This window comes from Rhineura floridana, chromosome 6, assembly GCF_030035675.1.
Source record: "Rhineura floridana isolate rRhiFlo1 chromosome 6, rRhiFlo1.hap2, whole genome shotgun sequence".
Taxonomy (NCBI): Eukaryota; Metazoa; Chordata; class Lepidosauria; order Squamata; family Rhineuridae; genus Rhineura; species Rhineura floridana.
In genome coordinates, this window is record NC_084485.1 from 136,280,145 (window position 1) to 136,340,573 (window position 60,429).

A 60,429-nucleotide genomic window follows, 5' to 3' on the forward strand; every position below is an offset into this window, starting at 1 on the left:
GGACAATAATCTGCCTCATCAGTTATGTAAAAAGCATTTCATTTCCCTCTTACCTCATTGTTTATAATTCCCACCCCCAAATCATGTCTATATATACATGAAAATTCGGGATAACACTTCACATATCTGATGAAGTGGACTGTAGTCCGCGAAAGCTTATGCCAATAAGTTTAAATTTCTAAGGTGCCACAAGCCTCTTCCTTGTTCTGTGGCTGTTACCCTTCTAGGCCACCTTGGGGGCGCTCTATAGTTGAGGGACCGAAGATTTGCATATAGTGTCCGTTTTCATACGAAAGATCAGCGTGTTTATTCCGGATTAAATAATTGGGAATAACGATCTGTTCCATTCGTATCCCTACATACACGCTTAGAGGCAACACTCCTCGTGTACTGAAACAACCGGACATATTTTAAAGAGTGGAGTAATCCATGTTTCGCAGTCTTCTGTGCGCATCCCAAGTAACAACCCCCATCATTGAGATGACTCCCCTCAGTTGTTCCCGAACCACTTCCCCCCAAAGAGCGGGGTGGTGGTGGAGAAAGGTAACTACCTCCGTGCCCACTCGCGCTCAAAACCACGTTCCTCCAATTCAATTGTGACCCATGTGAAGGCCACGTGACTACCAGCTACGCGTGGAAATGGGCAGGGCGAATAAACTCCACCCTCCCTTGTTTTCTCATTGGCCAATGCAAAAGATGCGGGCGGGGGCTGAAACTATTCCATAGTGTACGTACAGCGTCTTAAACGGGAGAAAAGGGCGTCTCGGCTGGTCGCATGCGCTATTCACCGCGAGCTCGCGGGCAGCCGTTTTTTTCTCTGTCACTCATCTAGGAGGCATGATGGGGGTGGAAGGGTTCGATAGCAGAATGCTATTGGCTGGGATGGTTTAGAGTGAAGTGGGGTGCCCCTCCTCTTTTCTGGGATTTTGGGGTGCTGCCTTAAAGCGTTGGGAAAGGCCGTTACCCCCCAGTATAGCGCAGGAGCCGAAAGGTTTCGGAGAGGGAAGTGCTGAGTGCGAGGAGGTCTGCGAGCTGTCCAGGGTGGCTGAAGTGAGCCGAGGGAAGAGTGGGAACCGTCCCTTTTCGGGGGCGCAGCCGCAACTGGTAATGTGGAGGGGCCTGTTAATGTGGGGATGAGCGGGAGGCCTTTGTTGGGAAGAAAGCGGAATCTGCCTGAGGATGTAGTGGGTGAGGGCGGTGGGGGAAAACGAGTGGCCACGGTACTTGTAAGAAGTCGGAGCTTTTTTAAAAGGGAGCCATTTTGAGGAAATCCGTACGAGGTTAGGCATCGATTCGCGTGAGGCTATTGGCTAGAAAGGGGCTGTTTTAACTTATTAATCAGAAATATCAGGTGTGAGACATGTAGCTATCTATCTATCCATGAAGACGTTCGTATGTCTAGGTACAGAAAAACGAAACACTCAAATACCAGATGCAGAAAAGCAGCAAAACTAGGTTCCCTCTCATATCAAAGAAAATCAATAGGAAAACCCTGACGTTATATAGAAATACTACATTAGTTTGAATGAATATAGCTGCTAGATGCCCTCCCTCCTCAGTTTCTCAGGCTCTGCCATTGTCTCTAGGCTGTGTTTCACACTGGCATGGTACTTTATTTGCCTTGAAATTGCCCTTTCATAAAGTTACTTGGATGTCACTGATACATCTTTGGGATACAGAGGAGCTATTCTGTCACCTGGGCATAAATAATTGGGTAGAGTGCCTTCTGTATATGTAATATTTTTGGTATTGTTTTATTGCAAGAATGTAGTGAGATAGGTTCTTGTTTTTCTCTGTTAATGAAGGTACTTGTTTATGTGTATGGGAAAAAATGGAAATGGCCTGCCTTCAAGTTGATCCCGACTTATGGCGACCCTATGAATAGGGTTTTCATGGTAAGCGGTATTCAGAGGGGGTTTACCATTGCCTTCCTCTGAGGCTGAGAGGCAGTGACTGGCCCAAGGTCACCCACTGAGCTTCATGGCGCTGTGGGGATTCAAACCTTTGGCTCTCAGGTCATAGTCCAAAACTCTAACCACTACACCACACTGGCTTTTGGTGCCTCATATACTCCAGCCCTTTCTCTGAATGTTAGGTTTTGTTCATTGTTTAAAAAGGAAGTTTCTAACACTTTTTCTTGTGAAGGCGAAATGTGCAGGCTGTATTCTACGAATACTCAATGAGAAGTGTCTCTTGTCTATGAACCTAGCAGTAGTCCAGCACCTTAACCGCTACACCGGCTCTCTTAGTTATGTATATAAATAGTATTAAATGCTCTAGATCTATTTAAACAAAAGTGCTTTTATTTTTCTAGTGTTATTCAGTATTAAATATTATTTTGAATATATATAGTGTAGTTGAATGTTTTAATGCACTTTTTACCAGTAGCATTTTTTCCAGCATACAAACATTGAGAGCTGAACTCACTTGCTGTCTGTTAAAGAGCTATAAGTAAAAAACCAGCAGTGCCCATTGCAGTCAGTGAGGTTTTACTGAGGGAAATATTGGACCTCATCCATGACGTGCATTTTCCAGTGACCTCCTTACCCTAATAGTCACTTGAGTCCTCTGAAAAGCTGCTTCTGAAGGTGGTAGGAATCTCTTGCAGAAATGCGTTCTGCTCATTGATTGGTATGTTCAGATCAGTGATGAAACAATTTTATTTTATTTTTATGCCATCTAAACCAGCTTCAAAGATTGCTTAGGGGAATAATTTATTAAGAGAAGAACTGTTGGCACATCACAATTCAATATGAAAAAAAATCCTTTTGACTTTTCTTGTTTTATTTTAAATTTTTAGGCTGCTTTTCAGGATAAAATCCTTTCAAGGTAGTTTACTACAAATATTAAATGATAAAATTTCAATTTCAATAATATAACATGGTTTAAAAATGCATATTACAAATATCAGTAATGTCAAAGAAAACAATGCATAATAATAAACCATTTAAACCACACTTCAAACCAGAACAGAACTATAATCCATCAAGCTAATAATAAGCCTATCATTATATTCAATAAGATCATCTAGTTGTTACACAAAACAAGTAGGTCTTCAGAGCTCTTTTGGAGGCCAGGATAAGACTAACTGTAAATTCTTTGGGAGGAAGTTTCATGGATTAAGCCATTGGGGTTGCCAGCCTTTTTGAGGCAGTAGGCACATGGTAGGCACATTAGGAATTCTGAGAAAGTGCCTTTGGTGCCAGTCATAAAAAAGCAGCTGTGGGAGTATGCCATAACATAAAAGGGGTACCATATCAAAAACATCAAGACAGGACCACAACATGATCAGGTAACCCCCCCTCCCCCATTAGTGGGGGAAAAGGCACATATCAACCACTGACGTGCCTGATCACAGAGAGAAGCTGTTGCACTTCTCTTCTGTTCAGAATGGATGGGAGGGTGGGTATCCAATCATGGCATCCAGTGAAATGTCGGCATTTAAAATCCATAGCCTCTCCAACATTGAACATACCTCCTTTAGAGGGGATATATACTGAGACCTTTTGTGGGCACCATAGGAGATACTGGTGGTATGATGGCTTCTGTGAGCTTTTATGTAGGAGAGTCTCTGCAGAGCAGGGCCATTCTGAGAAGGCCCTAGTGCCTAACATCTTAACTACAGGCCAACAAGCAGGGTCTCTGACGCTGATCTTTTGGCACAGGCAGGTTCAGGTGGGAGTAAACGAGCCTTCAGCTAACCTGACTTAAAGTACCTGTCTGTCAAAATGAAATTTTTTAAAAAGTATTTGCTTACTAACTAAACATATTTATTAAATGTAATAAACATGTTTTTATTCAATATAATGAAACAAGGTTGTGCACTAAGGAATACAGTATGTGACTTCAGGAAGAAACTTCCCACAGTCTCTGGCATACCTTTGCTGAGGATCCAGTCCTACTACTGCCAATGCAAAATACTACAGCAAAAAGCAGTAATAAAACTGAGGGGCAGATAAAGCAAAGATAGACAGGTCTGCCTAACTTTGTGGAAAAGATGTTTCTTTAATTGTTTGTGGCTGTCTGGGAGAAAATGTTTCCTTAACTGTGCTGCAAGCCAAGCTGGAAATCTTTTAGCTGAAACCTGGATAGGAACCAGACTGACTATATCCATCAAGTTAGGTTAAAATGAGTTATTAATGATGTGTGTTTATGAATATTTTTAAATGGATTAGTTAGAGTTGGATCTGGTCTTCAGTGCTCTTACTTACTATTGTTTCTCAAGTGCAAAGTACTTGACAGTCTGGCCACAATCCAGCACCCTGCTCAAGCCTGTTGAAGGTAGTGGACTTGGATATGCTTAGCATTGTGTTCTTTTGTGGTCTTTATCTTGCTTGCCTTAACACAAACATTTCCATAGATATGGGGGAAAATATTATAATCATGCGCACAAAGCCAGGGCTGAGTATCATGTTGTATGTTATGGTGATCTTTATGTTCTTGTTAGAGTAATAATGCTATCATTTTCTAAAAAAAACTATTTACTATCCGTGGTAAATTGAGAGAGGACTTTAAATACATGATGACAACAATGTTGTCATTTCCAGCCAAAAGACAATAATGTCTCTGTACATTACGGGTTTGCTATAGAGAAACAAGACTAATTGTTTCTACTGCTTTCTGCAACCAGCCACTTAATGTCTGAGACACATTACATGTTCTTTTGCATTCCCTTTGTTTGAAAGCTCTAGCCTTGAATTTCTGGTTGAATTGACATAATTAAATGATCCCTGTGCGATACTGTTGATGTTGTCTCTCTAGATCGATTATGCTCTGAGGACATTAATGAGCCGAGTGATAACTTGGAATGAATTCATTGCTAGTTTAGGGCTAAACTAGACTTTATGTTAGATATGTAAATACATATTTTAAAAATATAAATAGCTGGGGTGGGTGAAACAGCATTAGGACCACAGGGTTGGGAGTGAGAGTTACAGTAGTTTACCAAAATTTAAAACAGCATCCACAAAATTAAAAGACATTTTAAACAAATGGGACTTGCAAGAAAATGTTAGTGTGGAGTATTACTGTTCACAGTGCCAGCTAGTCATGTCTTTTTTCAGGATTCTCCATCACGCTATCCCCTCCTCTGAAAAGCTGGTCAACATTCCATGATCAGAGAGTATATTCACTTGTTTTTGGGTCTCTTCCCCCTTAGAGATTTTTCTTTTAACCAAAATTGTACTACTGCAAACTTCTACAAACTTTTGAGGTTTACCATAACCGGTTGATACCTCCTTCCTGTGGATTATTTTGGCTTCATAAAAATGCACCCTTGGATAATGACTTTGCTGTTAGTATATACAAGTTGGTTCCCACAACATAATGTTGCAGTGTATCCCTGGTGTGTGTGTTTGTTCCCTGAGCTTGTGGCTGAGGAGGTTGAACAAACAAAAGTTAGCATCAAATGTGAGAGTGCCTGCACTGACTTGGGTCTTCCTTCATGTGCAATTTTTTTAAACGTTTCAATCATTTGAATGTGCAACCAGTCTGCATACAGCTCAATGGAGCATGAGGGTTTTGCCTGCTATTGAGAAGTTGATTTGACGTGAGAAAGAGGTATTAGGGAGCAATTTAAATTAACATTATCATAAGCTAAGTGGTATGGGATTTTTTTACTGGGAATCCAAACAAGCCTATGACCTGCAATAATTAGTATTCTGACGATACTTTAATCTACTTACTTTAGCAGCAAAGTCAAGTGAGTGGAAGGGTTGCCTGGACTTGATACTGGGCTGGATGAGGGCCAATAAGTTGAAGAGGGAGACTCTATGGGCTGATGGTTCATAATTTTAAGGAAATGGTGTTCAATCTGATTTGGATAGGTGGGTTGTATAGATCTGCAGTTTGTACCGTAGTTATTCCCAGATCCAGCATTGTCACTGGAGCCTGAAGTGGTACTGAGTGCCTTTTACCAGTTCAGACAGGTGCACCAGCTGTGGCCTTTCTTGGATGAGGATAATCTGGCTACAGTTATTCATGCCCTGGTATGCTTCCAGATTGACTACTGTAATGTGTCATGTGGGGGCTGCCCTTGAAAACTGTTCAGAAACTTCAGTTAGTATAGAATGCAGCTGCTATAATATTAACTGGAACTGAGTTGGAATTATTATTAGAATTATTAGTTGATTGTCACCTAAAAAGTCTCCAAGCGACTTACATTTAAAAATATAATCATAATCATTTGGTAAGACATAATCATTTTACCATTGGGGGAAAGCATACAAAACATTAACAGTTTAGTACCTTAATTCTGTTTTATTGAGATCAGAGGAGTTCAAAAGTGCTAAATTTTGTCTAGATTGTGTACAAAATGTGCAGAATGTTGTCTTCAGTAGTGTTTTTTTGAGAGGTAATGTTAACCTATAATGGGATTGTATATTCATTTCTCATCTGTTTACTAAATTCATGCACATCTAGTTTTGGCGTTTTAAGAAGTAGTTTTTGTTTTTATGAAGCTTTGTACAGTATATTGGCTTCCAATTTTTGGAATATTTTCTGAAATCTATTTTGGTTAAATTAGAGAGTAAGATTTTAGTGATTTGAGGGCTAGAACGTTCAAGTGGGGATTACTTTTCACATATCCTTAGCTATTTTCACAAAATGGTATTAAAAAGAACCAAAGAAGAAGAGTTGGAATAGTTTTGGAAATTGTTTTGTTTTCTGATGACAGTAATATATAGAGTTAACGCTAAACACAACATGTGGGATTATTTTTGGGAAGGTAAATTGATATCTTAGTGCTGACATGTACTTACATATTGTGGTGAAGTGAAGCTACCAGTGTTATATATACACTTGCCTAGAAGCTTTGAATATAATTATTGTAGTACTTTTATAATTTAAATGTTTGTACTTATTTTTAGTTATACCTAATTCCCCGCACAACCTTTTTCATTGGTCAAGATTCAACAACTCATTAAATTTGTTCCGTGAGCTTGAAGGGGGCTTTAGCCTTATTTTGCTTTCATAGCGCAGGGGGCTGCTATTTACCAAATTGGTTTTGAAACTGAGCGGTGTTTCAATAACAGTTTGTGGCTTGGCATGGAAGTTAGCCATTCAAAGAGGAGAAAATAAAAAATTCCACTATGCTAGTGGATGCCTTTGGTGGCTGTTTGGTTCCTAGCACTTGGTATAGCACAGTGGGGAGGAGAGCCTGGCTGGGAGTCCAGAGTGTGAGTTCAAATCCCCGCTCGTGTCTCCTGGGTGTCAAGGGCCAGCTAAAGGTCACCCCCACAGTGAGTGTCTCAGGGGTTACATGCCCTGCCACCTGTGCAGCCATAGGCAAGCTGCAGAGTCCCAAGGAGCCCAGTTACCCCCCAGCTGGCAGTTGCAGACAAGGAAGGGGCCGACTTGTGCAGCTGTGGCAAGCTGAGCAGGCCCTAGCCAGCTGGGGAGGACTAGCCTCAGAGGGAGGCAATGGTAAACCCCCTCTGAATAGAAGGCAGTCCATTTCCCATTCCTAGCACTAATCTTCTGAGAGCTAAAACATTGATTGTGTTGTATATAAGTGTTTGGATGTAACAATTCCAGCAAAATATAATTTTTCATGGGCCTCTTGAAAATTGCTGGGAGTCTCAGTGGATCATTTAATAAACTTTTTTGTTCAACAAATCAAAGTACATACATAATTCATATTTTAATATTTTTTCTTCAGTGCTGAAACCATTGTCAAAACCAGCACTGTATTATAAAAATCATGGGTCCTACCCAAGGCATTGAGAAAGGTCTGTGTAACTGGTAAAATGTTAGGAAAAAAGTAGTTCACCAGAGCCATATTACGGAAATCATGGGACCCAGGTCAAAGTCTTAGACTGCAGTCCAACACACACATGGGAGTAAGTCCCATTGAATCCAATGGAGCTAACTTATTGTTTATATGTACTTACTTTTTTTGAAATTTACAAATCTTTAGCACAGCAGCAATAATTAAAATGCAGTCCATATATAAAAAATTGAACTTACTAAACTGTCTTATATTTACTATATCCCCCTAAACCGTATCCCTCCCCCCTCCCAAGCAGTGGTATATTCTACATGTACTTAAGTACGTTATTATAATAATGATATGTTAACAAAACTAGAAAATAAATAGACACATGGAACCTTATCTAAATTAAAGTATTTTATGGTTTAAACATTCCAACTGGCCACATATTCTGTTGGTGGGGTCCATCCGTGTGCTGTTTGGCTTTCATACATTATGAAAGGGTACCAAGAGTCCACAAAGGTTTCTTTCTTCAACTCTTACCTTGGTATTCGGAGCTTAGATGTTAATTTTTCCATGAGCGCTGTATGCCATACTTTCTGCGACTAATATTTTATTGAAGCACCCTTTAGGTCTTTCCAGTGCTTGGCAATTGTGAGACGTGCTGCCATAAGTAGATGGCTTATCAAGTTTTTACATTGTATGTTCTTATTGGAATCAATAAATAGATTTAAAATAGCAGGTTGTGGTATTTGAGTGATGTCTTGATTGGTTATTTGATTAATTTGTTTGAAAATAGCATTCCAAAAGGTTTTAACTTTTTCACTTGTCCACCACGTGTGGTGGTATGTACCAATTGAACCACATTCTCTCCAACATTTAGGGGAGAGGGTGTGGTTCACCCTCGATAGATATACTGGAGCAGCATACCAGCGATGGGCAATTTTTAATATTATCTCCCGAACTTGATGGGAGGAAGTGGATATCAAACAGTTATTCCATAATTGTTCCCAGTCTCTCTCATCCAGTTCTGTCAACCAATCTCCCTCCCATTGGTGTATGAGTCCTGTTAGCTGTTCTGACCCCGTATCTAAAAGTAGGTTATATACTCTAGAGATAATCTCCATTTCTCCGTTTTGTGCTGCCAAAATTATATTTTTGAAAGATTATAGGTTTGATATTGCTTGTGCTTTGATTTTTGGGCGGAAAAGAAAATCATGAATTTGTCTCCCAAAAAGCCAATGAAATCCTGATTGGCCCACTATTTGTTTAAAGTTTCTTTCTCTTATTAAAGCTTTATTTGGGTAAAAATCTCTTAAATGAAATCTTTGTTCCTGCCACTGTTGCCATGGTAAATATCTATTTTTATTGAAAAAGTCCTGGTGAAAGAATAAAGGGACAAAGGAGAAGGTTTAGGTACGAGTCGTCGTGATCATTGTCCCCAGATCCTGAGCAAAACAGTTGTAAATGGGTTTTTGCTGACTTGCATTATTGTTTTATTTGCTTTTAGTCTCAGGAGCCATGTTCCCAGCGGAACGCCTTGTATTTCAGTGTTTTCTAATTGAGTCCATTTTTTTGTCACCTATTATCAGCTGTAGTAGTAGGTGGTATAACTGGTTGGCATCATAATAACATTTTATGTGTGGGACTCCCCATCCCCTTTTATTGGATTTACGAAAAAAGGTTTTTTTAATCCTAGGAGATTTTTTCTGAAAAATAAAATGACTTAGTTCCTTTTGCCAAATATATGTTGTTTTTCAGCTACATATACTGGGAGTGCATGAAAAAGAAATATTAATTTAGGTAAAACATTCATTTTTATTGTTTACTTTATTTTATTTGAGCAGACAGAGAGAGTTTTAATTTGGTCCACCTGTTCATATCTGCCTTTATGCTATACCACAAAGGCCTAAAATTAACCATAAATAGTTTATTCATATTTTTATGTATCTGTATACCTAAATATCTCAACTGTCTTGGGCACAATCTAACTCGGAGAGCAGATGAGAATTGCCTCTGAGCCCAAGGGGAATATGGAAACACTGCTTCAGAGTTTTTAAGATTCACCCGAAGCCCAGAGACATTTGTGAAAGTTTCCAGTATATGTTTGATATGAGGTACAGCTTTTCCAGTACAGTTTGTAGTAAGTAGGGCTGTGTCATCTGTGTACATATTAACCAAATGTATTTCATTCCCAATTTCAATTCCCTTTATTTTATTGTTGTGCTAGAGGAATAGGAGAAGTGACAATGGGCATCCTTGTTTGGTGCCATGGCATATGTCAATATAGGGTGACTCAATCCCATTAATTTTTACAGATGCTATTGTTGGGGAATTTTTTTTAAGTGTTATAAATTCATTACCAAAATTTATTTTTTTTGTTACTAATATTAAAAAAGGCCAATGTACGCAGTCAAACACTTAAAATTATCTAAAGATAGAAAGGCTAGGGGCAATTAATTAATTGTAAATAATAAGATTTAAAATTCTTACGGGGTCAGCAATTTGTCTGCGTGGCACAAAACCAGATTGATGAGAATGAATTGATTTTGGAACTGTATGTTTCAATCTATTGGCTATAACTGAAGTAAATATTTTATAATCTGTGTTAAGTAGTGCTATGGGTCTATAGGAATCTGTCGGTTGGGGATCACGATGAGGTTTTGAAAGGACTACAATTTTAGACTGAGTCCACGTCACCTTGAAGTATACCGTTAAAAAGATTTTATAATTGTGGAATCAATATTGATCTATATCATTTGTAAAATTCATTGGTAAAACCATCTGGTCCAGGCGTTTTATTTGTTTTAAGGGATTTAATTACTGATTCAATTTCCTCTGTACTAATATGTTTCATTAGTGTTCTTTTATCTGTATCTTGCAGGGATTTAAGTTCTGCTTTTTGTATAAATTTCTCAATATTTTCTGGATCTACAGTATTACTTTGGTATAGGTTTTTTTTAAAAAAAGTAGCAAATGTCTCCCTGATTTCCATTGGAGAACAAATTATTGACCCATCTTTCTTTTGTACTGTAGTTACGGTATGTTTTTTTTTTTTTCTTTAATCCTGTTTGCTTCTGCTACCAAACTCATAAGACCTTTGTTTGGTGTATAGAATGTTAACCATGGTTTTGTTAACTTCCAGTACGTCTAATTCTTACATTTTATTTCTATTTGTTTATAAATTTGATGGGAATCTGTTTTCACATATTTTTGTACTAGATCTTTTATCTCCTTGTCTAGTTTATTAATTTGCAAATTATTTCTATTTTTAATTTCATATAGTTCTTTTATATGAATTCCCCTGAGTATAGCTTTCATGGCCTCCCACTGAGTTCTGATTAGTGTTCCTGGGATATAATTTTCTTTGAAATAATTATTTAAAGCGTTTTGGATCATGTCTCTACTTCACTGCATGATGAGTAATATAGGGTTCAATTTCCAGTCAAAGGGTTTTTTATTGAATTGTGTATTTTCTATAGTTATTGAGATTGTAGCATGATCTGTAATTCTTATTAATCCTGTTTCTGCATTAATTAAAGATGGGACCATATTTAATACTACCACTGGAATTGCTAATAGTTTTTAAAGTGTTCATATTTTATCTTCTTGCCACTTGAAATGTATCTGTGAAGTCGACCATGACACCTGAATCTCATGATGTGCCTGATGCCTCTTGTTGACTCACCCCCCTCCACTGTGATGAGTCTTTTGTGAAATTGTTTTCCTGGTTGGTTTCTTTGCTATTCTCCCTCCTTATTTTGATTCCTTACTTCTTAGTCCTCATCTTCAGGTCTTAAGTCTGAGTTCTTAGGTCCTTCTATGTTGCATAATTGCAGTATGGACATTGCTTCCTTTATTGTGGTTGTGTTTACTATTTGTCCATTCCGTGGAACAATCAGACAAAAAGTGGAAGTCCCACCTGTAGCAAATACCTGCTGCTTGCAACCGGGTTGTGATAGGGTGGAATTCCCTGCTTTTTTCCAAGGTTTCGGGGCTTAAATCTTGGAGGACCATTATTAACTTTCCTTCAAAAATTAAGTCTTTCATCTTTTTTATTTTTGTCAGAAGTTCTTTTTTCCCATATCGTGAAAAACAAACTATGATGTCCCTCGGTGGAGCAGAGTCCTTAGGTTTTCTAGTTAGTGCACGATGAGCTCTATCAAAGTCTTCAGCTGTTATTTCTCGGTCAGGTATAATTGAAGCAAGCCATCCTGCTATAAAGGATGTCACTGAGGGTGAATGTTCTTCTGCATTTTCTTTAATTCCATGAAATCTCAGGTTTGAACTACGGCTGTGATTTTCCAATTCTGTCAGCTTATTTTTGAGAATTTTATTTTCATGTTTCAGGAATAATATGACCTCTGAGTTCATCAAGCCCATGTGCATAGCTTCTGAGGCTGTGGCAGCAATTTCCTCCAGCCGAGAATTCATTGTTTTTGATTTGTCATCTATGGGTCTTATTGCCGCCATCCAGGTTCCTCCTAGTTTTTTCGCCAATATTTCTAATTGTGAAGCCAGTTCTTCCTTGAAATTAGAAGTGTTTTGTCCCATATTGCCATGAGACGTTCATGCCAATTTAGGATGGCCGGATGCCATGCTGTCTGTTAGAGGCCTTTTGTGTGAGTAGGACAATCCAGTTCAATTGGGCAAAAACAGCATTCTAACACTCCTTCTTTGGTCTTAATATAGGAAGATATCATGCCCTATTAGCCAAGAGGATCAATATTTGCACGTTTCAGTGGCTAAATGCTGCAAAAAGGGGTTTTTTCCTTCCAGGGAGAAGAGGTGCTGAGAGATTAAACGGCCATCTTGTGGCTCACCTAGCCATGCCCCCCCCAATGGAGCTAATTTATGAGTAGACATGTATTGGATTGCAGCCTTAGTCTGTTCAGTAATTGACCCCTGATAAAAGTGGCCTCTATTTCTGTCATCAGGGGAAAAAAATAATAGAGAGCCAAGTAGAGAGATTCTCGACTGTTCCACAATCTTTCTTCATAGAGCTCTTGGATTACCAGTGGTTTATAGGCCACAGTTCGAGGACTGCTGCTGTATAGTTCATTAAGCCAGAAATTAGCATCATGGACACATGCTTGCTCCTCTCTCATACATCAGTTTTGGTGGCTGTATTGTAGTTTAAACAAGCCACAGGTTCCATTGCATCTGAATGTTTAATCTTGAACTCCAAGCTATGATATGAAACCAGGATGTAATGGGAAAATGTAGTTTAAACAAATCACAATACAAGCACTAAAGTGTGTGTGTGGTGTGTGTGTGTGGTGTGTGTGTGTGAATTTTAATTTTGTGCAATTAACCTTTTGACCTTTTTTAAAAAAAATTCTGAACTGAATGTTGGCAAATTGTTTTTGGGTTGTTGAAAATATTAGTTAAAAAATGCTTACTCAGAGTTGGTAAGCACCCCTTAAAACAATTTCAGAACAAGAAGATATTTTTAAAAATCTCTGAAGTAAAACCAATAAACATCATTAAAACATATTTTAAAGTCTGTTTTATGATATTTTAGAGTGTTCTTAGTTTTGTTGTTTACTGGAAGGAAGGGTCAGATATAAATTTAATAATAATGAAAGTACAACATAAAATCACTAACAGCAATATAAAAGCATATAAAAACAAAAATGGGAATTCAGGGAATTCAAACAAATAAAAACAGGGTCTGATCTTATGGGTCAGGGAAAGTTTGTGCAAAAAGATATGCCTTTATAACACATATGAAGCAACTGATGGTTGCTGCTTTGTGTATGGCAGATGAAAGGGCATTCCATATAATACAGAGGCAGTAGCAGAAAATGTCTGTTTTCAGGTTAGCACACTATGATATTCTATAGGGTGTGGGACAATGAGTAGAATTTCCCCAGGTGATCTGAGCGATCTTACATGTCTATACAGGAGCAGACAGTCTTTCAAGTAAATTGGTTCGAGTTGTTAAGTGAATTATGTGTTAACAGCAACACCTTGAGCATAGCCTGGAAGTTGATCAGCAACCAATAAACTTTCCTCAGCACAGGTGTAATATGTGTGTGTCCAGCTGCTCCACTCAACAACCTGGCCACAGCGTTCTGCACCTTCTGCAACTTCTGGATCAGTCCCAAAGGAAGCCCCACATAGAATGCATTACAGTAGTTTACTCATGAGGTTATAAACACATGACTGTTAGTTGGTATTTTATATGTAATTATATATGTCTGTAATTAAAACCACCATATTCTCATGTATGAAATAAACAGATTGCACAACATAGGTTCTTGGGCAACATAAATCAGAAGATCACCTATATGAGCTATGTGGATGGTCCTGGTGATATACAGGCTTGCATTTCCTGAATCCAAGTGCCTGTGATTCAGAAAATACCATCTCGGATATCACTAGGATCATCTGTTTAGTTTATAAATGAGGATATTTTTGGTTTCTTCTAGCCAAACAGTATGGACATTTACCTTCTATCTCCAATGTTTTTTCAGCAAACACAGACTCAAAGCCACAGTAGTGGGTGCTTTGCCATATAGTTTGTTTTGTCTCCTTGATAAATTGATATCTCAGTCTCTTCAAGAAGGGACTACAAAGTGCAAATTTCTTCCCAATTGAAGTGTTCATAGCTTTTTCTCTCCCCACCACCTCTGGTTGTTCATAGTTTCCCAACATGGAAATTCAAAAAAAGTTTAAGCTCTTACCAAGAGCCTTTGGGTATTATCTCAACTGCCTCTGCTGGGGTGTTAGCTTCTTTGAGGAGGATCTCTGTAAGGTTAACTTCAGCCTACTTGGGGAGGTTTTCTAGCCTGATATCAACCATTACTAAACTTCTTTTGGGGGGGACGGAGGTGATTCCTGTACTTAGCACTACATTCTATGCTCAAATTGCTCTGACAGCTATTCTCAATAATAGTCTTTCACACACCATGCCTAAGTTAACTGTTACCATTCTAATCCTGTCTCATGGTGGTATTGTTTCTCTGGAAAGAAATTGGTTATTTTGAATACAGCAGAAACAACTGCTTCAGCAAAATTATCACTGTATGTGAGGTAACCATCATATGATTTAAATGCTTTTTGATTCAGTTGTCAACTCAGTTGTAGGCTCTTTTCAGGGTAAAATGTAAAGCTGGATTTCAATATGCATACTTCAAAATAAATCTGATGGAAAATGGTGGTATTCAGAGTAAACATATCTAGAATTGAACCAGAATGGAAATTGTGTCACAAGTAAAGCAAATGTTAAAAAGTTATCTGTATCTGATATCTTGAGCTAGAACTCAAGTATGAACCAAGTAATTTCTTGTTTTCTTAAATGCTGACTTATATGTGGCCCTTATATCTGAAAAAAAGGGCATGTGCACATATGTATGTGTGTATGCTATTCGCAGTGCATGAGAGAGGTATGTGTATTTTTGTACTTGGGTATCTAACCTGAATACAAAATATAAGATGAAAATTGGCTTATATAAAAAATACATATTTGCATTATTTGTCTCTGCTCAGCAAAGCTAGCTTTCCTTTTTGCATTAGCTCTGGATTGCTGTGATGATAAAAAAAAAAAGCTTGAAACAATAGCATATTTTGTTCCCTTTACAGAAATACAGCTTACGGAGCCACAGAAACAGACCGTCATCTTATTTCTGAATACTTAAGTGGTGTCTGACAAGGATCTCTTTTTTTATTGTTAATAAAGAAGACTACTGGAAACAAGAACATACAATTTATTAAGTCCAATTTGTGAATACACTAATTGGGATATTGTTGTAAACCACTTCTTCGTAACCTACTGGTTCTCCTGCATGCAACATAGCTCTTTCTCCCCTACTCATCATGGAACTGAATGGAAGAAAATGTTTTGTTAAACATGTGTGAAGGCCATTCATTTCATGTTCGTTACAGGTAAGCACATGCACTGATTTTTTAATATATACTTCTAAAAGGTTAGCAAAAGAAGGCTTACACGTAAATAAATTTTCCTTTTACCAGAGACATAGAGGCCTTTAGTGTAATTAATTTTTGTTCTAGCACAGGGATGTGGAACCTTTTTGGCTCCGTGGACCAGACCCTTATCTGGAGCCAGCCCTGCAGACTAACTTTGATGGGTGGGATAATCCACCTGTCAATCACATGTCATTCCATGTTGTTTCTGCCCATATGTGAAAATCACTTGTATAGTGATTTGCATTCACCCGACAATCAATTGGCTGTCAGGAGGGAGCTCCAGTACAAGGAACGCTGCCAGCCATATGCCCAGCATTTTGGGAAGCCCTGAGCTACCAAAGAGCTTTCTGTGGCACTTTGGAACTCCTGTGTAAAGCATGTTGCAAGCTGTACATAGCCATTTAGGAGTCTTTGCTTTTTGTAGGTGTCAGCTACACAAGCAAGTTCCCCATAGAACCATCAGTAGAATGGTGGGAGAGCCGAAAACCTGCTTTTCATTGCCATTGCACTGTTGGGAACTCACTTTATTTATTTATTATTTGATTTATATCCCACGCTTCCTCCCAGCAGGAGCCCAGGGCAGCAAACAAAAGCACTGAAAAGACTTTAAACATCATAAAAGCAAACGTTAAAATACATTAAAACAAAACATCTTTAAAAACATTTTTTTAAAAGCTTTCAAGACTTTAAGGCTCCTGATATCCAATACCTGATATCAGGTGCATGTTTGGGGAAAACAGACTTGTGGACCAAAACCCCTGTTGGGCCATGTGCTGGAGGTTCCCCACCTCTGTTCTAGTATGTGCAGTGACTAGTCAATTTCACAGTTACAGTTCAGTTCATGCTGACTTCATTTCTAGGTACTTGTAGACTCTGGGAACAGCAATATCTGTTGCAAACTGATTGAAAATGCTTTGGTGGCAATATTTTCCTTGAGAATGGCTTTCTGTGGATTTTGAATTGAATTAAATCCAGACCAAGTTAGTTGCACCTATTTCCTTGGGAACTAAGTCCAGCTGACTTAGTCAAGCTCTAACTCATTATGTTTTATTAAGCAAATAGATGTCTGTTTAGTGGAAGTATATACAAGAAAGTTGTGGAAGATTAATTAAAAGCTGCAGGATTTCCCTTCTCTGTTTAGGGTGTTTGTTAATATAGTATATTCGGGCACGTTTTGGAGAATAATGATGGTACTGTGTTTGAAATTTTGTTCTTTGATGCTGCTGGGGGACATTCCTCAAGAATGGGATGGCACCCCCCTCTGGTGAATTAGACAGGGACATGCCAATCTTCTGACTAAATCCAACACAGAGTTTGACTTCAGTGGACTTAAGCATGCCTGTGTTGACTTTAGGTCTGTGTGTTCTGCTGAAGAAATTGGATGCATGAGGAGGGATAATTTTGAGAACTATTTCTGTTTGTCCTTCTGAAATGAAATTATAATGTGAAAGGTAGACGTTCCCTGTGAAGTTAATCTTCAGGAAACTGATTCAAGAGTCTACAGTTTTAATATCTTCTGACATCTCTTAATGGTGGGCACACACATACAGTTGTAATAGAGGAAGGATAATGCATGAACCTGTTTGAAAGAAATGTTCCCTGGAAAATAGATGGTACTTCCTACAATTTGTTTGTGCATGTTAGGGATGGAATCCTCTCCTTTTTACCCTTCATTTTTAAGTGTGGCCCCCTGGTGGTCATTAACAATCTTACTCCTTTTTCCTCTGATACCTTTTCATTTTTCCAGTCTTTGATTTTTTTTGCTTTGCAGAGAATTATCGATGATATAATTGTTATTTATTCATGAGTCTCCACTGTATCAATCTTTATTCTCAACTCTGTAATTATTGCCTGTTTTCATTCCTTTTCAAGTGCATTGCGGAGCAGATAAAGGCAGATAAGTCATTGTCTTCCCCCTGCTGCTTACAGTCAACACCTCATTGCCCCCTGCTGCTTTCTGTCTGTCAGTTACAATCAACATTTCATTGACATCAATGAAAGGGAATACAGTTGAAGAGCTCATGTATAAAGTAGATCAATAAAAGTATCGCTCATACTATCGATGATTTCAAAGCAAATTTTTTTAAAAAATGAATCTGACAAAAAGTAGAATGAATTGGAAATCAGGTGGGTAGAGTTGCTGCTACAAAATTCTCACCGCAAAGATAGAGAATATCAGAAATAATAATCTGATGGCAAATCCAATTATTGCAGAAACAGAGCCCATCACTAGTACACATAGCAAATAGGTACTCACGTGATAGCCACTCAGCTCCTGCTTTGTTTGCTCCTTTCCCCCCTTGTTATGCAATATCTACTGCTAGTGCTGCCGTTCTCTGTGTGTGCTCTTCTAGTATAGAAAGTCAAGAGAGTCACCATAGTAATGGATTGTATTCCCTCTGAATAGGAAACATAGTGAGGCATTTTGGTGATGGTAAATTTCAGTGCTTAAAGGGCAAGGGTAGGAAATAGCCTTGCAGTGATAGCCACAAAAATGAAGATGGATTGGTGGGAAGGCAAGTAATTGCCCATCTCTATTTGGGATTTCCATATCTGAAATGAATAGAATTGTTCTAGGTAGAGCAAATGTATGCATCTGATCCTGTAGTTCATATAAACCACATATGAACCACTATGGTGTAGTTTACCATATGAACTACTGGATCAAAAGGTTCAAAAAAAGCAGTTATGTGCAAACCCTATTAAAAGCAAATAAAATCTGCCTACAATAATGAGTTTCTGCACATAGATATGTTTTACTGTGTTCAGAAAAGTTTGTTAAATGGTGAAGGAAAGATCACATCCATAATCTCTAATATATATGCGTTTACATGGATTATCACATAGGCATCTCAGTGTAATATCCACTGCTCAGCTAGGCACTCTTCATCCACTACACAATTGTGTGTACAAAGCTGCCTTGTTCTGAATTGGGACTAACTTTGGCGAACAATTCAAGTACTGTGGAATTTGCCTTTTGTGCTTTGCATGACTCCACAGCTCTTTTCCTTCTAGCTATATATAACCCCTATTGCATATTACTTATGTATACTTTTTTATTCTTGTGAAGGGAAGGGGATATTTACTAATTGAATTTATAATAGTTCACTAATAGGCAAAAAACGTTGCAGTTTAAGAACGTGCCTATAGCTCACAGATACTTCTATCAAACTTTAAAAAGCAGGGAATTGGGCAGCTATAGCGAATGCACCAGGGGAGCAGGAGACCTAACCTCCTCTCTGAGATACTGTACTGCGCTACAAATTCGTAAAAACGCAAACGCAATTTGGGTTGGTCTTTCACAGTCCAATCCACTAACTGTTGCTTAGAAGAATTTGGTAACATGTGCCTATGTGCTATACATGCACATCCCTGCCATCAATTAAGATGGTGGCAGAGGCATCAACCCATTAGGGAAACCTGCCACCATCTTCCTTGATGGCAGGCTTGTGCCTGCAGCGCAACTGGCATTTACATCAAGGGAGAGATAGATGGGGCATGCAGGCAGGCGTTGCAAGCCTGTGTGGCAGTACGGGGGTGCCTGGGAGCTCCCTCTCGCAATATGCAGCGGGGTCGGGAGCCGATGTTGCCGCAGATCGTGGAAGGGAGCGATACCCACCCGCCCTAAGCACCACCCCTCTGGCGCCGGCCCTGCCTATATGTATTAAAAACAAGGAAAGGAAAGGATGGAGAATGCAAAAGTTACATAAATGTGAATATTTTAAAAACTCTTAGAAAATTAAAAAGGCTTTTCTGTCTTTGAAGGCCAGAAGAGGAATCAAGATGGAAATGTGGAAGGAATGCTTTAGACTTTGAACAGCTTTGTGTTTTACAGAGATATGGATTAAATAGAAAGGGGCTTGAACTTATTATTTTCCATCATATTTAGAATTTGTATGTTTCCCCCCATGAAGAGCTTGTGCATCTCCTTTTCTGGGAAGAAGTGAACATTATCTTTTGGACATAATGGAAGTGCAGGAATAGGAAGTACAAAGCATTTGTACTTTTGTTTCCCTACATCTATTCCATCTGAAACTGATCTTGGAGCTGCTCACTGAAGCTAAGGGCCAGTTGCTTGGTAGCTTAAAATTAAGAGTAGGGAGAAAGTAGATTGGGATTTGTTGGTATATACTGTGTGTTTTCTAGTTGATCAGCAAGATTTTCTGACTCCTAATTGTTTATCAACAGCAACAACAAAAGAACTTTGCACTTAATCCCTGTTAAATTTAATTCTGCTTAAGATTCAGGAGCAATATTGTGGAAATATTTATACAGATTCCAAAAAGCATGTAACATGACCACTGTTTATCTTGAAATACACAAACCAATGGATTAATTTTTTTAGCCAGCACCACTTAACATTATATTATTTTACTGAGTACTTAGCTAGTGAATAATGGATCTGTTCATAGTCTCTGGAAGGACAGCAGAAATATGAAAGTGCTTTTCTTGTGACTGATGAATTCCTAAAAATGCATTATTGCATCTCTCTGCCATTTGATATTTTTAGCATACTGAGAGAACTCTTTTTTTTACACTTTATAAGGCCTTAAAACAGGTAGTAGCAAAGCCCTTACCCAGCTGCTAATGCTGTTCCTGTAATCAGCTGAGGTTGTAAACTAGCTATTAGTGCCAATGAGATATCTGTAAACAGCATTTCTTTCAAAAGCTGCTGTGATCACACTTTCCAATATGGCAAAAAGTTGCTTCCACATGTTTGAACTGAAGATACTGTACTATCTTACTGTTATTCATTTGTAAGTATAAACTCTTTGTCTCTGTATTCCACTGAGGTATGGTCCCCAGTCATAAGAAATACTTCCAGTTTTCCCTCTGTCTGTTGCTAAGCCACCTTATCTCTAATATCATCTGCGTATAATTTTGGTTCATTTGGTTGTATGCTTTAAAGTCTTCTTTAAAAAGCCATTCCAAATCTGTCTGTGTCCAATTCTTAAAATGAAACTTTAGAAAAGAATCACTGTAAATTTATCAAGCTAAATTATAGGAAGACACCTAAATGTTGACAAGCACTATAATTTCTAAATGTTAAGTTAATTGAATGTGACATTTAACATGAAGTGCCCAGAGAGAGCCTCTTTGGAGGGGATAGGATTAGTTAAGATTACCCAGTGGAGTGTGTTAAATCTTTTGTTGTGGTGTTACATACTGTTGTAGTCAATATTATATTTGCTCAAGTCACGTTGGATTGATATCATCATAATAAAATGAAAGAAGATGGCTGTCAGTTCCCTTTAAGATATTCTGGAGGAGTTTCCAAACTTGTGGTATGGCTGGCCATCTTGAGACACTAGACTTACAGAGAATTTCATGCTTGAAATATAATTGTTATTCTGTACAATTCCTGACTAATAGGGATACACAATTTTTTATTACAAAAGCTAAGAATATCTATCATGTCCTTATGTTTAGGCTGTGGAATGTCAAAGGCTAAGAGGTACTTGATACTTTCAAGAATTTCGTTTTATGTATAGTTTATAGTACATGAATTCTCTTGCAATTGTTTTGACTAGGAATTTTAAAGGGTCTTGTTACAAACTGTTGAAGTAGGTGTTACGTGGTATATACAGTATTTATTTTTTGTGTGCTGATTGGCAGCCTATATAGCATTTGGATGATATGTAAAATAATTGTACCATTCATTAAAACAAGTATAACATTTAAAATGCTTATTGTCTGTTCTGTGTATTTCTGTAGCCCTAAGTTTAATTGTTGGACTATATTTTTCATAATACTAAATAATGGGTTTTCTTGTTGTGATTATGAAGACTAATATATGATTGATTACACTATGCCAGTGCTTTCCTTGGTGGATAAAGACATACTAAAACTAGAGTAGAAAACTGTTCTTACGCTCAGACCAAACAGCTGTTGGTCTGAAAGTTACTTTTTGGGATAGAAGCTTATCTGAGACTAGGAACTTTAATAACTTGATTGGCAGGGAGCACTACTCAGAAATCTTTTATTCAGAATATATTTCAAGATTATGTTGTGCCTCGTAACATAATGTGACACCTTCTTAGTATGGGACTTTGGGAAGGAGTTTTGTTTATGCCTTGTCTTAATGTGCCTATATATCTGTGTTTTGGTTCTTAAACTTGCATTTATGTCTAGAAGTGCTTTAGAAATGATTATTGCATTTAGTGTAATTAACACTTTGACGTAAATTTATCTTTATTTCAGCGAAGCATTTGACAAAGTTTCCCTGTGATAATTTGGCTGATAAACTGGGTCACTGTGACTGGACAATAGTTCTGTCAAGTGGATTCACAGCTGTTTGAAATGCAATACTCAAAAGGGAGTAAGGTTTCAAGAGGGGTGCAGCAAGTCTTTGTCTTAGGCCTTGAATTCAACTTTTTTTATCATTGACTTAGGTGAAGGGGTGGAGTGACTCTCTAATTTGAAGATGGCACAAAATTGGGAATGATAGCTAACAGAATAAAAAAATAATCCTCAAAATGACCTTGATAGAATGGAAAACTGGCTGAAACAAACAAAATGCAAAAGGGGGCAAGGAACCAAATGCATTAGTATAGAATGGAGGATTCCTGGCTTGGCAATAGATGTGAAAAGGATCCCTGAATTGTAGTCAGTCACAAGCTGAACATGTGAATGCTGCATTTCAAGAAAGAAGACAAATTGAAATGGGCTTAGTGGACAGCTACACATCTAGAGGTGTGGCAAGCAAGTCGTATAAAGAAAGGTTGAAGCATCTGGGTATGTTTAGCCTGAAGAGGAAAAGATGGGGGCGGGGGGAGAGAAATGATAGCACTGTTCAGCTACCCTAAGGGCTGTCACATAGAAGAGGACAAAGAGTTGTCTCATGTAAACTGCTTATAGAGGTTTTTGATGATTAAGCAGGATATAACTCCTGTTAAATAAAGTTTAATACATACATATAAGTGCTGCCCCAGAGGGCTGGACTAGATCTAAAAAGGTTACAGCAGTTGAACATTATCAGTGCAGTTTGACAGTGAAACCGGTTACAGCAGTGCATATGTTGGGGATTCTCTTGCTCTGGATTTCCTGCATTGAGCTGAGGTTTGTACTAGACAGACTTCAACTCTGATTCTAACATGGCTTCAAATAAAGCTTCTACTGCAAGGAACTTGATTTTTACTCTTTGTGCCAGTTTTCTAGTAGTTGTATGCAGTTACAGTTTGCTTTTTTCCCTTTCTACTCCATGACAATACGTTCAGTGTTCTGAATTAGTATTACGCATTGGTTTTAACCCACTTAACAGGCTGAGCTCTTCAGAAGCCAGAGAGAGGGAAGACTACTATGGTCCATCTTTCCAAGCTTCTCCCAAATAGTTCAAGTAGGGAATGGGGAAGGAATTCTTGCTGGCTGAACTGTATCCAAGAAAGCTACAGTCTTCCCCCTGTAAAGGGTGAATCTAGGAATAAGATGCAGATGAGAGATCAGAGATTTAGCAGTGAATGCTGGCTGGGTAAGAACTGAGAATCTTCGCACATTAAGGAGCCTCAGTTTATGCTTTCTAGAGGAAAAGGCCCTTGTATTGTTTTAAAAACTATAAATATATTTCATGTTAATACACTGTCATCTAACTCTTTCCTGTAACTTGCCTGTCCTGGAAGTTTGGGCCAGGATCTTCACTCTGAAGCTATCACTACACAAACAGGTCCACAATATATCAGTGGGAAAGGGCTTAGCTCAGCAGTAGAGCAATGTGCTTTGCATGCAGGTAGGTCCCAGATTCAATCCCTGGCATCTCCAGGTAGAGTTGTGAGAGAATCCTGTCTGAAACCCCGTAGAGCAGCTGCTAATCAAAGGCCTGTCTCAATATAAGGCACCTTTCTATGTCCAGTATTGCTACCTATGTATATCTGCTGATCTGCTCTCTGTGCGAATTCCCCATGCACACATAAATAAAAACAAGGTAATTATCAAAACTTTTAGAGAAATGGGGTGGGAGTGCTTCTGGTTTTAAGAACTTACATAGATGGCAAGATACTTACTTGTGCAAGTCTGATGCTACAACAGGAGATCTAGAATTAACTGCACAGATGGTATACTTTGGTACAATTAATTTTTCTCTTAATCATACATCTACTTGAAATTGATCAGCTAAGAGATTCACTATCCTCCTTCCGCTCTCCCTGTTTCTGTGTTGAGGGCCAAACCAGCCAGAACAGGTGGTGGCACTAGCAGTGATTTAGGTCACTCACGGTTCTTGTTTAGCTGCCCTGCTTTGAAGAGTGGGAATATCGTGCTTAGGAAGATGGACCTTTTCTTTCTATACTCTTTACCCAGTATAAATAATCTTATTTATTAATTCCTCTTTGGGTGTAGTGAAAGGTGGGTACAGGTAATGTGACATGTGGTTTGGCCCTGTGACTGTTACAAATGCTAGCATGGGAAGGGGAAAGACACTGTGTCATGTCTTTGAGCTGTATGTACCAACTTCTTCCACAGGACGCTTAATTCACAGTCAAGACCATTTCCAATAGATATTATAATACTAATGACCTTACAAAGGCATGGACTGCAGCACAGAGTGTAGGTTGGGGATGGCATAACTGCAGCTTTGTGCTGTTGATGCTTGCCACTGAATTCCCTAAAACCTGTTATGCTTGATTAAGGTCTTTTTGGCAGCTTGAAACAAGAAACACTGCATGCTGCTTATGCAGGACAGGAATACCAAACTAGCCATCTGTCCAGTCACTTCAGCTGAAATATAATCTTGAAAATAGCTGTTACTAGGTTGGAGGTCCATCCTTGTTTCAGCTATGTGAAAAGGTTTGTATTACTAGGTCCTTAACTGGGAAGCTTATAAATAAGCCATATTTCTGGTTGCGTGTGCTGATAGAAACGCCTCCAGGTGACTAGGTGCGGATTGTTTTCTCTTAAAAAGGAGGTACTTATCTTTTCTCTCAGGCTATCACTGTGCTGCAAATGACTAATGTGGATTGGCTGGCTACCAAATATATTTATGACTATTTGGTGCTTAGGACTGCTATTGCAACCACACCCTGTTTTTTATAATAATTCATATGCTATATGAGCATCAGATGATGTAATGTAAGTAATTGGAACTTGATGTTGTTTGTGATGCAAAAGCAAATGAGTGCTTTAGTATGTACTTGAAATCAACCTAATTTATATACATGTAATCAAAATTGCACAGCAAGGGTTTTTTCTTGTGTGTATGGATTGTTCTTAATGACTGCTGTAGGGAATAGCAGTATATTGAAACTCATGACTTTCTTGCATTCCATGTCTGCAGAATGGAAGATTCTTGCCTGAAGCTTGCTTTAGAAGGGGAGCGGTTGTGTAAAGCAGGAGACTGCCGAGCTGGTGTATCTTTCTTTGAATCAGCAGTTCAGGTTGGAACAGAAGACTTAAAAACCCTCAGTGCGATTTATAGCCAGTTGGGGAATGCCTATTTTTACTTGCATGAGTATAACAAGGCTTTGGAGTATCACCACCATGATCTAACCCTTGCAAGGTAACTTTTGGTTTTGATTCCTTTAGCATCCTCCAGATGTTAACAACTTTTTCTGTTTCTGAGCAAACTTTGTTCAATGCAATATTGACCAGATGTACTAGGCCACATACTGTCCACAACTAGAAAAAATGGTAATGGAAGGTTGTTGGGTATAATTCTGGCAACAGAACTTTGGCTGTGTAATGCAGCTTACCCTAACCATGTAGATGAAATATATTACTGGGATTTTATGAGAGAAGCCACAGAGGTATGGCAGGGTATTATATAAGTAAGATATGCATTGACCACTCTTCAAGAGTATGACACGCTTAATTTGGCTTGGGTCTTATTTGCATTAGTTGTGTGTCACTCTTGTCTTCCATTTGCCCCCACATACCTGAAAAGGCAACCTTAGCTTTATATAAAATATCTACTGGAAATTACTTGTTACAGAAAGTGTATCCTCACACTAATCTTGCATTGTTCTTTTTTTTTTAAAAAAAATACTGGTTTCTTTACCTGAATATCTGATCAATTAGTAGGTAATGCAGCTGGGCCAGTCAGGCAACTGGGCTGAACCTTGGGGCTAAAGTCGAGGTACCCTCCAGTGACCACCAAGAGCTGCAGATGATTTGGTTCCACATCAAGACCTGGGCTGGCATGGGCATGGGGCCCTTACGTACTGATACTGGTTGTCGTAGCATCTTTTGTCCTTATTTTTGAAAACATTTTATAGGGGTGGCCACTTGGCCATGAACATGGGCACAGATTCTCATTTTATTAATTTTATTTTAACAGTGTGTTTTTGTACAACAAAATGATGCTTATTCTCAGATGTGTTTAGCTTTGGGACAGCAGAAGCAAACTCCATTTTATTCCTGTAGCCATGATAGTGCTATGACTTAAATGGGTTTAAAATGTAGAACTGCACATGCTCAGTGCTTCCTTTTCTATCAGGCTTGGGAGACTTTTTTGGCTTGATTTTTGCTCTAATGTACCAAGAAATGTAGAAGGAATGTAGAAGGAGCGTTAAAGCATGGAATGGTGGTGGGGAATTGGGAAAAAGAAACGTTAATTGTATCCTTCTCAACTGAAGCAACATAGGTGGCCTTCTAAAATTACCTGGCTATACCAACCTGCAATTGGCTTCCAGCATATATTAAATTTATTATGCAATGTAATGCACATTTACTCAGAAGTCCCATTGTGTTCAGTAGTGCTTAACATCCTAGTGATTGTTGTAGCCATAGCAATGTACCAGTTGAACCAATGTTAAATGTCTCCAAGCAGTCTCTGCTAAGCCATTAACTGAAATTCATTTGTCGTCATGGATTGTCTAGAGCAGCATTACCCAACCTTTTTTGACCCAACGCCCCTTTGCAAAATCTTTTTGTGCCCAACGCCCCCTCAGATTAAGTATATGCCGATGCTTCCTATTCTTCCCTTAAAATATGAGTAATACATAAAAGGTATTTTCAATTATTATTACTGATCATTTTTATCATGCCTTTTTATTGCACTTAGATTACACATTGAATTCTTAGTATGATTTATTAATATACATACATAAGCAAAAACTAATTAAGTCCACACAGTATGAACCAATAGAATGCACTGTGTTAGTTAACAATAAACTCATTCAGTTTACCGGCATTGTTTCGTTAAACAAGATCATTTAAACATCACAGAAACAACGGTTAGCGAGTGTGTCTCATTCCTGAAGAAAACCAGTGAATAGCTGACTGTTTGCGTCACCCGTTTGCACACGGCACTCATCCGTTGGAAGAATGTGCCCTCCACCAATACACCCAGCTTATCAAACACTCTCTCATGATTGGTTCCAACATCCTTCAAGACAGCATCGGAACATTACCTAGTGCCGGGGCATGGCTAATATCCCCATTCCTTGATATGACACTGGCCGCTATTCAGAATTTCTTTACTAAAGTGCACACACTATTTATAGTGTTATTTCCATGAATTGAGACTTCAGTACATTCTAACTGGGGACAAAACAGTTTTAAAATTAATGATTTGTGTATTAAATAAAATTAAACTTAAATGCTTCAACTGTCGCATCAGACCGCCAAATGTCAATGCCCCCCTAATGAACCCAAACGCCACCCTAAAGTTTGTAGTCATGCTAATGCCCCCCTGAAAGGCTGTAATGCCCCTGGGGGGCGCTACCACCCACGTTGGGAATCGCTGGTCTAGAGTATAGAAATAACACTACTGAGCAAACATGCTCAGGATTGGGGCTCAGTTGTGTTTGAATTGTGATGAATCTATGGTTGCTAATGTGGATGATCTTCAATGAGAAAATAATTCTGTTTAAAGTAGATTGAATTCCTACTTTTATTTTACAAAAGTAGCAGCAGTGAGTATTTCCTTCAATTTTCAGAACCATTGGGGACCAGTCAGGGGAAGCTAAAGCGAGTGGCAACTTGGGAAATACCTTAAAGGTTCTTGGAAATTATGAAGAAGCAATTGTCTGCTGTCAGAGGCACCTTGCCATTTCTAGAGATCTAAGTGACAAGGTAAGAGTGATTGCTACAGTTGGCACTATCAGAAAGAAATGACATGGTATGTGCATTTAAATAGTGCTACATCTACATGCAATAGTACAAGTGATTCCAATTTTGGTCATTTCACCAGGTATTTTGTAGCTCCTCCCCCCAAATTTGTCTGTTTTTTAAAAATGTGTTTCTATGGGAGTTCTTTTTTGTGCCCCCCCAAGGCCTATCAAACTGTTCTCATAAGGCTATCCTGCTGTGGTACAGTGACTCCTGCTGAATCTCTGTTGGCAGAGCATTCCAGAGAACTGGGCTGATGACACTCAAGGCTCGATTTTGTGTCAATGTTAAATGAGCCTCACCAACTTGAGGGACAACCAAAGCTGCTCCTGCAGATGATCTCAGTGATTGAGCTGGAATATAAGGGTTTAGGTGGTTCCTATGATACCCTGGACCTAAGTTGTTCAGGCCTTTATAAATTAACACAAGAACCTTGAACCTGGCATGGTAGTAGATGGGTAGCCAGTGTAAATATTTTAAGAGAGGTGTCACATGTTGGCCATGTGCCCCCATCAGCAGTCTGGCCACAGCATTTTGCACCAGCTGAAGCTTCCAAAGCAGGCCCAAAAGCAGCCCCATGTAGAGTGCATTGCAGTAATCCAGCCTTGAGGTTATCAACACAGAGACTATAGAGGACAGGCTACCCCTGTCCCCGGATGGCCATAGATGATGAACCAGAGAAAGCTGGTAAAAGGCATTCCTTGCCACAGAGGATACCTGGGTCTCTTGTGACAAAGATGAATCCAGGAGTACCCCTAATTTACAGACCTGCTCCTTTACGAGGAGCACAACCCTATCCAGAACAAGTAACTCGGCTATATCCCGGACATGGGAATCCAAACAGCCTCTGTCTTTCCAGGATTCAAGCACCATTACTGGCCCTCATCCACTCCACTACAGCATTTAGACACCAATCCAGAGTGTTCACAGCCTTTCCTGATTCAGATGTTACGGAGAAATAGAGCTGTGTGTCACCAGCATACTGCTGAAACCTTTCTCCAAATCTCCCAATGGCTTCATATCAGATGTTAAATAGAACTGGGGAGAGAATAGTACCCTGCAGAACCCCATAGCACAAGTGCCAGGGGTCCAAGGAACATTTACCCGGTGCTACTCTCTTGACGCAGCCCTGTAGATAAGAGCGGAAGTACAGTAATACAGTGCCTCCGATACCCATCCCATTGAGTCAGTGGCATCAAATGCTGCTGAGAGATCGAGCAGAAGTAGCAGGGTTGCATTTCCTCTGTCTCTGTCATGGCAAACATCATCCATCAGGTTGACCAAAGCTGATTCTGTTCCAAAACTGGGTCTGTATCCAGATTGTGATGGATCTAGATAACCAGTCTCATCCAGGAATACCTGCAATTGCTGTACAACCACCATTGCTACTACTTTTGCCAAGAAAGGAGGGTTGGCAACTGGCCTATAGTTGTTATACTCAATTGGATGCATTGTGGGCTTTTTGAGAAGTGGATGCACCACTGCCTCTGTAAGGGCAGTGGGCAGGGACAGTGCCAGAGGGTGGCCAAGTCGGACCCTGGCCGAGGGTCCCTGCGGCCCAGAGGAGCCCCTCCTTAGGGGTAGGAGGGTAGCTCTCCTGTTCCGCAGTGCACGGCAGCATCAGCTCCCAACCCTGCCACGGATTGTGGAGAGGGGGCTCCCAGGCACACACACCCAATACAGTCAGTGCAGACTTCCCTAAGAGGCTGATGCCCCTGCCACCATTTTGGTTGATGGCAAGCATATGTGCACTGTGCACACGTCATTTACAGGGACAGGAGAGGTAGGTGGGACACGTGGATGGTTTTATTAGCCCCACACCACCTGTACGGGGGGGTTGGGCTACGGCACTGCCAGCTAGGGGCATACTGGTGCCAAGGGCCCAGGCATGCCTGGTGCCAGCCCTGGCAAAGGGCATCGCACAAAGATGCATTTACCTCACCATTTGCCCATTCAGTCACCCCATTCCATCTAGTTTTAATCAGCCAGGATGAGGAAGGATCTAATGAACAGGTGGTCAGGCACATCACTGCAATCATTTTGTCCACATCATCAGGGCATATTAACTGGAAGTGATCCCACAACACTGAGTTCAACGTTGAATTGGACACCTTGGCTGGAACTGCCAACATAGCATCTAAATCACTTCAGAGCCAAGCGACTTTGTCTTTGGAAATGTTTAGCCAGCTAGTTACAGCTAGATACTATGTGCTGCAGAGATCTGCTCCCCCCGGTCAGGAATGACCATCTAGTGCCCATCCCTCATGCAAATTACCATCTCATTTTAGTCTGCAAGTATAGTGAACACATGGAAGAATGCAGCTGTACAAGAAAAAGCAACTGGCAATGTATTGAGGCAGTATGTTTGGGTTGTCATGTCTTGGAACTTATGTCCAACGGCTGGTCTAATGCAGGAGTATTATATATTTATTTATTAAATTTAGATCCTGTCCTTCCTCCAGAGGAGCCTAGAGTGGCAGACACATGGGTAATAAAATAATATAATTACAAAAAACATAAAGCCATACTGAAAACATTTTCAAAAAATTAAAAACCATCAAAAACATTTTAAAACAAAGCTATCTGAAAACACCTAACATGTAGCCAGTGTGGTCCTTTCCAGATGTTGCTGGACTTGCAACTCCCATTTTTCCTGACCATTGGCCATGTTGACTGGGGTTGTTGGGAACCATAGCCCACAAAATCTAGAGGGCACAACATTTGCTGCCCCTCTCCTAGGCTGTTTCAGACATGGGGCTTATTGTGCTAGTTTAACAGATTAAAATGATGGTGCTTGTGTCCTAATTTGTAAAATTCCTTTCACACTGCAGCACCGGTTGTGTTAAGGAACAATAGTTTTTTCAGCTGATATATCGGCATTTCATGCAACTGTCTTTCACACAGCTGCAATGAATGTCTTCTTGTCGTCCCTCATCCATTATACACATGCGTACTGTATTTCCCCACTGTGTAGGAGGTTTAAGATCTCGTCCCATTGCCATACAATCCCTCTCCCTTTAGCATCTGACTTTTTTGGGGGGGTGTATAAACAAGGGTATGTGTGGGAAATGCTACACCAGAATTCTGGTACAATTTTTGTCAGGCAAAAAACCCAAAAACAAAAGCAACCCGTTTGCCTAAAAGTCGGGAACACACTGCATACTGAGATGCTCGTCACATGAGCAGCTACAGCAATTTTCTGGTTCTCAAGCTTGCAAATTGATTGTTGCTGGTATTATTTATCACAAAAATTAGCGGTAAACTTGCACTATGTTCCACTAGAATTCCAGAACTTGCTTGTATGTTGTGTGAACGGTCAAATATAATGCACAAATTACCAGAAATCCTCAGAATAACAGAATAAAATGCAGTGTGAAAACAGCATTAATACATGTAATATGCAGAGGACAAAATAGCATCTCATTCTAGATCTCTAACCTTTATGGAAACCAGAGTACCAACCCAAACTGATCTTAAATAGGCTATTTCAGCATATTGCATTTTTTAAACTCCTTTTGTGCCATTCATCTTTGTTTAAAAACAAATAGGTGTAGGAATATGCATATTACATGAACTATAGGAGATAGTTTATAATAGAGTACTTGTTAGCACCGGCAGGTTCTTGAGAACTCCAGTTTTTATATTCTAAAAACTTAGGTTTTGTGCCTGCAAATCTAGGATGGCATGTATTTCCTCATTTGAATTAAAGGAGGTCTGCGTGAAGTTCCAATAGTCTGCAGATGTGGCACCTGATAAATATTTTGCAAATAGAGCATTCTTGGGCGAAGCTGTGATAAAGAGGCTTATCAGAATTGCAGGAACAGAGTTCTTGTTTAATATAATGACTTGACACCTTTTGTTGAATATTTGAGAAACTTGGTTTTATTTGTCTGGCTGAAAGTGCCCATAATGCAGTAAGTTTGAAATTTCTTTCTTTTTATTTTTTTTTAGGTTGGAGAAGCAAGAGCACTTTATAACCTTGGAAATGTATATCACTCCCAGGGTAAAAGTGTAACTTCTGCAGGTACCCATGATCCAGGGGAGTTTCCAGATGATGTTAAAGCTGCATTGCGGAAGGCTGCAGACTATTATGAGTAAGTAACTATTGAGGGGGGGACTATTTTTTAAAGCAGAGGATAGAGCTTAATATAGCAATTATATCCTTTTAAACTGTGTTTGTCTTTTTAAAACTGAGCTGCTATTTCTTCCCCGCTGTATAAGAAGCCCTTCTGGGTTAAAACTTAGTTAAAGCCCAAACACAAAAATAGATCCCAAAAATATACAAAACTTTCAGATAAATCCAGAGTCTAAATTTCTAGCTCTTCCCCTTGTCTTCCCAGTTGCACCAGCTTAATACCGGCTGCTAAAAATGCTCCTGCTGATGAATTTCTAAAGAGAAAAATGTCAACAGTTATGGAGCAGCTGTTATAAATGCTGTTTATGTCAGTTTGCAAATGAACTTAGTGCACAGATAACGTAGTGTAGGACACACTTTCAGTTGATCATAGCAATCACAACAGTATGTAGTATTTTATTCAAGGTTTTTTGAGTTACAAATGTAGTCTTACATTGTACCTGGGATGGTACTACAAGTCAGTGAAGTCAAATGCTGTGTGGGTTGTTTGTTCTGAACAATCTTCAAGGGCTACCATACATTGAATGCATTACGGAAGTCTCACTTTGAGGTTGAAAAAGCATTATATCAAATAGCTCACTGAATTTGGAAGAAAAAATAGTCTTAGATGGAAAAGCGCTGTTGGTCACTGCCAGTTGAACCCCTTCAATTATGCAAATACTTTTCTATCCCAAGTCACAAGATCTGTTGACCGCCAGTTTTGCCTATTTGGCTTCAGTCTAGTCATCCACATACTGTTTCCAACCCATGATCATACAATTTATGAAGGAGGAAAATGAAGAAAATTCTGTTTAGAACTTGAATAACACCAAAAGAGGAGCAAGTTTAGTTTCATTCTGTCTAAGCTCTTCCAAGCTCTTAGCAAAAATCTATACTGCCATCAGCTGGCAGTGTATAATGTGAAAATGAGAATTTCTACTAGGCGTTAGAGTTAAGTAGACCTTGTTCTCATTAGGAACTTCATCCTCTGAATTCTTAGCATCTGCACTACCCTACTTTCGCAGGGTAGTGAAGCCTGATTCATACAAACATTTTTTTTGCATGAAAAAGTTATTAATAATTGATTTCCTCCTACGTCCATCCTATTTTTCCTGAATGTCACAATAAAGAGAGGTGGAAAATGCATGACTTTTCGATGAATTTCTTCTCTTCTGCAAACTGACCACACGTTGGCAATACTGCAGAATCTCACTTTAGGTATACACAACAGCTTCTCCTCAAGGGGAGGATGACTATCAATTTGGGTGAGACCCCTGCTCCTGGAAGGCAGACTCTATGAGTCCAGTTTACCTCTATGAGTCCAGTGATTTTTGAAATTACAAATTTTAGGGAGGGCTTATACAATTGCTTCTGAAAAGTTTTGGAAGCTATGAAGCTCTGCTGTTCTGACAGAAACAAGTTTGCCTGATCCAAAGAACTGTTTTGGATCATGACTCTTACAAGGGTGGAAACATAAAACCACCTAATATTTATGATTTCTGGCAAAAATTATTAATATATCATGGTCATACAGTCAGGCCCTTGAAATGTAAAATCTAAACATTTTCTTGTAGTAACAGGAAGAGGAATAACTTTCATGATTGTTAGTTGTATGCATCTTTCTAACATAGCACTTAATTTTTTTGTTGTTTGTTTCCCTATTCAATAGGGAGAACTTGACAATAGTGACAGAGCTGGGTGATAGAGCAGCCCAAGGACGTGCCTATGGAAACCTGGGGAATACTCATTATCTTCTGGGCAACTTCAGGAATGCTGTTATTGCCCATGAACAGGTACAAGAAGAGAGCTATGTTCACACATAACATTAAGCCAGAGTTAATTTCAACAAAACACAATTTATCTCATGGCATCATGGCTTGTTTCTCCAAAGTTTGTTTTGTTCTTCAGTTGCTCTTGCCTTGCTGTGTAGTTTGACAAGCATCTGGGGTAGGGTGGCCAAACAATCCACAGTTAACCAATCCACTGTTTGGTTCTGATATAATGCCAAACCATAGTTAAAACAAGTCACAGTTTTCAAGCCAGAAAACAAACAATTTTTAGTCTGCTGGACTTGATCAAGCCATTTAAACAATTTGCTCTGCGGCTAAAGAAGCCATGGCTTGGTGTATTGCAAACCCATGCCAGAGTATGGTAATGGTTTCCATTATGATGTATTGTGCATCTGGCATTTAAGAGGCAAGTTTTATTATCGGTTAACTCCTAGTGATGCAAAGGTAGTTGTTTCTTCAGGGCTCCTCCTTAACAGAGAATCTGTAACAATGTTACAGATGTGCTGCAGAAATATCTTAATTCTTTATTTAAAAAAAGTAAATTATGCTGAATTTGAATGCAGGTAGCTGGGATTCTCAGAGGTTGTGCCTCATATTGAATTCCATACTCTTACAGCTCACAATTATTTATTGGATATTGACGTAAATTGTTTTAGACGGGATTTGAGAATTTAGAAGTTGCTTTGCTTTAGAATTTAGAAGTTTTACTTTGAATTGTGCAGGAGACAGATGCTAGTCCCTTTTTCTGGACACAGTAATGGGCATATGGGTTCTTAGATGGAGGTGGTGGTTGTCTTTTAAAAACCCGTTACAACATTTGACAATAAAACTTTTATTTTTCAGCGCCTTTTAATTGCAAAAGAATTTGGAGATAGAGCTGCGGAAAGAAGAGCCTACAATAATCTTGGAAATGCTTATATCTTCCTTGGGGACTTTGAAACTGCTGCTGAATACTACAAGTTAGTCAGTTTATTGTTTAATACTATTTTGATAGCTAACTCAAGTTCTCTGTAATCTAATCCTAGTTCTCATGATTAAGTTAGGCTAAAATCTGGAGGAAAACTATCTGGCAAGTAGGCTAGGCTCAGAGATAACATGCCTTGAACATCCAGAGAACTTTATGTGTGAGCCTGGATTTTCTATTTGTAACTCAAGACTGAAGCCACTATACAATACTCAAAGAAATAGTGATTTGTTGTTTTCCCTCTTCTGATTTTAAGAATATCTTTTTAGTAGGTCTCTGTTGGCAGTTCCCCCATGAATGTTATTACACTTAAAGTCAGTATTTGCAGGAAAATAAACAGGATTTGTGCAAGTCATAATCCTGAGAAGCCTAGTATGTTGTAAGAAGTAAAATTCTGAAGCATGCCAAATACCCTTTTGATTACCAAGGGATTTCTTGTGTAGTAACTTCAAAATTATACTTTGACCCTCTACATTGAACATTGTCCCGAGGCAGGATTTGCTATGTGTAGGTTGCAATCTGACTTAACATCTGGGAGTAAGTGCCATGGAATTCAATGGGGGCGTGCTTTTTGGTAGACATGTATAGGATTGCACTGCTAATAGATTATAGAATACAGCTTTGGATGAAACCAGATGTATAGTATACTGCAAGGAAAGAGGTATGATAATTATGTGGGTTCCCAAGACAGAAGTTTAGTGAATTACAGACCCTCATGGAGATTAACCCCTGTGTCTCACAGCTTGAACATGAGGGAAGGCAGCAACCCTCCAGGGTGACTTGAGGAAGATCATTCTGATTTTGTTTTACTTATTTTATTTACTGCGTTATATCCATATATAATGCCCCATAATCCTCTAAAAGAGGGGTATCTAACCTGTGACTTCAACTCCCATCAGCCCCAGCTAGCAGAATTCCAGCCAGGGATGATGGGAGTTGTAGTCTGACGACATCTGGAGGACCACAAGTTCCTCACCCTGATCAGGCTTTCCAGTGAGTCAATGTGGAAAGGGTTTATTATAGTAGACCATATTATGAAAACCACTGCTCTACACTTACAGATGTAGGTACAGAGATAAACTTCAGTACAAATTTTTTTAGCTAAACATAGGCTGGAATGGTTTCATTTCTAATTAAGGTTGACATGGAGTATTTTCAAAATAAATTGAGGGTAATTCTTAGGAATACACCTATTTCTTGCAATCAGAAAGTGAATACCTGAATTATAACTCTTGGAGCAAATGAGAATTAAGTCATTAAAAAGTTCACCTTAGGTCCAAAGATTAGTACATCGAATTCAGTATTAAGACTTAATTTCAGAGTTTTTTTCTTCTTCGAACCCTCCTTCAAGCAACCAATTTTTGCAGAACTCTGGTCTATAGTGTTTCTGTTCATCCTGATGTAGGTGTCATTTGAAGTTATAAAACAGCCCCTTGGTAAGGGATGATTACATATAAAATTGAAATTGAGTACTACATGAAGGTTATTGCAAATGTGCCTTAACTCATCTAAGGCTACAGCAGATGTCAACTACCATTTTAGAAGGCTGTTGTAGGAAAATACTTATACTTTGGGGAATGGCTGTAACTCAGTGGTAGAGTATCTGCTTAGCATGCAGAAGATCCCAGGTTCAATCCCTGGCATCTCCAGGTAAGACTGGGAATGTTCCCTGCCTAAAACCCTGGAGAGCCACTGCCGCTCTGTGTAGACAGTTCTGAGCTAGGTGGACCAGTGGTCTGACTTCATATAAGGCAGCCTCCTCTGTTCTTACCCTGATTTCAGGTTGCCCTTGTGGCACTGGTTCAGTGGAAGATGTACCTCATTATTTATTCTATTGCCCTTTTTTTCCTGCAGTTTGTACAGAATTCTTAGCTTTTCATTCAAAAGCTGGATCTAATTGGACTGAATTGCAGAACATTTATTTTCGCTGGCTCCTGACAGTAGGGTGGCCCTGTTAGCAGTAGAAGGATTTGCCTTGGCAGCTTCTAAAGTTTGAGCCATTTTTTTACCTTCTCAGTAGTATGAGAAATAAGATTGTTTTGTAATTATTACTGTTTTATTTCTTTGTTTCGTGTTGTGACTCATGGTCAAAATATTAGAGATTAATTGATAAAGTCCTATTCTGTTTTTTTCCCCATGAACGTGTAGTATACAGCTAAGGAAAAAGAATTTACAGTATTGTGGAAACAGGGAGAAAGCTTTCTATAGGAATATATTTCAGTATTAAAAATTGAGAGCCACATGAACAATATACTGCCATGCAGATACATTTGGTGTTGATCTTGTAAGCGTGGATTATACCTAGCTGTCTGCTTTTTTAGGAAAACATTGCAGCTTGCCAGGCAGCTTACAGACAGGGCTGTAGAAGCACAAGCTTGTTACAGTCTTGGAAATACATATACTTTACTTCAGGACTATGAAAAGGCGATAGATTATCATCTGAAGCACTTGGCAATTGCTGAAGAACTGAATGATAGGTAAGGCTTTTAAAAGTCCATCGCTGTATATTAACATAAGTATCTTTTTCAGGTTATAAAATAAAGATCCTGTAGAAAAATGGCCTTATTCAAAAAGACAAGGATCCAAAAGGGCAACTACAGGTGCCCATGCCATATTATAAACTGTTTTGAAAATTACCTCCACAGTAAAGACAACACATGAAGCTAAACAAATGGATCACATCTGCAGTAATGCATTAGCTGTCTCTTGTTAAAATATTTTAACTTTCTCATGCTGGAAATGGGGGATTGCAATCACTAATGGCTCATTAGAACTTTATCTCAATGGCATGATCTGTTCCAGTATGGTTTCCGGCCTTGCCATGGCACTGAAACTGCCTTGGTTGTGCTGGTTGATGACATCTGCTATGAGAAAGATAGGGGGAATGCGACCCTGCTTGTTCTTGATCTCTCTGTGGCTTTTGATATTGTTGACTGTGGAATCCTTCTGGAACATCTTGAGGAGGTGGGGGTTGGGGGCACTGTTCTTCAGTGGTTCCGCTCATACCCTCAGAGCCACTCCAAAAAGTAGTTATGGGAGGCTACTGTGGGAATTATCCTGTGGTGGTCTGCAGGGTTCCATCTTGTCCCCCATGCTACTTAACATCTATATGAAGCCACTGGGAGTTGTCATCAGGAGATTTGGAGTGAAGTGTCATCAATACCCAGCTCTCTCTATTCCATCTGAATCAGGAGAGACAGTTGTGTTGTTGAACTGGTGTGGGCCAATAAATTGAGGTTGAATCCTAAAAGACAGAGGTGTTATGTGTCCAGAGTTCTCATGTCCACAAGGTGAGAAGATGGCCTGTTCTGGTTGGGGTTGCTTTTTCCTTGAAGCACCAGGTCCGTAGCCTGGGGGTACTCCTTGATCCAACAGTCACTGGAGGTTCAGATAGCCTCAGTGGCTGGGAATGCCTTTTTCTAGCTCTGGCTGGTTTGCCATCTTCAGTCCCTTTGGATAGAGAAGACTTGGTCACAGTGCTCCATGCTCTGGTTATTTCCAGACTAGATTATTGCAATGTGCTCTATGTGGGGCTTCCCTTGAAGACGACTCAGAAACTTCAAATGGTCTGAAAAGTAGCAGCCAGATTACTGGTGGGTTTCCTTTTAGAACTCACATAACTCCTGTTTTAAAACAGCTGCATTGGTTGCCAGTTCATTTCTGGGCCAAGTTCAGGGTGCTCATGTTAGTGTTTAAAGCCCTAAATGACTTGGGTCCCAAATATCTGAAACACCGCCTCCTTCCCTACAGACCCTCTCTGGTGTTGAAATCAGCAGAAGGGGCCCTTTTGGTTGTTCCGCCACCCTCGGAAGCTTGGGTGGCGATGGCCTGAGGGAGGGCATTATCTGTGGCAGCCCCTAAGGTGGCGCTTGGAATTTCTTTGTACAACTTCCAACGAATGCTGAAGACACACCTCTTTACCTTGGTGTTCGACACCTGAGATGTGTATTTTTAGGACCCACCCTATTTTCTGTGATATTGTTTAGGTTGTTTTTAACTCCTTTAATTATGTGTTTTAAGATTGTTGTAACCTGCTCTGGGTGATGGACGGGTAATAAAGTCTTCTTCTAATAATAATAAAAAATAATGAGTACCATTGCAATGTGGATGTGTCCTATGATGCTCTTGACTTAAGAATGCTGAGGTCACAAGGGAGGGCTACCAATACAGCTGTTTACCATGCCAGCATTACCCCTTCCAGGAGGTAAGCATAACTGGCATGGAAAACAGCCATGTCACTGAATCCTCTCTAGAAGTCCTTAAGACTTTGGTAACATAGAAACGATAAAGGACATATAGAGAGGATTCAGTAAGGGAAGTGATAAGAGAAGCAGCCATGTAGTAGCAGCATTATCTCATGCTGCTGAGATAATGGCACATCACAGTAAACCGGGGTGGGGAACTTCCAGTGGACCTAATTTGATCTGCAAGTCCTTCCCATTTGGCCCACAAGGCTGTTTTGGACAAGCCACGAGCACCCAACAATCAGCTGGTTGGGCACTTTGGAAGTGCTGCGCAAAGTACTTCCAAGCCCTGTGCTCAGCACTTGCCAAGTGCCAAATGCCCTTTGCCCTTTGGAATGCCTTTTGTACAGTGCTTCTCGAGTTCTGTGAACTCCTTTGGAAAGAAAAGAAACCCTCCAATTTTTAAAAGGAGCCTCTCCCTACTCCAAAATGAAAGCAGCTTTGGAGTTACCACCTATCAGCTGATAGGTGGTAACTTCAAGCCTTAGGGGCTCTTCAAAGCATTGTGCAGGGCTATCTGCAAGCCTTGTGTGGTGTGTTCAAGTGGCAAACTGGGCTGCTTATGTCATTGTAGAAACAGATCCTTACTGGTTTAGGCACTGGTTTAGAGCTGATGTGCGGAGCATTTTAATAAGTGTCATACTGTAAAACTGTTTCAGAATTGGTGAAGGAAGAGCATGCTGGAGTTTAGGGAATGCATACACTGCACTGGGGAACCATAAACATGCTGTGCACTATGCAGAAAAACATTTAGACATTTCCAGAGAGGTATGTGCTTATATTCAAAGTTCTTTGCTGTGTACCCTTTTTCTCAAAAGAAAATATGTATGTCTTTGGAATGGACTAGCTATATATAATGTTGAAAAGACTGCATTGGGATGTGAAATGTCTGGATTCGTTTGCTTTGCAGCCAAGTAAGAATTGGACAAGAGCACGGGTGAATCCCTCCCCGCCTTGCTTTCCGTTATGCTTACACTTGGAGAATTCCCAGTGTAAAATAGGCAAGCAGATATAATAAAAAACACAATTACAGATGTGACTCGTATCTGTCATTCGTTAATGGTCCAACTGCCCAGTATTTCATAAGACAAGTGTGGCAAATATAATATACCAACAGAAAGAAATTGAAAGCATGGCATTATTGTAGGGAATGTTTTACATCCTGTCGTCTTGAAGATCTCTTGTCAACAGTTGGCATTTATATTCCCATTATGCTTGCACATGCTGCAGTCTTAGGAATGTTGAACATGTTACTTCAGTTTCAAAAGCTGTCTCACTGGTCTGGGATTTCCATATATTGGATAATGTATATGATAAGTGTTCAGTACAGTTATGAAATTAACAAATGCCTTTGTTTGCAGGTGGGAGATAAAACTGCAGAACTAACAGCTAAACGTAACCTCTCAGATCTACAAATGGTGCTTGGTCTAAGTTTCAGTACAAACAGCTCGATAATGACAGAAAATCATGCTATAGATAATAGCATGAATAGTAAGTATAAGCTTCCATAATAATAAATTAATAGTGGGTTTGTTCCTTCAGTAAAGTCTAAGATTTATCTTAACTAATCTTCAGTACTGGGCCAATTCCCTCACCTCTTTTTATAAGCTAAAGTATAGGGTAGAATTCCTCAGCAGAACCAGCAGGAGGTAATTTTTGGTGATGTCCCTGGTGCACTCCTAAATCTACTTCAGAGAGCCTCTCAACCCCAACATCTTTCTTTTCATATACATAATAATAAAATAAAATCTTTTCTTGCATATAGGAGAGTTCTGAATCAATTATTAGTCTCAATAGAGTGGTAATCTTTGATGGCCTGTAGAGTTTAGTAGGTCTGGGCAGTTGTCCTTACATGTAGTTTTAAGGTACGTGGAAGCTTGCAAGGGTTTACATGTTAAACCCTTCTTCAGAATAATGAACTAATTTTTCTATTTTAAGGCACAAAACCCCGGGTAGGACGTCGCCATAGTATGGAAAACATGGAACTTATGAAGCTAACCCCTGAAAAGGTTGGTGACTTTTATATGCGGCAACTGACTTGTCAACATATTTCATAAGGTTGGATCCAGGCTATGTTAGTTCTAATTGATTTTCCTGGGAACTAAATTCAACTAAGCAAACTAACATAATCTGGATCCAACTCATAGTTCTTAAAATGTAATTCCAATTGAAAACTTAGATATATCTTGAGAGATTCATTCACATCATAACATTGCTCTCCATAACACCAGCATAGTAATAAACCTTGAATGCGATGTTACTGAATTGCCTAAACAAAGTCACATGATTGCTAAGGAATACTACTTTCAGTAGTATCTCTTCAATTCTAAAGTCAAATTTGTTGTAGCCTCTTATTTGAACTGCCTCAGTACATACACAATTGGGGATGTATCTGCCCAAGTCATACTCTTAGAACCATTTAATTCAATAAAATTAAGTTAGTAATGACTAACTTAAGTCCATTAATTTAAAAGGGTTTGTACTTTGAGTATGACTTGGGCAGATACCCCCTAATATACCTTTATCACCATATTAAGTAGCATATTTATTATGTGTTTTCCTAGTGCAGGAGCAGTCAGAGAGGAGAGGTGCCACTGTGCATCTGGCCTCCTGGCAATGGAGTTCCTTCTGCTACTGGGAGGGAGAGGGGGAGGTGGCCTGGTGATTGGTGCAGTGCAGGCACATTGGCAGAGCCAATGTGGTACACCCATCAAAGTTCCTATGCAGCATTAACTTCCCTACTGCCTTGCCCCTATCCCCCCGGTAAGTGGGAACAACTCTTCTGTTGGGAGACCTGGTCTGCTGTGGTGTCCCTTCTCACTGATCACTCATGCCCAGTGATAACTACTTCTGGGATGTTAGAATATCCAGCACAAGTTATGCAGGAAGTGATTTAGGTCACAATTATTAAAGAGAAGATGAGTTCAGACAAAAAAGTCTGTATTTTTAACTATTTCGGATTGTTTATGGATCTTGTAATAAAACTGCCACTTGTGTGCATGTATAGTCTTTTCCCCCCTTCCCTTGTATTGATAATCCTACACTGTATTTGATGATGATGGTCTGTAGATGAAATAAACTAAATTGAAGCCAACATTTAGGGCGCAGTCGAACTGGCATTTACGCCGTGCTGAGGGGATATAGAATGTGGCGTATCCCCAGCAGAGGAGGGAGGGTATCAGTACAGTCAAGCTGCGCCAGCAGAAGTCCCCCACCTGGGCGCAGCCGCAGTGTAGCCAGGGAAACGTGCCGTCAGCTGGGACCCAGCCGGTTCAGCTGAGAATGGTGGAAGTAAAGCCAGCAAAAGGTCCCAAAAGGGGCATGTTGGGAGTGGAACTGAGGGGGGGGAACCTAAACCACATCCTGAGCACATTCAGCTCGGTCCTGTGGCCCCCAGTCCCAGCAGACAATATGCCAGGAAAAAAGGTGGTGTAAGGAAACATACATTTTTCCTTCTGCCGGCGCAGCCAGCGTATTCCCCTCCCAGGGTAGAATGTAGGGGAACCTTAGACCACCTTCCCTTCTACCGGCTCCACGTATGCCAGCCTCCTCCAAGTAGGATTACTCTCCCCATTAGTTGATCACATATTAGAGTTAGAAAATATTTTTTTCTTGCTCCTGCCCTCAGCAAATTATTGCAGGTTATGCATTAAACCACGGTTTTCAGAAGATGACTTACATGGAAATAGCAGAAGTAACACAGAAAGGGAGAAAAGTTGGTATATGAGCAGAACAGCAAGGGTAATGGGTACTGCTGTAATCCTGGCATGTGACTGGAAATGAAGGGTATTTGAGAAGCACATCCTAAACAAGGGAGAATGTAGAATGATTTCTGTATAGTCTGACCTGAGTTTCTTTCCAATGTTCTATTTGCGCATCACAGTAAGCCAGAATTGATGGTTTACCATAAATGTGCAGCTCATTCAAACCAGGGATCATCGTTCAAGCAAAAATGAACTGTGATCCCTGATTTGGAGATAATGATTAGCCAAAGGTTGTGATTTGTTGCTTCTGCTCACCAGCAGGGAGAGCAAAGTTGGAGTGGTCTGCATGTTGATCATAAGACATTAACCATGACTGGTAAATGCAGACGGTATGTTGGTTTTAAAATTATCAGGAGTGGCAGCTTTGTTGAGAAATAGGTAAAAAAATTCCAGTGCTTAGATATAAACTGAGGAATTCTAGGCTCACGTGTTTAGTCGCTACATAAAATGGTTTTGTAAGATTCAGAATATTTATGTGTACCTATAGTTTAGAAACAATCTAGAGAAATACCAATAATTTAAAGAGGGGAAAAGTGCTGTGCAATGAGAATACTGAAGAAGGAATTGGCCTCCCTGCATGAACTCAATTTTAGGTCTTCAAGGTAATCCTAGACAATTAGTTTAGCGTGACTAAAAATTACCAGGAATCTGTACCTCTTTCTTGAACAAGAACTGCGGTGTCACAAATAAATAGTATATTAAAACTCAAATAGCAGTATCTTGTCACTGGAGAATTGTGATCATCCTTGCATCCAAAATTTGCATGTCTCTTACAGTGAATCAGGTTAAATTGGATACTGTCTGTAATGTCCTAACCTGGAAAGCTGTTTAGAACTTCCGGAATGTAGGATTTCTTACCAGAACAGTCTTCTTGCTGTTATAACCACCGATTTTTATATGAGGGACTTGCATTGTTTTTGAGGGGTTTTACGTTTTTAAGATAGTGATCTAATCAGCCACTTTAGTGTTGGTAGTGCGATAACTAAGGCTGGTAGCATTTTGTGCAACTGTCTTTTGGATAGCTTCTTGATATACGTTGTTCCTTGTTCCCTAGGTTCAGGACTGGAACAGTGAAATTCTGGCCAAACAGAAACCACTAGTTTCAAAACCTTCAGCAAAACTACACTTTGTAAATCGATTAAAAGGCAAAAAATACAAAAACATCACATCTTCCAAAGTTCTTCAAGATGCTAGTAATTCTATTGACCATCGATTAAGTTCACAGAAGGTATTTGTGGAGAAATACTTGCTTTAGAGCTCAGAGTTTAAATGTATCTTAAAGTACAGTTGGGATACCTTTTTGGAAGCATATTGGTTTTAATTTGTTTGCTTAAGTTGAGCAATTCCCATCAAGCTCAGTGGATAAGCATGCTTAGGATTGGGATGGAAAAATAGGTTTGCAAATTTTGTTGCATCGGAGTGAGAAAGAGAGAACTGAACATTTGATTATAAAACCTGCATCAGCAGCTCAAATACTATGCTTGCTTTATGTTAGGAAAGAATTGGATGTTTGCTTCTTAGCCCAGGTGTTCTGTATTTTGCTTCATTGGCTCCCCTTCCTCTTCCCCATGCTATTAATTGTACACAGGTGGGGTTTTTTTGGTAACATTTGTCTTAAGATGGCTAGAACAAAAGCTCTTATTTTCTTCACAAGTAATCATTATAACCATATTTGGCCTGACTTTTTTATTTGACTTCTTAGAAGAACAGTCCTGACGTGCCTGGAGATGAAGGGTTCTTTGACTTGCTAAGCCGATTTCAGAGCAACAGAATGGATGATCAGCGGTATTGTTTCCAGGATAGGAACAGACTGACAGTGGCAGCATCTTCCACACCATTGAGAACAATGAAAAAATGTAACTAATTTTAAAATGTGCATAACTCCCACCTTCTGAGAGAATGGAATAAAATCTGAAACTGTTGCAACTAATATAGATAGCATAATTCACTGCCTGCATATACATACCTAACTAATGTTTTTCATTCTCATCCCTCTGCAGCCTTTTCTACTTCTATGGTCTCACCCCACACAGATGAATTTTTAGATCTTCTTGCTAGCTCTCAGAGTAGACGTCTAGATGATCAGCGAGCCAGTGCCAGCAATTTACCAGGATTTCATCTTAATCAGCATAATAGTCAGTCAGTCCTTAGCCGCTTAATGGCCAGCAATAATAGTGAACCAGATGATGACTTCTTTGACATTTTAATAAAATGCCAGGTGGGTCCTGTAACTGATGCTCTACATGGCATGTGATGTTTTGAGACTGACATGGGAAAAAATGCTTGGTGGGACATTATGGTCACATCTGGCTTAAAATCAGAGGAACTGAAAAATACATGTGATACCTTTCCTTAATGTTTCTGTCTAAAAAAAGTTGATAAACAAATGTCAACTGATAAATCTTAGCGTTTTAAACAAAGGATGTGATAAGTCACATCACCCTCAGATATATTCTCCAGATTGACTTTAAACGTAGCGGTTCACTGAGATGTGGCAAGCAAATAAGGAATAATTTAACTCAGAGTATTAGATTTGTAAGTAATTTAATACTGTTGGCTGTATGAGAAATAAGCAAAAATTTCTGAACTCTGGCTTGAGGGAACAGCCCTCTGCTTGTTTCTCTGTTCCTGAACAGACTTTGTCTAATCCTCACAATTGCAGAATCTTGTACGTTCGTTCTTTCGATATAGCTGCAATTATAATGTCAAAACTTTTTCTCTGTGTTGAACTGACCATCTGCCTCTCACTAGATCCAAGCTTTTAAAAAAAAAAATCTAAAGGGCTTTGCCTAATTAGTGTGATTCTGGTTTGCTAGTTTATTTGAGCTGGTCTTAACAGCATTACTTTGCCTTCCTCCACTCCCAACTCATCACACCACTTCAACGGATGTTGCATCATACCAAGCCTCATATTTTGTTACTACAAAGATAAAAACCAAACACTGGGTAGTATCCAAAGTAGTGCTAAATCATGGTTTTGTCTGTGCAAGGATTTTCACTTGTGCGATAGGATTCCCCCCCCCACCACAAACATCTGCTAAATCGGTTCTAGGGGTTCTCCCAACCCTCTGGAGCAGATTTGGGGAGGGCATGGGGTGCATGCAGGGGAGAGGAGAGGGTGGAAGTTCCGTTGCACAAGCGGAAATTCTTGTGCTAACAAGATGTTAGTTGAATACCACCTACCTACAATGGCTAATTTTAAACAATAACTTTCTAATTCACCTGAACAGTCTTGGGCTTGAGTCACTTGCAAGCAATGTTGAGTGGGACCAATCATGAATATGATTAGCAACAATTTCCATCATAACTGTGGCTAAAAAAGTGCTGCCATAATCATACGTACATGACTGAAGACCAGAATAGCACGCACATTCAAGAAGCAGTGTGTGAATCAGCCTTTAGGCACACAGCAAAAAGCTATGAGAAGTTGGGACATCTTAAATGTCCCTTACTCACTCACACACACACACCCCTTCTATTTCATTCTCACAAGAATCTGGTGAGGTAGATCAAGCTGAGAATAAGTGATGGGTCCAAGGTCACCTAGTGACTTTCACAGTCAAGTGGGGATTTAAACTTGGATCTCGCCAGTCTTAGTCTGATACTATAACCATGACACTGTTTCTGCTCCATTACACACCATAGAAGAGTTCAGCATAATTTTATTGTGCCTCGTACTTTAGAAGAGTTAAGCTAACGTCTGAAAGATCTTAAGTGACTGCCATTTCTAGCTTCCTACTGAGCTTTTTGAGCTGTGGTGTGCCAACAGATTTAGATAGGAAACCAAAGTAGCCATGTTAAAGTTAAACCCCATACAGTGGTAAAAATGCATGTATTCTGCATTTCATAAAGGGCAAAATGAGTTTTTCTGCACCTTGTACCTGGATCCAACCATGCAGCAGTGTCCAATCTTTACAGACCATTGTGCAAAAATAATCCCCTCCCCTTTCTTTCTAGATAAGAAAAGTTTTTTAATTTAAAATAAAGGCTTCTGCAAAACACGGGGTTCACCTTTCAAGTGTATTCATAATGACCTATATCTGCTAATTACCTGAAAGTCACAGAGAGCAAAATATTTGCGGAAACTGTTTATTGACGAGATTATGTATTGAGCAGCTAACATTCATAAAAGTAGTACTGAAAAAGGCTTGGGCTGTTTTCACACATGGGGCTAATTGCGTTAGTTTAACTGATTAAAAAGGAAGTGCTTCTGTCCCAATTTCTAAAACCCCTTTCACACTGCAGTACCTGTTATACCAGCATTTTGCACGTCTTTCACACACACACACACACACACACAGCTACAGTAAATAGAACAGCGTTTTTCTCTCCCCCCCCTTTGTTTTAGAGGGTTTGGTGTATTTTCCCCCAACTTGATTTTTGAGGCTCGTGGAGGCGGCCCTGGGAGTTGGGGGGTGGCGGCGCCTGCTATTGCAGCCGCCGGGAGCTCACGGAGGTGGCTCTCCTTATTCTTAATTTTTATTTCGGGGGCTATGGGCAGCGGTGCCAGCTTCAGCAGCTGTTGGTAGTTCATGGAGGCAGCTCCTTTTACCCTTGCTGTCCCCGTCTTGGACTATACCAGAGCTTGTGGTTGCGGCGGCTGCGGCTCCAGTCGACTGATAACGCACCTCCCTTTATCCTCATTTCCTCCCTCTGTTTAAGATGGCTGCTGCTAATTTCCCCCCTCTGTTTTAAGGTGGCTCCTGCTTTTTCCCCGTTCCACACTGCATGCTGGGATGTCTGTCACATGGGTGGCTGTAACTAGCAGAAAACTCCCGCAATGTTCTGTATTCCCAGCCTTGCTAACGGAATATTTGTGGTATCATTTGTTACTGAAATTAGTGCTAAACTTCCACTACATTACACCAGAATTGTGAAGCTAGCTTGTGCGTTGTGTGAAAGGTCAAATATAATGCTGAAATTAACAAGTGAGAAACTGTCAGAATAACGGAATAAACTGCAGTGTGAAAGCATCCCTAGTGGGCCTTGCAAAATATAGGCTAATTGCACTACTGTTGTTGTAAATTGGGCTCAATCTAATTAAAGAAATCTGACTTTATATGGACAAAATAGAAGAGAATCTATGGTATCTTTCCATAACTTAACTGACAATTCCAAGCAAAAAGCTCATAGAGTATGAAGTAAAGGTTAAAATATAGATAAGGAAAATTTAAATCTGAAGAGCTTGAATTTTGTTCTTGTGCCACATCTTTCCTATCAGGAACGTTATGGAAAGATACTAGCATAACTTTTAAATAAGCAATTCCAAGTCTCACAGTATTCTTAAAATTGGTACAGGCTGCGGTAGTTGACTTTGAGATAGATGCTTCTATAATATCTGAAAGGGCATAAATTATTGGAATTTTATGTCATAGTTTGTATTCTAGATTATGTGTGTACTTTGCATCGATTGCAGTTTGTAATAGAAGTTTAGTCTTCCCAGTTTTCAGTAGGCTTTGTGAATGTCAGGAAATTGCTATCTGTAGCATTATAGAGGGCAAACATTTCTATTAAAGTTTTGTTCCATGAAGTGGCAATAGGATATAAAAAGTATGTCAGAAAACAGCCAATTTAAAACTGCTCTGCAGCTTACCTGATATTGCTTCAACCAGTATTGTTTCGAGCTACAAAAGCTTTTAACAAAAAGCAATCACACATTCCTTGTTCAAAATACCACGTGCAGAATTAATGGATCTATTCAGTGAATTTGACATCTAAATTGAAACCCACATGGATTACTGATCTTCATGAGGATGGCAACAGTAGCCATAGGTTGTTGTACTCATGTAATTAATTATCAGTGCTCTTTATTAGCAGTTGTGCAAGATGAGCTGTAAGGTGGTTAAAGCATTTAAGTGTTTCAGGTAATTAAATACACACACATGACTGGACTTATTCAGATGTAATTGACAAACTCTAAAGAGAGGGGCAGAATTGAGCATGCTCAGAGTAGCCTTTGAATGTTGACTGGGAAAAAGACAGAACTGGGGCAGAAGTAGGGAGGTTTGTTATGACAAGCCTTGGGCTCCGCTGTCCTTCACATGCAAATAGAATACATTGCCTTTTCACTTTTGAACTAGCCATGGCTCCTTGTTACTGTTGGAAGTGGGGCAAGAGCAACTCCTGTTTTGTTCTTTTGTTTATGTTCCAGAAAGGAGATAGAGTTAGGGTCCTCCAGATGGCTATGCTTGACTACCTTTACCTGTGATCCTCTGACTGACTTCCTTCTGTCGCAGACTGATATGCTTAGGGAAGCTTATCTGCCCCTCCTCCCTCCCCCCTTCTTCAACTGTCTGAGAGGGAGGAGACACTTCTCTCTCCTGAGCTATGAGGGCAGTACTCACGTCTGGGCACTGTGCCTCTAAGTTAGTTAGAACTAGGTATGCCTTTCCTATCTACTATGTATTTCTATAAATAAAGTAGCTTTTCTTATTTTACGAAGTCTTAAGTCTCTGTGATCCTAATGCAGAGTAAAAGCCTGCTACTTAGGTAAACGCACGCACTGGCACACACAAATGTAAAATTTACATAACAAAGGGTTATGGCCCAGCGTTTTTTCTCCCTTGTCCTAGGCCTAGAAAACTGAAAGGAGAAAAACCACTGGTCCCATAACCCTTCGTTATGTAAATTTTGTATAAATTTATTTTTACATTTATGTAAAAATACATTTATACAAAATTTACATAACAGTGGTAAGCGGCGGTAACGCAGCCGAAGCTCTGCTCACAGCCGGAGTTTGATTCCAATGAAGGGAGGAAGTTGAATCTCCGGTAAAAGGGGTCGAGGTCCACTTGGCCTTTCATCCATCTGTGGTCGGTAGAATGAGTACCCGGCATATGCTGGGGGGTAAAGAAAGGCCGGGGACAGAACTGGCAGTCCCACTCCATATATATGGTCTGCCTAGTAAACGTCGCAAGACATCACCCTAAGAGTCGGAAATGACTCGCACTAGAAGTGAGGGGACACCTTTACCTTTACCTCCAAACAGAACTGTGGTTGAGAAGAATTTTGACATCTTCTACCTTGCAGGCAAAAGGGAGGAAGCATGCAAACCAAGGCTCATGCATGCTTCATCTTTTGGTGATAAACCACAGCTTGTTGTTAATGCTTGATCTCTGAGAATCATGCATGATACTAACACAAATGTTAGCCCTCTGAACTCTAATGAGAATAGCATCATTCACAAACAGGCTTGTGTATAACCATTGCTTAAGATTGTCCGAAGGCTTTTGGCCGGGGTTGGTTTCTAGGACTAAGATTTTGGTCTAGAAAAACCTTTAACTCTTCATTATCTTCAGCTATGCCCGCATCTTTTGCCATGTTACTAAATCCAAAAAATCAATTATTTTAGTACTTGTTCGTTGCAGGAAGGACATAAACAGTAGCTTCTCCATGTGAACATGCAGTCGATTTCTAGGCAATTTATATGTCGGTTCTGTGGGAAAAGGAGAGGAAACTGGCTTTAAGAGTTCCTGCTCCTAAATATTTGATATTATATTGTATTGGTGGTAGGGAGTAGGTGGACAGTGTGTGAACTGAATACTTCATTGTGCTTAAAGGATTTCCAGCTAGCTGTTGTGTGGACTAACCCTAATGAAGCAGCTTTGTGTAACACAGGGATGGCTAACATGGTGCCCTCCAGATGATGCTGGACTACAGCTTGCCTCAAGGTCAGAGTTGAATGCAATTGTAGTCCAACAAATTCTGGAGGGGATCACATTGGTTACTCCTGGTATAACATTTTAAAGGACTACCCTGGCATGCATGACCTAAATCAGCCTTTCCCAACCAGTGTGCTCCAGATGTTGTTGGACCGCAACTCCCATCAGCCTCAGCCAGCATTGCCAATGGTCAGGAAAGATGGGAATTATGGTCCAACAACATCTGGAGGCACACTGGTTGGGAAAGGCTGACCTAAGTAGATTCTAAATACCCTTGACTGTGATTTAAGTATCAGAGAAACATAAAGAGCACAAATCCAAAAAATGTGTCTCTGTGGAAATAATTATCATATCTAAGGGACCATAGCGTAGGAGGAGGAAGACTTGAACTCTTTACCTTGGCCACAATCCAGGCCCTGCTCTTGGTATGTGCAGTGAAAAGAAAGCACCCATGGGCCAAAGACATGAATAATCTTGAGTCTAGTTTGGCCCTCAAATCAATATCAGAAAGTGATGGGCTGTTTCACACACTAAAGTTCCATCGAAATCAGTGAGGTTCAAGCATGCATAATTGTGTGATGGACTGTGGATGCAGACTTTTACTGCAAGCTTATCCATATGTGGATATTCAAAACCTGGTTCTCTTACTGAGACACTATGTTAAGAGTTATTGGAAACAAGGTGGGACTTAAAACAAAATGTTGTGGTGTGGAGTACTCCTTTTTTAAAGTTTCTAGCTATTCCATTCCATCCTTTCCAACATTCAGTCACTATTCCATGACCTCTGAAGATGCCCAGTCCCCACTGGGTTGTTTAAAGTTGGAATTTTGATAATGAGTCCTATTTACCGAGATGCAGAAGGGTGGGTGAATGTATGTAGGAACTAGCCTGTACAAAGATAAAATTTACATTAATTGCTCCACCCATTTTTGCCTCTGGCCCTGCCCACCACTGGCATGTAGCCCCCAGATGGTTGTCTAGAAAGAAATATGGCTCTTGGACTGAAAACGACTCTCTATCCCTCATATATAGGATGATATATCACTCCCTAATGTCTGACCTCCATTCAATCCAGACAAACAGATACTATTGATCAGGATCACAAGTGATCTAGATGAAGTGGATAGGATTGCACCCACCCTGTGGAATTGATTTCTATTTTATTGGCTGCAACTAGAATTCTATATGCCAAGAAATGGGGATTAGGCAATGTACCTGCTATCACAGTCTAGGGAACAAAATAATTTTTTTTTTTTGTCAAGATAAAATATTCAGTATTGTAGAAGATGAGGATTTTTCTTTAACTTACAGTTTTACAATTTTTGAAGAATTAAGGAATTGGCTAATACATATGTAAATGCAGGTTTGAGAAAGATTATTGAGTATATTTGTGCGTTGAGTTTGCCTGTTGGTTTTGATAGAAGGGTCTGTGTTTCTTTCCTTGGTTATATTTTGTTTTTCTGTTGGGCGTTCTCCTTTTGAAGAACATATTTTGGTGTATATCAATAAAAATGGAAAAAATTGTGCTCACTCTTACAGTTTGGGGATATTCTCCAGTCCATCACTTTCTCTGGCTATGGTTTCAGGAGTACCTTTTATCAGCTGCATCCTTTCCTAGAGATTGACTTGGCTTCAGCTGCCTCCATGCTTATTGTTATGCACCCTACATTAAGTTGCCTGTCTTTGAAGACGGCCTGCAATCTTCATTTGGTACAAAATATGGTAGACAGACTTTGGTCTAGCATTCACAGGCTGGAGTATGGAGCTCTTCTGTGCCAACTCCATTGTCTTTATTTGCTTCTGGGCTCAGTTCAAAGTGCTGGTTCTAGCCCTTCAAACCATATGTGTCTTAGGTACAAGTTACATTAGGAATAGCTTGCAGCCACATCTGCCTAGGAATTAAAACCAACTACAGAGGCCTTGCTCTTGATGCCATCTTGAGCAATTTGTTGAGCAACCAAGTGTGGGGCTATTTCTGGCCATGTGGCAATTCTGGAATGCTTTCTGCTTGGAATCAAATCAGGCTCTGTTTTGTTGCTCATCAACTAAAAATGGAAACAAGTTTTCCATGCAGAACATCTAGTTTTACTGCATAACAATTTTGCATAAGATTGTTGCCTTAAAAAATGTAGGCAACAAGCACATCAGTATCTAATCCCATAACAGACTGACTAGATTGTGGCCAGAATGTTCTGCCAAAAATGCAAATGTTACGGCTTTTTTAACATGGGGAAGCAGGATGAGTTGAACTGTTAAAAAAACCAGTGAATTTTCATTTTAACTTTGCCCTTCTGTGTTTAGCTTTAACTCCTGTCCTGCTGTGTTGTGTTTTTTAGGGCTCTAGATTAGATGATCAGAGATGTGCACCACCACCAAACATCACAAAAGGACCAACTGTACCTGATGAAGATTTCTTTAGCCTTATTTTGAGATCACAGGGAAAGAGAATGGATGAACAGAGAGTCTTTCTACCCTCTGGTTTGAAGAGGCCAAATTCTAGTTAATGGGCTTCTTCAAGAACACACTGAAGAAGAGAAAAGGAATTGTGAATGCGGGAAACAATGCCTTTAAGGGAAAGATATAAAAATAATTTGGGTTATGAAGAATATTGTGTAAATTTACATAAATTATGGTACAGTCATTGCTGCCACAGTTGAAATAAGGTGTCTAACAATGTTTGTAAAATGTATGCTGTATAGGGCAGTCTCTCTCTCTGTAAATATACTACCTTTGTTTCTTAATGGTTTAATGTTTAAGGTACTTTTGACATAAAGTCATGAAAAAATTTCCAGCTAAAATTATGTAATTAAATAGGAAAACTGTAGACTTAATCTCAATAGTTTTTCTAATATCTAAAAATATAAAAGGTTCTAAAATAATTGACAAGTATTATGCTTTTTAAAAAAACACTTGAGAAAAATAAATATTTTAATACTAGCCAAAGCTGCCATTTCGTCTGTAAATAAATGTTAAACTGATCCAAAGGAAAAGCAGAGACCTCAGTTCAGGCTACAGACAAGTCATTTAAGGCTCTATCCAGCCCCCATCATGTCCTTCAATTACAAAGACTCTCCAATTACAAAGATACATAGGCATTGCAATTTTTTTTCTCCCCAGGTGAACCAAGATATAGGTAAAAGACTCACATCCCCACTATGAACAGTAGTGGAACTTTGGGAAGAGCCCTCCCTCCACTGTGCAACATACAAACACTAGAACTTGTGAACATCCAATGAAGCTGAATTTTGGAAGATTTAGGACAGACAAAAGAAAGTACTTCACACAGTGCATAGTGAATCTGGAATCTCACAAGAGGCAGTGATGACCACCAACTTGGATGGCTTTAATAAAGGATTAGTCAAATTCATGGAGGATAACGGCTATCGATACCTACAAGATGGCTATGCTCTGCCTCTATAATTGGAGACAGTATGCTTCTGAATATCAGTTGCTGGAAACTGCAGGAGAGGAGAGTTCTTTTGTGCTTAGGTCCTTTTGTTGGCTTCCCATGGACATGTGGTTGGCCCCTGTAAGAACAGATGCAGAGCTAGACAGGGCATTGGTCTGATTCAGTAGGCTCTTATGTCAGTTGCTCACTTCTGTTTTGTCTTGGCCCACACATAGCAATCAAGATAAATAATAGGAAGCCTTCAAAATCCTAGCCTGGGAGAATAAGTTTTTTAAAAGCCTTGGCTTTTTGGTCTCCATTTTGCTATGATATAGTTTATTCTCAATTGGTTGCTCCTCTCACTCGCTCCAGAAGGTGGGACTGTGCCAGGTAGACTTCTGACATCCCACTGTAGGGGAGAGCACACCTCTTGAGCCTACTTCCTGCCTTACTCTAGTAAGGCATAATAAGATAATGGAGCTTAGCATGAACCTATCTTCATTCACTTATCATTCTTCTCAGAGCTACTTCTCTCAGGGCCCCTCCCTTGCTTGTTCTGGATATTTGTTTTGTTTCTCACTCATAGAAATATTTTTTCTATTGGTCTGGAACAGGCCAATATGTCCTCTGACAACATGGGAAGACAGCCCACCCTTATCTCTAGTCTAGACTCTTCAAAGTGCCCTTAAGCTTTGGTCGGTATCACTGGGGTTTAGGTTTATCAGTTTCTTGCACCCATGGAACAAAGGTCAGGCAGAGCAACTGAGACATCCTTTTAAACTACTGGACACTGCAGGACTTCAGCAGTTCAGGGCTGCTTTCTTGGGTAGCTCCCCCCCCATTCTTAGTAGAAACTACAATGGTGAGTGAGCTATGCTGGGAGGAGGCTCATCTATGCATCATTCACCCTGTACCTGATTGTAGAGGACATGCACTGCACCCAGTTTTTCTGGTGCAAGTGACAAATTCTCATGAGAAACAAAGCTAAGAGCAGTGGGAGTGTATTTATTCATGTTCTATCCTGCCCTTCCAAATAATCCCTCACACTTTTTGCTGGCATTCCACCCTGAGGTGGCCCAGCATGATGGGAAATGTTTTCAATGTGGTTCCTGACTCCTTCAGGGAGCAGGAAAAGGGTGCAAATCCTCGTCCCTCATTGCCTTGCTTGGTCTTGGCCTTTCAGAGAACACAGTGTTGCTGCAGCCATCTGTAGAGATACAGAGGAAAAGGTTTCTCTTAAGAGGGGAGATCCCCACATCCACACTGAGTGCTGTGCATGGGAGTCCTAAGAGGCAACCAGATCTAATGCCAGTTGAGAGGGTAGCACCTTCCTCCAAGCAGCACACACACCAGCAGTGCAAGAATAGGGAAATAGGGCCTCATTTTTATTTATTAACCATATTTACGTATGCTGATGCTGCCAAGATATTTATCCCATCCCACAGCGTGCCTGGCTTTCTCCCCTTCCTGGAAACACACCCTCAGGCCAGGTGCGAACTAAACACCCCACCTCAACACAGTGGCAGCCAATTAACACTGTTCCATGCTCCAAATTGCTGCTAAAAGTCTTAAATGGTAGCTGCAGTTGCAAAAGGGCAGAGAACAAGATGTTTGAAGCTCACCGTCCTTTTTCCTTCCTTAATAACCTGGCTACCAGCACCTCTTCTGTTGCTGCCAAGATGTTTGCGTGTCCCATTACTCTGGTCCCAGAAGAGAGGGGATTTATTTTCCCATTGCTCTCCACAAGAAGGAAGGGGAAGAAGCTGCTGGTTCTGTGTCTTCTCCGTCTCTTCTCTAGGGGTCCTTACAGTTCTTTTTGTGCATAGAATGCAAGGCATGGGGTCAAAGTGGAGGTCCTGGAAGCTACTGGTCAATCTTACCCTAGCCTTTGACATGTGCTATGTATGTTCATGACCCACCCTATTCCTGTGACTGTAATTTGTTTTAACTAGTTTTAATTGGGCCAGTCACTCCCTCTCAGCCTTAGAGGAAGGCAATGAACCCCCCTCTGAATACCGCTTACCATGAAAACCCTATTCATAGGGTCGCTGTAAGTCAGAATCAACTTGAAGGCAGGCCTTTTCCGTTTTCAATATTGCTGAAGTGGTTGGTTGGTTGGATGGGGCCAGCTCTGCTGCCTATTCAAACTGCTGGTGGGCAGGCACTAGCATTGGTGATATCCTTGCCAATGGTAGACAGTACATATCCTCCAAATGGGGAGTGGGGGCAGAGACAGTGTGGGGCTGGGTTGACCACACCACTGGATCCTAAACTGCTCTAGCTGCTGGCAGGTTGCAGCAAGATGGGTGATTTAGGCCCCTCTGTTGCCGAAGCCTGGAGTAATGCCACCAGAAATGAATTAATCACCCTAGAATGATGCATAAAGCAAATGACCCACCACAGGTGGTAATGCACCTCCTTCCTTGTTATCTAGTGCTCAAGCCTCAAGGTTGAGAAGCAAGGTTAAGTTTTGTGTTCTGGAAATGCTGCAGTGGACATAACCCACAGGTCATATGGTCAATCATACTGTGTTTTTCTGAAACTCCAGTGTTCCCACTAAGTTGAGGACTGGCAAGGAATTCCCTCAGTCCTTGTCGGCCTAGAGGCAAACTGCGTCAGACTCACCTCCCTCATACACAGTAGAGCATCTGATCTGTCTGATAAGGAAATGAAGAATTCCAGAATTTTCTGCAGGCAAGAATTTAGATGCCTCTCTCAGAAACAGACAGGGGTAGTAAACTGGTTAGGCAAGGGATTCGTCTTCTAGTTGAGGCTTCCTGCTTCTTTATTCTGAAGCCACTAGAATAGGAGGAAGATATTTCTGCCTAGGGAGTTGGCTCTGTTTCCAAAGCCAAAGGCTACAAGAGTGTTTCCAAAGGTAACAGCAGAACTGATTAGCCCCTCTAGATTGTTAGTTATTTATAAGTATGAATTGTTCTACTGACTTGTACATGTGCTAGGTCCGATCATTGACCCTTCAGTCTCCATCCATTTCATTATGTTTACTATCATTTGCATCCCAGAGTGGGCCTTGGTGGTGTCCTGGTGCCCACAGAGAAGCACCTTTCTGGTGAGTAAAACCAAGTGGGATGTTCCAGACCTGACCTATTGATTGGGTGGGTACATAAACTTTCAATGATCTTTCAGCACCTGGTGAATAACTCGGCTCCCGAAGGCTGCCTCAGCCGATGCACAAATATCTACTTTATAATGTTTAGTAAAAGTATTTGGGGTTGCCCAGGTGGCTGCCTGACAAATCTCTTGAAGAGGTGCATTTGTTGAATAAGCTGCAATAGCAGCAGCTGCTCTTGTCGCATGATCAACGATACCTGAAGGCAATGGTATGTTTAGAGAACTGTATGCTAAGGCAATGCAGCCCTTAATCCATCTTGCTAAAGTAGAAGAGGACACCTTTTTACCCGGAGTAGTTGGGTGGTAAGAAACAAACAAGGAATCAGTGTGCCTTATCGGCCTTGTCCTATTTATATATACCTTAAGTGCTCACCTCACATCTAATAAATGCCAAGCACGCTCTAGAGGATGCTATGGTGAAGGACAAAATGTTGGCAATACTAACTCCTGCTGACGGTGAAAAGCTGCATTAACTTTTGGAACGAAAGCAGAATCTGTTCTGAATATGACTGTGTTGGTATGGAAAATACATAGATGTTTTGCTACTGAGAGAGCTCCCAGCTCAGACACTTGTCTAGCTGATGTTATTGCTACCAGGAATAACACTTTGAATGACATAATTTGTAACGTAGAGTTTTCAATGGTTCAAATGGTGGTTTTTGGAGAGCTCACAAGACCTTGTGAAGATTCCATGTTGGAAATCGATGATGAACAGGTGCCAACAACATAGAAGCCCCTCTTAAAAATTGCTTCAGATACGGATGAGTTCCCAGTGATTCAGAAGAAGACTTAGAAAGCACTGTTGACAACGCAGATGCTTGTCTTCTCAAAGTATTGGGTCTCCACCCATGCTTCAAACCCTCATTTAAAAAGGATAACACCTCTGTAATTCCTGACTTCCAAGCCGTAATGTAGTTCCTACTACACCATTTCAAAAATGCCGCCCAGGTTATACTGGTAGTTTCATATTGTGGACGGTCTTCTAGATGCTAATATTGTGGTTACCACCTCAGTTGGCAATCCAGCTCTCAACAGTTTGCTCCGCTCAACTTCCATGTGGTTAAGCTCAATCATTACAAATCGGGGTGCCAAAGTGGCCCCTGTAGCAGCAAATCTGGTCCAAGAGGCAGAGACCATGGGGGCCCGACCGATAGGTTGACTAGCTCTGAGAACCATGGCCTCCTTGACCAATCTGGTGCTACTAGAACATTGGCCCTCTCCATCCTTACCTTTTTCATCACCCCAGCTAACAACGGAAAAGGGGGGAATACCTCTTCAGTTGATGATTGACATCTGAAGCAAAAAGGTCCACATCCATCCTTCCAAACCTCTTGCGGATGTGTTTGAACACATCTTTGTGCAGCTGCCACTCTCCCAGCAACACCTCCTGTCTGCTTAACCAGTCTGCTTGTACATTGTCTACTCCCTTTATATATTCTGCTGTCAATGATTGTAGAGTGTGCTCTGCCCAGGAAATCAGTTGTGATACCTCCAGATGAAGCACCAGTGACTTTGTCTCTCCTTGACAATTTATGAATGCTTTCACACAGTTGTTGTCTGTCCTCAGCAGCACATGCTTGAGATGGAATAAAGGCACAAAATGCTGCAATGCCAATCGTACTGCCCGAAGTTCCAGTAAGTTGATGCTTTGCTTTGATTCTTGAGGAGACCAAGATCCCTGCAGTATTTGACCTCTGCAGTGAGCTCCCCACCCCTGGAGACTTGCATCTGATGTCAGTGTCTTGTGGTGGGTCCTTTAAAGGAACACCTCGGTGTAGGTTGCAATCCTTTATCTACCAATGAAGAGCAGTCCTCAGTCACGAAGTCAGTGCAGCCTGGAGATGTCTGGAATGTGCTATCTGCCACTGGTATGGTAACTGTCCATTGTAAAGGCCGAACATGAAATCTGGCCCATGGTGTAACTTGGACAGTGGAAATGAGCATCCCTAAAACCTTTGCTAAGACCATTATGTCCTCTGCTGTCTTCCCTAGCAATGGTTGAACCGCCAACTTTATCTTCTGCACTCTGTTCTCTGAAAGATATTGTCTCTCCTTCCATATCTATCATTGCTTGCAAATGCTGTAAATGTTGTTGAGGGAACAAGTGACTCTTCAGTATGTTCACCAATAATCTGTGATCCTGGAGAACTGCTAGTATGGTGTGAATGTCCTGTTAAGCTGACTGTACTGTCTGTGAACGAATCAGAATGTTGTCTAAATATGGGTAAAGGTGCAACCCCTGTTGAAGGAGATGAGCGACAAGGATCACTATTATTTTTGTGAAGACCCTTGGCGCTGATGCCAAGCCAAAGGGCATTCCCTTGTACTGATAGTGTTGATTGTTGTAAGCAAAGCAGAGGTACTTGCGGTGCTGCGGATGGATTGGCACATGTTAATATGCCTCGGTTAGATCTATGGAAGCTAAGAAGTTTCAAGGCTGAAGTGCTTCTTTTATGGACACCAATGTTTTAATGTGGAATTTCCTGTACCTTACAAATATGTTGAGAAATTTTAGATTGAGTACCGCCCTCCAATTGTTCCCTTTTTCAGCACGATAAAGAGGACAGAATAAATGCCACAAAATTTCTGGTTCTTTTGAACCGGTTCTATGGCTGCTATCTGCAACAGGTGTTCTATTGCCTCTTGTAGTAGCCTGCGCTTCTCTGGATTCGCCAAAACAGTTGACGGAATAAATCTGTTTGGAGGCATAGCCTGAAACTCTATCTGTACTGCATGGCATTTTTTACCCAGTGGTCTGATATTGTCTTCTACCAAAGTTGTGCAAATCTCAGTAGGCATCCTGCAACTGGTATCAGCAGTAAGCCAACTGTCTTTGTTGCCTTCCATCTCTGTGGGTAGCTGATTGCTGTTGGTTGCACAACTGGAATTGTGGACGACCCCAAGCTTGTCTGTTAACATGGAAATCTCGCCCCCTTCCTCCAAATCTAGATGGATGAAAGGACTGGTATGGTTGAGAGCGGTAAAAAAGGTGCCGGTCATCTCGTCTTTTGCTTGTTACAGTAGGGCCCCACTCATACGACAGGTTACGTTCCAGACCCCCGCTGAAAAGCAGATCAGCTGTAGTGCGGGGGTCTGGAACCTAACCTGCTGATCCAGCTGGAGAAGATCAGCTGTAGCGTGCAAACAGCTGGAGTGCAGGAGTCTGATTGCCCCTGAGATCAGCTGATGCGTGCTGCAGCTGATCTTCCCCTCCTCCGGCACGATCAGCTGGAGCCTGGGAGTCTGATCGCACCAAAAGAGAATATCAGCTGTAGCCCACTATAGCTGATCTTCCCCTCCTCTGGCAAGATCAGCTGGAGCGTGGGTAGCTCCAGTCCCCACTCCAGCTGATCGCTCTGCTGGCGCTGTATTAGTGGAACGCCGAAAAGCGGAGCACCGAGAAGCGGGGCCCTACTGTACTGGCATTGCCTTCTTTTCTTTTGTTAACTAATACTTTGCTCATCACATCCTCACCAAACAACTTCTTGCCTGCATATGGTTCTGTAGCCAACACCATACGGGAAGAAACATCTGTCTCCCAATGATGAAGCCACAAAATGTGCCTAGCTACCACTTCAGCAGTCATGGTCCTGGCTGCAAAATGAGTCGCATCCATTGTCGCATCTGCAATGAAAGCCTCTCTTCTTGACACCTTCAAAGGTGAGGGCCTCCTGCAGACACCATCTTATCAGG

General features: G+C 40.3%; 1 protein-coding gene and 1 non-coding gene across 4 annotated transcripts; both read left to right on the forward strand.

Annotated features, from left to right (window-relative positions):
• The first annotated feature begins 707 nt into the window (after positions 1-707).
• On the forward strand, positions 708-53,126 carry GPSM2 (G protein signaling modulator 2). 3 transcript variants are annotated; one of them, XM_061633904.1, is made up of 15 exons: positions 708-727; positions 15,296-15,598; positions 24,906-25,127; positions 27,508-27,643; positions 31,631-31,773; positions 33,463-33,586; positions 34,427-34,542; positions 36,869-37,024; positions 39,451-39,559; positions 40,153-40,282; positions 40,730-40,800; positions 43,610-43,783; positions 44,258-44,411; positions 44,556-44,773; positions 52,553-53,126. In XM_061633904.1, exons 2-15 carry the CDS (start codon positions 15,540-15,542, stop codon positions 52,718-52,720), a joined length of 1,980 nt encoding a protein of 659 aa, XP_061489888.1. In that variant the 5' UTR covers positions 708-727; positions 15,296-15,539; the 3' UTR covers positions 52,721-53,126. The 3 variants fall into 3 exon arrangements, with proteins under 3 accessions (XP_061489888.1, XP_061489887.1, XP_061489889.1); XM_061633903.1 differs by lacking the exon at positions 708-727 and adding an exon at positions 734-1,104; XM_061633905.1 differs by lacking the exons at positions 708-727; positions 15,296-15,598 and adding an exon at positions 734-1,104.
• TRNAA-AGC (transfer RNA alanine (anticodon AGC)) lies at positions 36,128-36,196 on the forward strand. The gene has a single exon. It is a non-coding gene; the product is annotated as a tRNA-Ala (tRNA).
• Positions 53,127-60,429: the final 7,303 nt, after the last annotated feature.

Bases quoted from the DNA above. Each gene is read 5' to 3' on its own strand.
- GPSM2 (XM_061633904.1), top strand. From the start codon at position 15,540: ATGGAAGAAAATGTTTTGTTAAACATGTGTGAAGGCCATTCATTTCAT. The intron at 27,644-31,630 runs GTAAGAGTGATT...ATTTTTTTTTAG, and splicing joins CTAGAGATCTAAGTGACAAG to GTTGGAGAAGCAAGAGCACT. The intron at 43,784-44,257 runs GTATTTGTGGAG...TTGACTTCTTAG, and splicing joins ATCGATTAAGTTCACAGAAG to AAGAACAGTCCTGACGTGCC.